Source organism: Zootoca vivipara, chromosome 5, assembly GCF_965207765.1.
Source record: "Zootoca vivipara chromosome 5, rZooViv2.hap1.1, whole genome shotgun sequence".
NCBI lineage: Eukaryota > Metazoa > Chordata > Lepidosauria > Squamata > Lacertidae > Zootoca > Zootoca vivipara.
In genome coordinates, this window is record NC_142588.1 from 75,368,690 (window position 1) to 75,440,778 (window position 72,089).

At 44.4% G+C, this 72,089-nt stretch overlaps 1 protein-coding gene across 1 annotated transcript; it reads right to left on the reverse strand.

Annotated features, from left to right (window-relative positions):
- Positions 1-11,834: 11,834 nt before the first annotated feature.
- GPR149 (G protein-coupled receptor 149) lies at positions 11,835-52,565 on the reverse strand. The gene is made up of 4 exons (XM_060274193.2): positions 51,470-52,565; positions 45,651-45,843; positions 40,151-40,605; positions 11,835-13,969 (listed from the first exon to the last, which is right to left on the reverse strand). Exons 1-4 carry the CDS (start codon positions 52,427-52,429, stop codon positions 13,397-13,399), a joined length of 2,181 nt encoding a protein of 726 aa, XP_060130176.1. The 5' UTR covers positions 52,430-52,565; the 3' UTR covers positions 11,835-13,396.
- Positions 52,566-72,089: the final 19,524 nt, after the last annotated feature.

Sequence of the window (72,089 nt, forward strand, 5' to 3'; positions counted from 1 at the left end):
TTGTGTTGGGGATTAATGGTGCGATGCTGGTAAGTGGCTGCTGAATAGCATTTATTAGCACAAGGCTCCTTTTTATCATTCAATATTTGCATTTCACTGAATATATTTTTCTACTGTTTCACTTCCCTACTTTCAAACCACTGATTGATCCCCCAGAGGAATTGCCGGGGGGGGGGGGGTTGAGAAGGAGGCATGAGGAAAGAAGCTGGAAGGCTTTGTAGTAATATCCTGTTGTCTAGTATCCTGACTTCATCTCCTCATTCTCGGCTTCAACTGAAAGAGTAAAAAAAAAGAATTCTTTAAATAACAAAACAGATTAAATTATTTCAGCAGCTTCGTATCTGGAAATTATCCTCGTTTGTATGTGTTCACTGCATCCCTGTATGCACATATTGATCCACTTTGCAGTGTTTTTACACACACACACCACACCACACCACATCACACCACACATTTAAAACAAACACCCAGGAATCCTGGAAACTGTTGTATATCCCTCACAGAGCTATAATTCCCAGCACCTCCAATTTTCACCATGCTGCTTTCATTACAATAGAGCTTGTATAACACTTCTTTAGGAAAGTGTGCCATTACAAATCTGCAGAATGTCAGTGTCTCCTCACTAAAAATAACATTCTAAGCTGCCTGGACTTTGTTAGCTCACAGATGGAAAGAAAGTACAGTCCCTACCAGGGAAGAATGGCAGACTAAACTGATGGCCTAAGCTGAAATGGCAAAATTGACCAGAAGAATTAGGAATCAGGAAGACCAAAATGTTAATAAGGAATGGGTAAAATATATAATCTAATTAAAAAAATTGTAAACAAGTAAAATTAGTAGGGTTGATATGACACTTGTAGTTAAAAGTTGCACTATGGATTAATTAAAGATTTGATAGAAACTGAACTAACAGATGAGATGCAGGATAAAAGGTTGACATAAGGACTTTATGATTGATTGTAAACCAGAAAACCCAAAAATAAACTACCATTATTATTATTATTATTATTATTATTATTATTATTATTATTACCCCACCCATCTGGCTAGGTTCCCCCAGCCACTCTGGGTGGCTTCCAACAAAACATTGAAATACAGAAATCCATCCATCAAACGTTAAAAGCTTTCCTAAACAGGGCTGCCTTAAGATGCCTTCTAAAGGTCTGGTGATTGTTGTTCTCTTTGACCTCTGGTGGGAGGGCATTTCACAGGGTGGGTGCCACTACCGAGAAGGCCCTCTGCCTGGTTCCCTGTAACTTGGCTTCTCGTAGCGAGGGAACCGCCAGAAGGCCCTCGGCGCTGGATCTCAGTGTCCGGGTAGAACAATGGGGGTGGAGACGCTCCTTCAGGTATACTGGACCGAGACCGTTTAGGGCTTTAAAGGTCAGCACCAACACTTTGAATTGTGCTCTGAAACGTACTATTAACGTATTATTAATAATAATATTCTATATACAACTATGGACGAGAAAGAGCTTTCATGTAAGAGAACCCAAATGCGATTTTCAGACGAGATTGACTCCGTACTTCTTATATAGAAATTAAACTGTACCACATTACATAAGTTTTTACTTGGGAAATGGAAGCAGAGTGGTGAGTAGTGTCATTATGTACGGTGGTACTTCTGGTTATGAACGTTTCAGGTTACGAGCTCCGCTAACCCCGAAGTAGCTGCTCTTGGTTGCAAACTTTGCCCCAGGATGCGAACGGAAATTGCGCGCCAGAGGGAGGCCCCATTAGCAAAAGTGCGCCTCAGGTTAAGAACTGTTTCAGCTTAAGAACAACCTCCAGAACGAATTAAGTTCATAACCAGAAGTATCACTGTAGTTTAATCACTAGGTGGAGCTCAATTTACCTGTAACTGGATGGAGTAAGGTGTTTCCTGTTGCTGTTCTAGTTATATCCACACCATACGCCAAAGAATCCTGGAAACCATTATCCATCAAAGCTACAATTCCCAGCACCTTAATAAGCTACAGTTTCCAGGAGTCTCTGGAGAAAGCCATGTGTTTTAAATGTATAGTGTGGTTGTGATTGTAGAAGCTGCCCAAAAGCCTTGCATTGGCAAGTAGATTGGCAACCAGTTTAATTTTATGCTGAAAATGCCAATGAAGCCGGTACTGGGACTGTAGCACACACACATGCCTGTTAGAAACATGTAAATCCCAGAATGTGGAGTTCAGAATGTTCTTTACTAGTCTAGTTATAGGTGATCTGTCATCTGGCGTGTTTTTCAAATAAGTGGTAGGGGAGTGTCCACAGAATTTGTGATATTGGAAATAATTTGATGTAGAACTCATTGTTAATTTCTGCCTTCTGGGGCTGTTCTTCCAAGTCCTTTTTCCATGCCGGTGAAGAAGACAAGAAATGTTTTTTGCTGCCTAGGTAACCATAACATACGGTATTATCTATCCAGCTTCAGAGTTATTTATGCCATCACTTCTGCTTATGTAAATTGAAGATGCTCTTCAGAAGATTTTCACAAATAGCTCTCAAAATTGCAGTGTCCTTCTCTCGAGACAATTTCCATGAAGGCAAAAATGTCTCCCTTTCCCTCCATTGCTTAGCATCTGTCACCAAAGGTTGTTTTAGCTGCAAATGTTGGATTCAGTTCATGATTACACAGTAGTTAGAGGAGCACAGTTATATTTCCATGGTAATGTTGTTCTTTCTTAGTCTCTTAAATAGATTAATGGCATAGTGCTTGCTGACTTTTCAGACAAGGCAGTTAGCGAAAGCTCTACGTTTAACAAATCTCCCTTTGAAACTACAATGACCCATTGATGTAATTAAACAGCTGGCTAGATTGGCTGTCAAGTGCTAAATGCAACAAACTGAAATTTAATGACTGAATTTAAAATGTAATTGAATTTTAAACATTTCCTGATTATGTGCATTATCTGCATAGGTTTGCATCGGTAGGTCTGTAAAAAAGTGCTGTAAAAAGGTCTGTAAAAACGTACTGAATATTTAGAAATGAAATTTTAAGGAAGAAGAAGAAGAAGAAGAAGAAGAAGAAGAAGAAGAAGAAGAAGAAGAAGAAGAAGAAGAAGAAGGAAGAAGAAGAAGCGTTTCATGCTGGCTCGGCCTGACAGGAATTCCCTGACGGGAATTGGCAGGAGCCATGTGTGGGTATTGTGGGCTCAATTTTATGGAAGTCCCTTCCAGTTGAGATTAGTCCCCGTCCTTGTTGAATGTCCAGCATTTACTGAAAACTTTTTATAATTAATCAAGCAGGGCTTTTAATTGAATGCTGATTTAATAGCTCGTTTTTAGCTTCATTGTATTCAGTTTCCTGCATATTGCTTCAAAAGGATTGTTATAAACAGTATATAAATTGTTGAAATAATTTATCAATACTAATTGTCTGTTTGATTAGGTATTGAAGGAAGGCAAGTTAGTGGTACAGTGGTACCTCTACTTACGAACGGAGCTCCGTCCGCCATCTTGGATGCAGTTTAGATAGGATTTTTTCTACTTACGAATTTTTTCTCCCAATGCATTCCTATGGGATTCGACTTACAAATTTTTTTGACTTACGAATGTGCGCTCGGAACGCATTAAATTCATAAGTAGAGGTACCACTGTAGTCACTTGGGGTCAAGTGGAATAAAAATTCTATTTACTAGCTGGGGTTGAAAAACTGGATTTATTCCAATATATACAAAGTGGTGCCCTATGCCTGTGCAAAATTGCTCAGTTTTGTGATATACTCGAATAGGGTACAAATATGATGTTAATCTTTTCCTTACCTCTTTGCTTCATTCACTATTCAAAGCTATTAGTGGCCAAGTCAGTACACATTATGCATCTTTTGTATGCATTTATTTCTTTAAAAACTCTGACGTAAAATAATAAGCTAGTTACATGATGGACTTTTGTGTAACAAGATGTTCCAAACAGATTATGAAAGATGAATGTGTTCCATTCACTAGCTTAAAGCAACAGAGAATCTCATCAAATAGAGAACAAATCTCAGTGAGTCCAATTACTAAGCATTTAAGATGTACATTTGTAGTAAGTAGTACACCGGCATGCTGCAATTTCAGAAATCATGGCTTCTCATACAGCTTCAGTGAAATTTAACTTCTTTTTCAGAGCTGCGCTTCTTGCCTGAGCCTGCAAACAATTCAGTCATGGTTCTTAAAAAATGCAAACTACTATAGCAGAACTTTGCTTTCATGATAAAAAAAACAATACAGGAAAATATAAAAGACACTGGCTATAATGGGCTATATTGTCATTTTCCTACAATGATCCTATGATGCGATCAATTTCAGAACTGGAGGAGAGGAGGGCTTATTAGATAGCCATGTTATATCCAGTTCAGCACTCATGTACATCATTTCATCCAAGTCTGTTGATTTACCATTTTTTGTATACCATATTGGACCAAACATATGCTGCACCTGAGTATAAGCCGCACCTTTAAAAGTGGAGGGGGGGGGAGAGGAAAAACAAAACCCGAATATAAGCCGCTCCATCCTGGCTTCATACGGGGGGGGGGGACTGCGTTGCCAGCAGCCTTTCCCCTTCCTCGCTCTCTCCCCAGCCTTGGGGGAGAGGACAGGGGACCATGCATAGGGTGGGCGCGCTCCTGGTGCTGTTTGCCCCACACTCCTGGCTGCATACCATAAGGTCGCAAATAAAAGCCACACTTTAACTTTTCATGGTCGGAATTTTGGGGGAAAGTGAGGCTTATATTCAGGCCAATATGGTAATTGTTGCTATAGACATTTCTGAACATGAGAATAATGCCACATTTCTGTGCCTTTAGATCACACAACAGAGAATCATAGAACTCTAGAGTTGGGAGGGACCACAAGGGTCACCTTGTCCACTCCTGCAATGCAGGGATCTTTTGCCCAATGTGAGGCTCAAACCCTGAGATTAAGAGTCTCATGTGGTATCGTTGGTTCATTACTAATTTTACATCATATCCTGCTGTCAGCCCGACTCTCAGAGTGGTTCGCAGTTCCAAAATTGTTCTAAACAATTGTTGGGGACAGCATTCCATAGGTGAGGCAGGCACCACTAGAGAAAAGGCCTATATTTAAACAACATGGTCACTTCACATGGAACTTACCATGTCAAAAACTAGCATATGATTTGCTAGCCCTAAGGCAGACATGGATCCGATAACCTGTGTCCCTCCAGTTTTTGTTGGACTCTGACTCTCATGCACCCAAGCCATCTGAGATGACTTCAAGTGATAGGAAAGTGGTGTCTCTAATGGCTTATTTACACATGTAAAGAAGCCATTCCTATAGTACCATTTCTTTCCATTGTCTCACAAAGCAGACAGAAGTCACAGAAATATTACACTGGTTGCGAGCTTTGTGAATTGACGGGTGAAGCATTGCTTATGGGTTTGGAAAAGAGAATTAAAAATTTGATTAATGTGTTTGGTTTTTTGGCCTGTGAGCATTTTTAAAATTATAAGATGCAGTATGGCATGGAAACAAACATTTCAGAGCCTCTTATCAAGCCATGGTAATCTTATATTCATTACTCTGCTAAATACTGCAAGGTGTTATGGAAATAACCCATTAGCATAACAACAAAACCTATTAGAGATTTATGAGGAATTTATAGTTCAGAATAAATGACTGATTTTAAAGGATGATGAAAATATGTTTTATTTATTTATTTAATACCCCGCCTTTTACCCTGTATAGGACCAAATCACAGCATGAATTTAAACAAATGTAGCTTAAAGCACAAGCTCAGGATATTTTTTTTTTTAAAAAAGTAACCCTATTAAAAACAGCACTGAGAACCCTAAAGCCATTTGAAAGCACACACAAAAGAGAAACAAGAATGTACAATACCAGTAAGTTTCCGAACACAATTCAAAGTGTTGGTGCTGACCTTTAAAGGCCTAAACGGCCTCAGTACAGTACACCTGAAGGAGCGTCTCCACCCCCATTGTTCTACCCGGACACTGAGGTTCAGCGCCGAGGGCGTTCTGGCGGTTCCCTCACTACGAGAAGCCAAGTTACAGGGAACCAGGCAGATGGCCTTCTCGGTAGTGGCACACACCCTGTGGAACACCCTCCCACCAGATGTCAAAGGAAAAAACAATTACCAGATTTTTAGAAAACATCTGAAGGCAGCCCTGTTTATGGAATATCTAAGGACTATTGTATTTTAATATTTTGTTGGAAGCCACCCAGAGTGGCTGGGGAAACCCAGCCAGAAGGGCGAGGTAATAATAATAATAATAATAATAATAATAATAATAATAATAATAATAATAATAAATACTATTACTAAAGTGGTACCTCGGTTTACAAACACAATTGGTTCCGGAAGTCTGTACTTAACCTGAAGCGTACTTAACCTGAAGCGTACTTTCCCATTGAAAGTAATGGAAAGTGGATTAATCCGTTCCAGATGGTCCGTAGAGTACTTAAACTGAAGAGTACCTAATCTGAAGCGAGCTTTCCCATTGAAAGTAATGGAAAGTGGATTAATCTGTTCCAGACAGGTCCACGGAGTACTCAACCTGAAGCGTACTTAATCCGAGGTATGTGTGTAATTAGTTCCGGAAGTCCGTACTTAACCTGAAGCGTACTTAACCTGAAGCGAACTTTCCAATTGAAAGTAATGGAAAGTGGATTAATCTGTTCCAGTCGGGTCCGCGGAGTACTTAAACTGAAAATACTCAAACCGAGGCGTACTTAAACCAAGGTATGACTGTATTATTATTACTATTACTATATAACCAGCCCTCTGAATTACAGTATGCCCCAAACAGGCCAGTAGCAATTGGAGCTGTTGGAACAAGGGGTCCTTGAAACTAGCTTCAGTGAGCAATCTGGCAATAGCATCTTGGCCCTGCTGAAGTTTCTGAACGCGTTTCAAAGGCATTACAGTAATCCAAACAGGATGTAAATTTCAAAAATTATTCAAAATGAGAGAAAGAGACGTCATTCCACTTCACATTCCACTGGCTCCCAAACCACAATCCTGCATTGGGTTGGTGTTCTTGCAGCCTAAGCCTAAACATCTTTACATGGGAGTAATCCTACACACATCGGAACATAGGAATCTGCCTTTTACTGAGACTATTGGTCCATTGAGCTCACTATTGTCTACACTGGCTGGCTACAGCTCTCCCAGATCACAGGCAGGGACCCTTCTGAGTCTTACCTGGTACTTCTGCATGCCAAGCAGGTGCTCTGCATTGAGCTCTGCACCTTTCCTCGCAGACTTTTAAGTCCAATTGAACTGACTGAACTTCTGATTAGAAATTTCCCTGTATATCCCACTAAGATGGGTAGAATTTGCCACTTGCATGAGCTAATTTTACTCACTTGAATCCTAGAATTGTAGAGTTGGAAAGGACCCTGAGAGTCATCTGGTCCAGCCCCCTGCAATGCAGGAATCCTGCCAACAGCTATACCTGGGTGGGCTCAAACCACCAACATTCTGGTTAACAACCAGATGCACTGACACATTGTGCCACTGGTATACTAGGGCTAATGAGATTTGAGATAATTTTAACTTGGTAGAATAGTTCATAATACCAGAGCTATTTTTCTAGAGAAAAAGGTGCCAAAACTTAACAACAACAACAACAACAACAACAACAACAACAACAACAACATTTCTACCTCTCCCATCTGGCAGGGTTTCCTCCAACCACTCTGAGTGGCGTACAGCATATAAAAAATTGTAAAAACATCAGACATAAAAAATTTCCTGATATAGGGCTGCCTTCAGATGTCTTCTAAAAGTCGGATAGTTGATTATTTCCTTGACATCTGATGGGAAGGCGTTCCACAGAGTGGGCGCTACTACCAAGAAGGCCCTCTACCTCCCTTGTTGTTTTATAATGGCAATGGTGCTCACCTGAGAGGTGCCGGAACTGCGTTTCAGCAGGAAAAACCCCCCTGCATAATACTTTATATGATTATGGCAATATTGTTTCTCTAACTGTTGTCTGGGCCAGAGGAAGCCCCATCTGGACTATATATTTCAAACAGTTGTGTGTTAAGAGTGCTGAGAGTTGAGCTAGGAGACCCCTATTCCCCTCACAGAGCTACAGTTTTTGGACTGGTTTAACAATCCGTCTACCCAGGGAACTCTGGGAATTGTGAGGGGGATAGGGGTCTGCTAGCAACTGTCAGCAGCCTAAACAAACTGCAGCCCCCAAGATTCATTGGGGGGAAGCCATGACTCTTTAAAGTGACACGATACTGCTTTCAATGTATAGTGCAGAGGGGCCTGAGAGGTGGGCGAATAAGCAAGCAGGTTACAGTGTTGTAGAGGAACAGTTCCAAGGAGCACTTACCAGTGGTCTTTCTGTTGGGGTGTGAACCCTTGGCAGATGCTCAGCCACGCTGACCTTTGACCCTAACCCTGAAACTAAAACCCACCAATGAGCTGTCAGCCTCTACCAGCAGTGGAGTTCAGCTTTCCAAAGGAAGTGTTCTGTTTCCTAATGCTCAGAGCAGCAGAGAGTTGATGTTCTGCTAAGGTCCACTTTCCAACTAAATAGGAATTGATCTCTGGGGTGATGGCAGAAATCTGACTAATTTAGCCAAGAATGTTCTCAATACTGAGCTTCCCAGTTTTCAGTGTGATGTGAAATGCATTATTCAGTAGTCTGAAGCCACCCGGTAAGCTCGGGTGTAAGTTGCATCTGTTTTCCATATATTCCCAAGCTTTTTTCTGCTTCCCTGCAAAGGGCTGGCTGGAGCACATCTCTTTGAAGTCACCTTCAAAAAGGTCACTTTGACAACCATCCTTCTGCCCGCAAATATCAAGCCTGTGTTCTGGTGTACATTAAAGGTCACAGGGAAAGAAAAGGGGGTGGGGGTGGGATTCAGAGAGGGAAAAGATGAAATCATTTCTCATTAGATATTTAAAGGGGTTTAAAAATTTAAATCCAAGAGGGCTTCTAAAAATGATAAGCAATGCCCCATTTCCAGTGTTCACTAATGCATGAACCAGAGGAAGAAAGAGGAAATGTGTCTCCTTGCGCACAGAGCAAATAGCTCTTGACTGACAAATAAATGGGATGTGGTTGTTTACACTTAGGGATGCTTGAGAAATTCAGTTTCCTTGGGTTCTGAGCTGAACTGATTTGATCTGCACCTTCTGGGCTAGAGTGCAGGTCTAAACTTAATTATTTGGATTTTACGCTTCTTCAGTTTTTGCGACACAGTTCTTCGCTCCAAGAATGTACCAAAATTTGTTTAAAATGTATATTTTATGAGAGAAAAAATGGGTTTAGAAATGTGTGCCCTGAGATAAAATTCATATTTAAACATACATTTTGTTATAAAATAAGTTTTTTAAAATAGATATTTAAATGCACACACAGTTTATCGTAAAATGCATAGGGGAATAGCTAACCTTCATCATACTCCAAGTAGACTCATTGTACCCAATGTATTTGAGTCCCATGGGTTGTATTCAAAGAAGCCCTGCTCAGAGTATGCCCAGTGAAACGAATCAACCTTAGTTATGTTCATTAACAACAGTGAGTCCACTCAGATTGAATACCAGCCACAGATTTCAGTGGGTCTACCCTGAGTAAGACTTATTTGAATATCACCCCCGTTTAAATCAGCAGGACAATTTGTATTTTGATGCAAATTTTCATATGAATTTGGGTTTGTTTTAATTCACAGATTAATGTGGACATGGGATGGAACTGCGTTATGAATGAACACACGCAACACATGAATTCAGGAAAAAACACAGATCAGACACTGAAGAGAGCTCAGTTTATGGAATTGCTGTACAAGGAAATTTATTCACTTTCTATCATACAACAGCAGTACATTACTTTACAATCAGGTTGAGCTGAGGACCACTTTTATGCTAAATTTTAATGCATCTAAAGTCTAACCCAAGATAAACACAACTAACCAGCGTTAAAATATCAGCTGTAAAATGGTTTCCTACACAAAATATTGAACTCTCTTAAAAGAAAAGACACCCAGTTGAACAGGATTCTAAAAGCCAGGATGATTTTACTATTTCTAACAACTTTGGCCTATAATATTCCCTTCACAGTCTTGTTGCTAGTTCACAGTTCCAAAATAATTTTGCTTAGTTACAAATTTGTAATTTAAATTGGGAGCTCCCTGCTTGGGAACAAAAAAAAAGCAAAAGCAAAACAAAAGCAAAATAAAAAAATATTTTATTTCTAGTAGAACTTCTCTGGGCAGATCTGCACCCCACCACATAATGATTCCAGCTATAGAAATGTTTTCTTTGGTACATCCACAGGCGTCCTGTGTGGGAATCTCCTGCTTTGTACCATTGCCTCTAAAAAGAAAGGTAAAGGTACCCCTGACCGTTAGGTCCAGTCGCGGACGACTCTGGGGTTGTGGCGCTCATCTCACTCTATAGGCCGAGGGAGCCGGCATTTGTCCGCAGACAGCTTCCGGGCAATGTGGCCAGCATGACTAAGCCAGTTCTGCAAGCCCAACACAAGCATTTTGAGAGCTCACTTCTGGGCTGCAGTTCCTCACCTCTGTTCTAGCAATTTAAAAAGAGGGATCCCCCTCACTTCCACTTTGTTCTCCATACACCATAACAATACAATCTGCATTCATTGACTTCCAAGTTACAACAACAAATGACAAACTGAGATTGGAGTTCCGAATTAATAATTTGAAAGGCTGAATATCCCCTTTTGTATTGATAAAAGAGTCTGAAATATAAATTAATCAGCGCCATTGGCAGTCTCATGGCTTCAACACAGATTAAAAGCAAAGCACCAGTGAATCAAAGGCAGCCACCTGCACCCCTTCTGTTGCCTTTGTAAGAGCATGACCAGAGTAAGAAGTAGTTGATTCAATCAATGAAATGTGTTTTTTGCAATCACGGTCCTGGTGGGATTCTTGTGGAAACAGGTTTCCTGAAGTAGTAAAAAACCTTAAATCACAAGAAGATGTGTGGGGTAGTGATTAGAGTGTCAGACTAGGACTGAAGAAACCCAGGTTCAAATCCCCACTCAGCCATGAAACTTGCCTTGGACCAGAAACCAAACATCAGCTGAAACCTACCTCACAGGGCTGCTGTGAAGTTAAAATGTGGGGAAAGATCAAGTAGTTCCTCCAGCTCCTTGTAAGACAGTTGCAATTTAAATGAAATAAATAAGAGTTGGTAAATTTCAAGACTTGTTCTACTGGTTATTCTCATATACGAGTCAGGGCCTAATATTAGTTAGCCAGCTTCCCATTGGTATGTGACTACAGTAAAGGCAAAGGCACAATGAAGAATTTACTTCCTCATATGAGATTTGAAACATGGTGTGCCCATAACCACAGGAAGAATCATTTGGTGTCCCTGTCTACAAAATATTTTAGAGCTACATTACATTTCCAACATCTGTGGTTCGGGTAAGCGACGGTGTTTTTATTGAATCGCCAAAACCAAAAGTTGCAATGCAAGGTCTCAGCTTTTTGTATAGCTTGTGCGATACGATACAAAGTAATTGTGTCAAAATACATGTTTCCATATTTACAAGGTGTAAATACTTAAATTTTAACAAACAGTTTAGAAGTAAAAAAAACCAAATTATGCAAAAAAAAAACCTCACGCGATTTGTTGTTATTTATATATGCAAATGTTTCTTAATTGATCTAAAATGTGAAACATTTCAAAATTCACCGTGTTAATGAAATGATTGCAAAGTCTTGCAATTAAGGATATCTTTTGTGTGTGTGTGTGTTTTAAATGTTTTATTTTTGCTCCTTAACATTTTAATTTGTGAGTAATGACAAACTGAGCAATATGTTGCATCATATTGTTTCTGACTTTTGTTCTTTGGTTCTGATTGGTCAGGGATTATCTTCCTTTCTTATTTTGGTTACCTGGTTTAATGACAGATTGATGTCATGCTAGACTTGAACGTTCATTAAAACTGGACAATCTATATGTGTTTTTTTGAAACAGCTTAAACTGAACATATAAATTTGCATCCTTTACATCCTATACTATAGCTATCATCAGAAAGGCACCCCCTTGCCTGTGTGATTAGTATTGGGTGTAGGGTAGAGTTGGGACAAGCCCATGGACCCTGTCCCCTCTGTTGTGTTCTCAACTCTGCAGCCATCTATGCAATGGGGATTGAACTTCTACAGAACATAAGGAGAGACCTACTGGATCAGGCCAAAGTCCCATGTAGTCCAGTATCCCATTCTCACAGTGGCCAACCAGATGCCAATAAGAAACCCACAAGAAGGACCTGAGTGCAAAACACTCTTCCAGCTTGAGATTCCCAGCAGCTGGGATTCAGAAGCATGCTTGCTCCAACATTGGAGGTAGTACACAGCCATTATGGTTAGTATCCTTATTTGTCTTCTTTTTTCTTCTTCTTCTAATCCCCCTTTAAAGCTATCCAATTTGTGATCATCAATAGGGATGGGAAAATTGGCCCGTTTTGGTTCTCTCAATTTCTCATTTTCCCCAGTCTTAAATTCAGCTCTTCACATTTCTTCTGCAGTTTGCAGGTTCATTACACACACACACACACACACACACACACACACACACACACACGTGTATGAATTTTTTCCAGCATTTCAGTGCAAATTTCTCATAATAAGCATGTTTTTGCGTGCAGTTTTGACTAATGTACACATTTTTGGAAGCAATTTCTTATAATGCAATTTTGTAGATTATTTTCACCAATGTATTGTTTTATGCACATTTCCCTCCTAATATGTGCAATTTTCTTTGACATTTTTGGGTGGGAGAACTGCATTGCGAAATTCAAATTAGTGTGAATTTTGAAGGATGGGTGTGTTTCAGTGCTCATTTTGTTCTGAAAAGTGCAAATCTGATAGATTTGGCTTTAAACACATACTGAATTTAATTTCTCCCCATCCCCAATCATCGCTACTGAATTCCATGGTTTATGTGCTGTGTTTGTCCTCAATCTTCCAACATTCAGCATCATGGTTTTTGAACCCTGGAGGAGCTTATTGTGACACATTTTATTATAATAAAAAAGTTTTGAAGTAAATGATTAAAAACTCTGGCCGGAAGCAGCTCTTCAAGCAGATCCTGTATATTTCCAAAGGTAGGTAGCTCATTACTGAAAACCAAAACAAATGCAATAAAGTATTAATTTAGAAAAAAAAGCATTATCTCCTCCCTTCCCTGGTAGCCCATTTAGAGCTGCTTTAAAAGCTTTGACTACAATTCTGCACGCAATTAGGCTGCTTAAATCCTGCTTAAACGATATGCAGGACTGTGACCCTTGCTGCATTATAACTTGATTTCTATCTTAAATGTGCTGACGTTTTCCATTGCCGCAGCAATAGCCTTAACTCTGATTTCATGTCCAAGCAAAAAGAAAAGAACAGAACAGAATGTATTGACTCAGAAAACCCAAATGATTCAGGTCTGAAGTAAACCGTTTATTTTAGTTGCTGGCACCGCTTTCTTCTCTTTTTCTGTATGCTTTGTTTAACATTTGTATCTCCTCTTGATAACCTTCTTTCTCCATGTGTTGCTTTTTACTATTCTGCCTATGGGCTTCCACAGTGTCGGGGATGGATATGTTAATATCGTTGTTGGGATTGTTTGACGGTATGAAGAGCGAATAGGAAGCCGTTTCCCCTAAATCGCACGAGACAAATCTGTTCTCTTTCCGGGAATAGCGCAAGGATGGAGACCGGACTTGGGTTGATGACTGGCTGATGTTGCTGATGATTGACACTGTGTCCAGAGCTTCTTCGTTGTCACAAATTTCAAGCACTTCTAAATGGATCTTGACACTCGTGTCAGCAAATGTGGTTGGAGAATCCTCAGGGTTTGGCTCATGACCCACACTCTTGGAGCGATACACTTCAATTTTCTTCGATGTGGGCGTTATTTTCTGTCCCTCCGTGCTTACCTCATACGTAGATAAAGAGAGGGTTTTTCCTGTAGGCGCATGGAGAGATACGGTCCCTTGAAATGCACACAAAGGAATTGCCAAGGAGCCACCTGAACGCTGGAAAGAAACAAAATTGTTAATATTCCTTAATGTCGCTTTGCACAAGTCAACAAGCCATTGTTAACAAACTAATTGTGCCTCACTTATTATTTTCATTGCTGAAAACTCGGCAAACCAATTATCCCTCGCTTATTTGCATTGCTGAAAATGCACTCTTCGCTTTCTTGGATGCCATGAATTTAATCAACATTATGAAAACATGTCCCCTTTCTTAAATATCACGGTTCTTTATTGAGTTATAATACTACAATGCAAGTTCTACAAAAATGGCGTGTGATGTATTTAATAGGTACCAGTACGTGCATATGTTTAAACTTCCATTCTGTTACTGATTTGCTCTGCTCCCTCCTCTACAACCTATAGCTCATGTTCTGAGTCACTCTATAAAATGATGTTCTGTGTTCCCCTTTCACTCTAATGGGGAATCTTAAAGCTGCTATAACTTTTTTTGCCTTTTGGTCAAAGTGGGTGAAATTTACAGGCATGAGAGTGCCTTTAGAATGGATTAAGCCTGCCAAATTGTATACAGATAGGTCCAGGAGCTTTCTATGGGGGAAGTAAAAGGGATTCACTTTCCTCCATGATCCCAAAGGAGGGCAAGTGGAGTGTATTCTGTCTACATTTTTTTAAAAATTCACAGTTTCACGCTGGCTTTTCCAGTACTTGCTTATTTCCTCTGACAACCTCAAGCTATATGTCCTATCTAGAATGCTACCTGTAGAATTCTAAATAGTTCTGGGTTGTTTCATTTTCTTAAATTAAAGCAGAGCCATGTAGGAATTGGGGTTGGTTGTTTTTTGTTTACTCTTTAAATAGAGCATTTAACTTTTTTAAAAAAATAATAATCTGCTACTGTGGTTTAAAATAAATGCAGAGCTCTTCAGTGTTTTGCCGTAAACATTTTTTACACCATTGCTTGTTTCAAATCACACAGACCTAGAGAAACATAGATATATAGCGGGTCAATGAGCTATTAAGACATAGAAAAGAAAAGGAAGTCCTAATCCAACTTTGATTGGAATTAATACCCTTAAATCAACAGATATGCCGCATTATTTGGCTAAAGCACTCCTCCCTCATATGTGACCTTCTATCTTCATAACATCCCAACCCCAGAAAGTGCAAGCAATGTAAGATGCAATTAACAAAATTAGTAAAGAAATGAAAGCAAGCGGAGTACAAGAGAAATAGTGAATGGCAGTTAATAAAACCAAATTAAATCAAGTGAGCATATTAAACATGAAAAAGGCTACCTAAATAGACAGACTTCTAAAGCATCCTTGGTTGCTATGGATGACTCAAAGAGGTGGGCTACTTACGCAGTGAATGTCGGCTGTGGTTGTGAGAATGACATCTGTATTTTGGGTGGGGCAGTACTCTGGGAATGGGGGAATTGTGCGAAGAGCCTGTTGTCCTATCACTCAAGCTTGATACCACTTCCTCCAGTTCCTTGCAAGCATTTATGGTGGGGCAGCCAGAGGCAGAACCTCTGCAACACCCATAGTTCAGTGCTAAATGAAGGGTGTGCCAGAAGACTTAGACAGCCTTTGGACAACCTAACACTGAAGTTGCTGGGTAAGAAACCCAATTGAGGTTCTGATGATTTCCTTGCTCCTGCAAAGAAGCCAACTGGAATGCAATTTGCTGCTTCTGATGACAGCGTTGAATAATAATAATTTTCAGTTGTATTCTGTTCTGAAGTACAATCCTATATAATAAAGTGCAAGTGTCTCTGCATCCAGACCCTGTGTCCCTGTGTCCGCGCTACTGCGCATGTGCCCCACGGACACTGGGATTGGACACAGATACTTGACGCGCGCGCACACACACACGCTCTCCCCCCCCAACCACTCTGCCTACCGTTTCCCTCGCAGTCCTCAGAAGAATCGCGGCCTTATCCTGGGCGCCCGCTGGCCAGCTGGACTCAGCGGAGCGCCCCGACGAAGCGGCGGCCGTGGAAGGGGCCAGCCGCCGCCCCCACGCGCCGCCGCCACAGAAAGAGGCCGAATGTTCTAGCACCCGTTTATTAAACGGGCTGAATGACACTAGTCTATTATATTGTACTTCGATTGTATATTTCTCTTTTCATATGTATTGATGTTCTTCATGGCTCTGGGGTCCTTTGGACCAAAGAGCAGTACGTATATAAATAAACCACACTATGCTACACCATGCCCCAGGCTACTGGGGCCAGAATCTCTGTTGTGGTTTGACAGGGCCACATTAGTCACTATTCATATTACGAAACTGGGAAGTAACCAAAATTTCATCAGTAAATAATTGGACTCTCGATATGCTGACGTTGGTGGCGCATGAAAAAATATTTGATTGCATGGACTTACGAAAAGACACCAATTCACAGCAGTGTGACAAGAATTTCACATTCTACTGAGGTGGATGTGAAAATGAAGGTGCTTTTTCTTAAGGCATATTGCAGGAACCTATACATGAAGCATCAACATTAAAACAAGGGGAAATGATAGAATATATGGTTCTTCTTAATGCAGGGATGGTGGACTTTCTAAGCCAGGATTTCTCGCATTGCATTCTGGGAAACCTTCTGGCAGTCACATGTCAGTGGTGGGCACTGGTGAGGGCTGATGGCCTGAGGAGAGGAACAGTGGTCTTGGGAGTGACAAGAAACAGAGAAATGCCCAAGGGTCCACATTTGGCTCCCAGGCCTGCCATTCCTCATTCCTTTCTGAATAGATTATTCAGCAGGAAAATGAACGTCAAGGACATTCCCTAATGTACCTTTACCATGCTAGCCCATATCCCGAGACTGGCCCCTGCTCCCTGCCCCCACTTTCAATAAGTGTGGGAAAGCTTGGAAAATGGATTTGTCTGTAAAAGTCAGGAAAGGGTGTCTCATTCCACAATGGAGATTGTCAAGCCAAGCAGTGAAGAAGTTTCACAATTTACTTCCAAATAATCTGTATGAGACTCGTGTACACTGCAATGCTCTAGGCAGCTGCCTAGTGTTACCTAGTGGCTGTGCAGCTGTCAGAGCTCTGGCTGTAAACATCTGGGGGATGCTTTGCGCTCAAGACTCAGACTGCATTAATGCGCACAGCCTGGAGTTTCAGTCTGAAATCCACTTAGTGCATCTGAAGCACCCAGAAAACTGAGATGAATGAAGGCTGATTGTTCTAACACAGATCAAGTCCAAAAAGTGATTATGGTTTGAGGCGTGTCTAATTAAATTTTCAGAAGACAAGACTGTATCTCACAGGCCATGCAAGAATTCTTGGTATTGTTCCAGGAGAATGAATTCTTGCTGAATAGAACAGGAACCTGTAATCACTATGGATCCGTTTTTTCTCTTGCACATTTTTTAAAAAATAAGAGATGCAGGAAATCTTTGAAAGTACTGCATTGTCTCTTTCCATTGCTTTGCTTGCCACTACCTTCCTCCCCTCTTTCCATGGTTTCCCAAAATGTAAAATTTATCAAGAAAGCCAGGGGTAGGCAACATAGTGCCTTCCAGATGTTATTACATAATCACAGAGTTGTAGAATTGGGAGGGACCCCCAGGGTCATCTAGTCCAACCCTCTGCAAGGCAGGAATCTCAACTAAAGCATCCATGAGAGATGACCATCCAACCTAAGAACCTAAAGTAAAACTTAAGTCTTCAAAGGTATACAGTTTCTTTAGAGCATAATTTTTACACCACATTTGCGTTGATTTTAGCTCAAGGTAGTACGAGACCAACTTGATGGTGACCACTAACTTAGATGGCATTCAAAGATGATTTGTTTGTGAGGATGAGGCTACTAGCCATGATGGCTATCCTCTGCTTCCACAATGGAGAGGCACTAATGTTTCTGAATACCAGTTGCTGTAAACTGCAGGAGTGGAGCGTGCTATTGTTCTTGCAGGCTGCCCACAGGCGTGTGGTTGGCTACTGTGAGAACATGCTACTGGTTTAGATGATCCAGCAATGCTCTTCTTTCTTCTTATGCTGTACTGATTTTTTGGATCTTTCATGTAGCCTACCCTAATTTGGTGAGACACTGCAGCTCAGAACTTGAGCACATCTGCAGCACATGTTCAATCCCTGGCATCTCCAGATAAGGCTGGAAAAGATCCCTGCCTGAAACCTGCGAGAGCCACTGCCAGTCAGTTTAGACAGTGCTGAGCTATACAATCATAGAATTGTAGAGTTGGAAGGGGCCTTGAGAGTCACCTATTCCAACCCCCTACAACGCAAGAGTCAAAGCTAGGTGGTCCAATGACAGGACTTGGTAGAAGGCAGCTTCCTAGGTTCCATATTTCATAATTCAGCACTTTTTCTAACTTCATGTCTTTGAATTAAGGCCACTTAGCTAACCACCACAGGATTTCCTTGCATTCTGGCCTTTAAACTGACCATTAACTTGGTTGCCTTTAGCTAGCAAAGTCATGTGAAAATGATGTTCCAGTGAATCTACCGGTGACTCTTGATTTTGGCTTGAGGCTGAGTAGACATGGAATCCAACCTTCCCCTGCTCTTCAATGCATAGACCTTGTGTCCAAACCCCCTTGCTTTTCAATGGGTAGACCTGATGCCCCCAAATCATTATGCCTTTTTCATGAGTAGACCAGGCATCCAAATATCCCTGCTCTCTGAAAATCCCTGTCCCCTTGTAGCCTGGATTGTGTTGACTCAAGTACTGGACTTTGCCTCAAGGGCTGATTCCTGACCTCATCAGCTTTGTAAATGGGTGTAGCGAGGATTTATGTTAGCGGAACAGGATTTTTGCTGTGGGAGGCAGAACCGAGCTATCTGCGACATGATTGGTCAGTTATTTAAGTATTTTTATTTACTTACGGTAATTGGTTTAAGGGTGGCAGCTGCCCCACACACCCCGCCCCTTGGCTACACTCATGGCTCTCTTCAAGTACTAGAATGTTTTATTTAATTCCAGCTGTATTGATTCTGGAATGTTTAATTACGAAAAGGGGTTCCTGTTTCTAAATCACTCCTTTTAGTGAATATTAGGTGAGCGCTGAGCCAAAGGTTGCCATGAACTAAGTAACTGATACGCCTCATTTCTACCCTCCCAGCACTTTCTTCTCCTTTCCATACCCAGCTTTGAGACGGCTGTTTTCTGTACCTAGAAGGATGCCTGATTTTCTAGTGGGTCCTGTACTACTGCCTGTAGGACCAATGCAGACAAGTTGTTAGGGTGGCAACTTACATTAATTAGATAAAAGTGTTATAGAAAAATAGAATTTTAAGATACGATATAATAAGAGATATAATATGTTAGACAAGTTAATGAGAGTTATGAGATGTTTAGATAATTTTTAAAATAGATGGAATAAGATGTGGAAAGTACTAAGGATGTTATATTTTGAAACACAGTTGAGAGAGAAAGGAAGGAGGAAGTCAACAAGTTTAGAAATAAAGTTAGAATAAGATTATTGTTTTTGTATTTTGTATTTCTTTTTAATGTATTTTTGTATTGTGGTGTTTTTTTGTATTTTGTATTTTGTACTGTGTTTGTTGTGTGTTTGTTTAATGTTTGCAAAACCAATAAATATATTGGGGGGGGGAAGAAACTTACATTAATAATCTCCACTTAATGAACATAGAATCATAGAACCGTAGGGCTAGAAGAGACCCCAAGGGTCCTCTCTGCTCTAACCGCTATGGCCTTGTTCCTTGAGGAAAGGCATACAGGCAGGTGTAAAAAGTACAACATGCTCAATATGGTGGAGGATTTTGAAGGATTTTTAGTTCTCACTGGGTAGAGCTTCCTTGCCTTTTCTTCTTTTTCAGAATTTGATGAGATATTGATGTGAGGGATAGCTTGCTTCTCAACAGAATGCTTTTACGGAACCGACTCTCGCTAGGTTTCCCCAGCCTCTTGGGACAACTGAGAATCTCCACAAATTGCTTTAGGAAGCTTTGCCGTATTTTCTCTCGACTTGCCATCTCTTCTTCTGACTGCTGCGAGCGACTTATTTCAAGAGGCTCTGCTACGCACATCAAACTCATTTAGGTATACAACAAATTGAAGGAAACAAGATTGCCTGTGCGTTGTGCCCCCTTAGACGAGCTTTTCTGCTGCTGCTGATAACTACAGGTTGAGACAAATAAGCCACAGCGCAGCTTACCAGATTGCCGGCAAAGACGTCAGAAAACGGCACACTCTCAATTGATGTATAGACCTAGAGACTAAAGTCGTTCGCTCCTCACACTGTATTGGTGTGCTATATTCATTTGCTCAGGCATAGCAACATTTGCCGTAAATATAATAGGTTCCTACATTTCCTGGGAGGATAGGGAACTGCTGTGCCTTTAAGAACTGCACTGAAAGGAAAATTCCATCAGGCACAGCTTTTCTCTCCTATAATAAACTTTATCTGTCTGCCCCAAAGCTGCCTACATTTAGTTTCCTGAAATTCTTAGAGGTTCGTCTTCCAGGATCATTTTCAATACACTTTTAAAAGGGGGACATATTGAACTCACCACTACGAGAAGCATTTTGAAGGGTGATGTAGCACACCAAAAATAGGATAGGGATTCTGCAAACAAACTATCCATTTCCGTAGCCAAAAACCCCATGCAAAGGTCAGAGAAGGTACCTAAATTTAGCTTTTATGACTTCTCTTGGAATGTTTTCTGGTTTTCCTTTTAATGTGAATTTGCTTCCAGATGTAAATGCCGACATTGTTCTGCCCTATCACTGGTTTCCATACAATCTGGGGTGGCCTCTTGTATTCCTGTTCCTCCAGAAGGAGATCCAAATTTATTATAGGCTTTTTAGAAAAGACAGCAATTATGCTCTGTGTGCGTCTGTGTGTACGCGCTGGCGCTTTTTAGAGACTTGGAATACTATTTATTGCTAAGGAGGAGAGAGAACAGGAAGCATGTTGCATGCATACTAAAAATAATGTTTTAGCTTACATTCCTTTGAAATTATTTGGAGGACAAACTTGATGCAGTTTATAACTGGTTTTGTCCTACTGTTTCCCTTGTGGAAATAGGCTTGTTAGATATTTAATAAGCTCATTGTTAATAATCCATAAACATCTATCCAGCCACAATCCCCCAGTTCCACCCAGATTGATATCTTGTTATCTACTTTTAGTTACTTCTCCTACTCTGCATACTCCTATCTCAGTAGTCGTAGTCACATGATATAGCCACATTTAGTGCATGCATGGTCTTGTCTCACATCCCACATATCCAGTCTAATATCTGGACAGAACCTGTATGAGTACAACTGCATAGACAATCAAGGATCCTCAAGATATTTCTCAAAAGCCACCGCTTTCAAGACAGGGCCACCCAACATCAAAGGAATCACCTGGGAGAAATCTCAGGTGATTGTTTGGACACATGCATACATACACACCTACACACACATATAAAAATGCCCCCTTTCTGGGAGAGATTAGTAATATCCTGAGTGAGGTAAGAATGTTTGCAAACCTTGAAGGGTTTCACTGCTGAAATTCCATGGGCTCTCTGCAACCAAGCTGTGCTCAGAGTAGACCTACTGAAATGTATGTCCCTAAATTAGCCATGCCCATGCATTTCACTGGGTCTACTTTGAATCTGAAGTGGTTGGATACAGCCCCATGTTCTCAATACTTGTGCAGAAACAACAATAACCTCTGGTGCCTGCTGCTGTCGCCGCCGCCGCTGCCGCAGCTGGGTAGACTCACAAGCCTCCTATTGTCACATACCCCTCCCTCCAGCAGCCATTTCAATTCATGTGATTCTCTGTTTCAGACAAGAACAGGTATTCTAGCCACAAAAAACTGCTCTGGTAGGCAAATAACATCCTCTTAAGCCACGGCACATGTGAAAGTTACAGTTATCAGGTGAGGAGGATAGCACACCAAGCTGCTATAGAATACCTGAGATGAAAATCAAGCGACTCAACAGGACATCCACCCATTAGTAAAGACATCAGGAGAACTCCACAAGTTGCATTGTTTTGCAATAAGATTTGGAATAGATGGCCATTGTAAGCTTATGACTGCATGAAAACTTGACCTGATAAGAACATAAGAGCCCAAAGGCCCATCTAACATCCTTTTCTCACAGTGGCCAACCAGGTGCCTATGGGAAGCCTGCAGGCTGAACCTGAGGGTGACACCACTCTGTCTATCTGATATTCCCAACAACCAGCATACTGAATGGCAGTGGAGATAGAACATAGCCATTGCGGCTGGTAGTCATTGATAGCCTAATATCTTCCATGAATTTGTCTAACCCTCTTTTCAAGCCATCCAGTCTGGTGGCCATCAAAACATCATGTGGGAGTGAGTTCCATAGTCCATATGGACATGAGAAACCTTTCCTATTTGCTCAGGCTCTTTTAAAATGTATATATTTTATCCCGTTCTTAGTTTGCTGGCTGTTTATTTTGCCTTGTTATATTTTGTTATGTTTCTTTGTTTGTTCTGAGAGTTGTACACTGCCCTAGGATCTTTTTGTTGAAGGTGGTTCAGAGATACTCTAAACAGAAATTTAATCTTTGGCCTGAATGCATTTGCATAGATATATTTTAAATTAAAATGGAATTTTGTGCCTGAAAATGTTGAGAGTACAACTTGTGTATTTCCCCACCAACAGTTCATGCAAAGTATTTATTTCAAACCTCGAAATACTGCACTCAACTGATTGAGGGCCAATTCACTTAATCTGTTATGGTGACCTTCGAAACATCAACGCCTACCCATGCTGTGCTTTCTGAGTTAATGGAGGATTATCTTGACTGTCTGAAACTCATATTTCTTCCCTGTCATTGTTTTCCAGCATTATTCCAGCTTTTGCTTTTAGAATGCTTATGTATTCCGTACTGAGAACAAGGTCAGACAACAGGCCGTAACATTCATCCTTCAACATCATGTGAAATAAGCAATTTAAATGGTGACAACGATAAGTGTTTTGTTATGAATTGCACCACAAAGGAAAATTTATAATGGGTGCTACAAAACTGCCTTGCTTAGGCTCCTATTTGTCATAGAAAATGGAGAGCAGGAATTACAGATTTTCCGTAATTGGCTAAGAGGACGACCACTTGCATGAAAAGTCAGCAGTCAGTCTCTTGAGTTCAGTTGGGTTTTGTAAGGGTGCTGTTGTGGCTACTCTTGAGTAACAACGTCCGAGTCTGCTCTGTCTTTAAGAGCTTTATTGTGCATAGTATTTACAGTGCAAAGATAGCAGAAAACATGACCTCTCAGTCACTCGCAGAATCCGGGAGTGGACGTTTCTGGCTATGGGACCAGCATAAGCGTTTGGGCACCCCGGAACGCCTTCTCCCGACCTTACGTTTGGTGGCACGCCTTAATTCATGGACTATATGGAACTTGCTGACCTGACCAGAAGACTACGTGACCGGGGAGAAGAGAAGACAGAAGAAGAATGGAAGAAATTTAGAGTGTATTATAAAAAATACTAGTCTCATTCAGCCCGTTAAGAAAACGGGCGCTAGAGGTGCGACGGGGCCGCGGCCTTCCCTCCCTTTCTGCGCTCGGCCACGGGGCGCGCCGGGAACGCAATTAAACAAAGCGCTCTCCCGTCGTGTCCCGCGGCCGAGCGCAGAGAGGGAGGGAAGGCCGCGGCCCCACCGCTCCTCCCACGGGCCAGGTAGGGTTGTCAGGAGGAGGCGGCGGCGGACCAAGATGGCGGCATCGGGCTCCGGGGCCGCGGCGGCAGGAGCCCGGTCCGGCTCTCGCCGCGGCCCCAGGGCCCGATGCCACCATCTTGGTCCACCGCCGCAGGGGAACGGGAGGCAGAGGGTTGAGGGGGGAGATATCGCTGTGTGTGTACGTCCCGCCTCTTCGTCCAGTCCCTGTGTCCGTGGGGCACATGCGCATTAGCGCAAACCCAGGGACACAAGGAATACTGGACGCAGAGACATAGGGACTTTATTATATAGGATTGTAAAATTGATATATGAAGAGAAATATAAGCAATTGAGTATGTTGCAGGTTGAGAATTAAGGGAGAGATCTTTAAAATATAGATTAGAATTATATAATGGATGTTAAAGTATAAAGAAAATGGGGTAATGGTAATTATAGATATAAAATATGAATAGAACTTGCGTGAAAGGATATGCAATGAATCGCTATATAGGGGGCACGCGGAAGTCCAGGAATGAAATTAAGTTAGAATTAATTATTATTTTGATTGGTAAATTTTTTTTTTCTTGTGCGGATTATTTGAATGTTCGATTATGGTAAGATATGTTATTGTTCCTTTTCTTTATAAAAATTTCTTAATAAAAATATATTTTTAAAAAAATTGAATGATGCCGTGGGCAACACTGGCCTCTGTCCCTCTTTCCTTCACTCCCTCCTCTGATGCCCCTCTCGCATCTCTGCCTCCCAAAGGCTTGCACAGCTGCTTATTGCAGCAGCCCTGCCTACAAGCTCCCCAGGCAAATGGTGCCTCTGGGAGGCACCTCTCTTTGGGGCGGGGCAGCTCAGAAACCAGGGGGACTCCCAAGGGGAGAGGAGAGGAGGGTGAGGGACCCCTCCACAAGAGAGGGTGTTTGACTGTTAAATGTGATTTGGAAAATGAAAATCAATAAGGGGGGGGGAAGCCCATGAGATAATGTTTAGGAAAAATGATAAGGTATAAAATTTTTAGTGTTTGATGTGTGTTAGTATTTAGTGTGTATTATTTTGTTTATCAATAATGTATGTTTAGATAGATAGTTGGGTGGACACTCGCCTGCATCTCTCCTTGTCATCCTAGAGCCTCTTGGTGGCAGGGGGAGGTTCTGTGGGGAGGGAGGGTGGGGTGGGGACAAACCCAATTATAAAATGGACCACCTTCGACTGCCCACTTCTCATGGATCTCTCTCGTGGCAGGAGGGGGCTCGTGGAGGGGGGGGGTTAGAAGAAGGGGGATAATATGTTGTGTATGTTTTTCTTTATTATGTAAAATCAATAAAAATTTATTATGAAAAAAAGAGAGAGGGTGTTTGAAAAAGGGTGAGATGCTGCCAGCTCTGCAGGCAAGGGGTGACATAACTGGGTTCCTGAGCCCCACAGGGGTGGTGCAGAAAGAATGCAGTTGGTCAAGGGAACCGTGGACTCAAAAAGGTCCCAAATTTCTCATGTATATGATTGCTTTAGAGAAGGAAGTGGTCTATGGCTACAGTCCTATATACTCTTACCTAGCAGTTAGTTCCATGGAACTCAGTAGGATTTATTTATGAGGAGACGTGTAGAATTTCATTGTACAGTAGTAGTGAGCATAGCAGGGGACTGGTTGTTCTTGATTAAAATAGAATGAAATATATGGCCTGCAGCCATTTTTTTTCCAACCCTCAGGGCATACCTGCCAAGTTGCTGTCGGAGAAATAAGGGACCGGGCGGAAGTAGCAGACCGGAAGTAGTGCTGCCGCCATTTTGGAACTGGGCGGAGCATGCTCAGAAGTGACTTTTGATGCTGCTTTGCCCAGTTCCAAAATGGCTGCTGCGCCAGAATAAACCGGAAAAAACAAAAAAAAATCCATTTTTTCAGCTAGGAACACCTGGAAAAATGGGGATTTCCTGGGGAATACAGGAGACTTGGCAGCTATGCCCTCAGGGTCGCCTTCCACCCATCAGCCATTCAGTGAGAGGGAAAGGGGTTTTAGTATGATGGAAAGCATGCAATGGCAGCTATGTCCTCTGCAAAAATAAATAAATAAATAAATATTTTTTAAAGAAAAAATAGCAATAAGCAATGCTATCAGAAGAGAAGTAGATATGTGTTTCTTGAAAAAAAATCAAAAAGTGTCCATACATTTTGCTTGCAGTTCAGTTGTACAGTGGTACCTCGGGTTATAAACACCTCAAGTTACAAACACTTCTGGTTACAGACTCTGCTAACCTTGGGTTAAGAATTTTGCCCCAAGATGAGAACAGAAATCACACGGCAGCGGCAAAGGGAGGCCCCATTAGCTAAAGTGTTACCTCAGGTTAAGAACGGTTTTAGGTTAAGAACAGACCTCCAGAACAAATTATGTTTGTAACCAGAGGTATCACTGTACATGCTTCTAGGATTACTGAGGGTTTGAGCAGTCAGAAAAGATAAAGGTGTTGAAGAGCTTTTTAAAAACTGATTTTATAAATAATAATAAACAGTATATAGAGAAAATTGAAGACAAGGCTGTAGCTTTAGCTTGTACACACAGGTACACACACAACTCTGAATGGCTCACTAAATCACTTATAGCTCTTTTGTTTGCTCCTAAGAACATAACCGGGTGCCAGAACGATCCTAGGTTTGCCTACAATTGACAGAGGAAACTCAAGAAAACCTAGCGAGGAGTATATATGCCTGCTCCAATGGATTTAATGAAAATCAAAGATGGAAAAGAAAATCAGAGTTACTATGTGTGTGTGTGATTGTGTGTCAGTTTGTCACTGGTGCTCAACCCCCAAACACCTTTCTACTGTTATAATGTGGCCCTCAGGCTGAAAAAGGTTCTTTGCCTCTGCTTCAAATATTTAAGGTATGTTCGTGTGTAACTTTGATCACACATGGGCCTAAGCAAGATTAGAGCCATGGTCCTTCAAGGCCAGATACCACAATCAATTGATCAGCCTCGGAGGTCTAATATCACTCATCTGTCTTAGTTAGTTACATGCTGCCTCTAGATCCCAGCGGGATATCACTGCTTGAGACAGTCGCCTCAGGCTCCCTCATGGTAAGGCCAGGCCTGGCTTCACCTGCCTTTCGATTTCTGCATCACCACCCTTTGTCCACTCTTTTCCATGATGTTGATCCAACTCCCCAAACAAATCCATTTTGGTAGCCACAAACAGCCTCGATATGAAAACAGCTAAACCCACTGGGGCCAGCCTTTGACTCCTTGGAGACACTCCTGTCATAAACATCCTGTGAATATTGGGAACAATTGGATAGGTGCTTTCTGTTTCCGGATGACTGCCTGACTCAACAATGGATATAGCTAAAAAATCTCACACAGCCCCTTGAGGATGCTTTGGATAAATGAGGCTACAGTATATTTATGTTTTGAGTGCAGCTTGAGAATGGTCCAATGGCTTCTGATGCAATGCCATTGCTGAAGCTAAACTACTGTAGTCAGTGCCTAGGTGACAGAACTTTTTGGAATCCTATGTGCACTCTGTCAGGGCTCTCTTTTTTGTACTCCACAAAAGCTTATGCCGTTATACACGTGTTAGTCTTTGGGATACCACAAGACTTTTTTTGTGCTCCCTAATTTCATGAGTTCATTTTGGGTGGAAGAAGGGGGGTGAAATATACTCGGAGTCGAGAGTGAATTTCATGCTCTTTATTCAGCTCATATTCATCAAGGAGAAGAAGAGAAGACGAATGGCTCTTTTCCCAAAACCATCTGCTTATATACATTATTTACACAATGGGCCTTGCGTGATTGGCTACTTCAGGGCTACACCTGTGGGCCAATTATATTGTGGATTGACTTCTGCCTGCAGCCTGATTGGCTGCTCCTACAGGCCAATCAGGTAGCAGATTCACTTCTGCCAGCCGCCTGATTGGCTGCTCCCGCAGGCCAATCAGGTTGCGGATTCACTTCCACCTGGAGTTGGATTGGGTAGCTCCCGCTGATTCTGAATCCTATTGTTCTAGGATTCAGCTCAGTACATAACACCCCTCCCCTCTAAGTTCCAGTCCTGCCCGGGAAGTTGCATTCGTAGTCCCCAAGGTCTGCTGGCCGCCTCCGTGTGCGTTGTGGCCTGGGGTGTTCCTTGGTCAGGGGTTCTGGTTCTGGCTCGTGTTCCGAGGCTGCTGGCTGTGCCGGGGCTGTCTGGTCTGGCGCCACTGAACCACTAGGTTGTGACTCTGGTTCCGGTGTCCTTCCAGCCTCGGGGCGCCCCTCTGTGCCTACTGCTTCTGCTTCCCCTGCCCACCCCTCTCGCTCTACAGGCCTCACTGCCCTGCTGTCCCCTTGGGACCCCTCTGTCCCGCTCTCCTCCCGGGTTCCTCCTGGGAATCGTCGCCGTAGCTGGTCGCAGTGGCGGCGCCAACATTGCCCCCCTTCCGTTAGTACCTCGTACGACACGGGACCGGTCACCTTGGTGACTGTGGCGGGTACCCATGCTGGGCCTGCCCCAAAATTCTTTGCATACACTGGGTCCTGGGCCACAAATGTCCGGGGGTTCCTGCCTTTCCCCACCACTACCTCATCCTGAGCTCTATCGGGGTGAAGTCGGTCCAGTCTAGTTGCAAGGCGCCGGCCCATGAGTAGTTCAGCTGGGCTCCGGCCCGTCGTTGTGCTTGGGGTGCTGTGCTGTGCTAGAAGAAATGCGGCAAGGCGGTATTCCCAGTCCCCTTGTGTTATGCGGCGGAGGCTGTCCTTGGTGGTCCGCACCATGCGCTCCGCTTGGCCATTGGTGGCAGGGTGGAATGGTGCTGAGCGGATGTGGCGGATGGCGTTCTGCGCTGTGAAGGTCTGGAACTCCTCTGACGTGAATGCGGTTCCATTGTCCGAGACGAGGGTGTCAGGGAGCCCGTGGGTTGCAAACAGCTTACGTAGTACCCGGATGGCTGCCGCCATAGAAGTGGACGGTACCAGTGCGACCTCCAGCCATTTGGTGTAGGAATCCACCACTATGAAGAATGTTTTTCCCTGGAAGGGGCCAGCGAAGTCCACGTGCAAGCGTGACCATGGATGTCGGGCGGACTCCCAGGGCTGGACTGGGGCCCTTGGGGGATCCGGGCGGGATTCTTGGCAGGTCTGGCAGTGTTGGACCCAGGCCTCTATCTCTCTGTCAATCCCCGGCCACCACACATAACTCCTGGCAAGGGCCTTCATCCTCACTACCCCTGGGTGTGTCTCGTGTAGGGCTGTGAGGACCCTTCGTCGCCAGTGAAATATACTCGGAGTCGAGAGTGAATTTCATGCTCTTTATTCAGCTCATATTCATCAAGGAGAAGAAGAGAAGACGAATGGCTCTTTTCCCAAAACCATCTGCTTATATACATTATTTACACAATGGGCCTTGCGTGATTGGCTACTTCAGGGCTACACCTGTGGGCCAATTATATTGTGGATTGACTTCTGCCTGCAGCCTGATTGGCTGCTCCTACAGGCCAATCAGGTAGCAGATTCACTTCTGCCAGCCGCCTGATTGGCTGCTCCCGCAGGCCAATCAGGTTGCGGATTCACTTCCACCTGGAGTTGGATTGGGTAGCTCCCGCTGATTCTGAATCCTATTGTTCTAGGATTCAGCTCAGTACATAACAGGGGGCATCTTTTAAGAACTGCCACCAGGTCCCCCAATCTCCTTGCCCCTCTGTGTTAGAAGAACAGAGTGCTTGCAGCAGATAAGGAATCAACTGGAACTCATTTCAAACAATGGTTCCTTCATATATGCTTGTATCTTCACCATTCAAAAGCTCTTCCTCTCCCCGCCGCGAGTTGTGTTTGCAGCCTGGAGAAGATTCTCTCTCCCTTTTCACCACGCTCAGATGTCTGGATTTTCATCTCAGAAAAATCAGCTCAGTGATTTACATGTGCCTGCAGTGACGCACCCCCTCAAGGCTTGCTCTCTGTTTTCTTTTGCATTCCAATAAGTGTCTGTCTGTGTGTGTTTTGCAGAAGTGGAACTAATCGCTGATTCTCACTGTGAAGTCATTAAGGCTCTGAAAGCTGAGACGGGAGGTCTCATTAATTTTCCAGGATTCAACACCGGATAGCTCTATGTCATTGTAAGAGGACATCCTGGAGTGAAAAGGAAATCCAAGTCTGTAGTTTTGTTGCTGCAGTTTGGGCAGCTCACGTAACATGCCCGTGATGCTGTTTATTAAAAGATTTTCATTTCAGTAACCCACTTGGCACAGATACCATTTGGCACAGACATTTATTGTTTAATGCTGTACTGTTTTAATATTCAGTTGGAAGCCGCCCAGAGTGGCTGGGGAAACCCAGCCAGATGGGTGGGGTATAAATAAATTATTATTATTATTATTATTATTATTATTATTATTATTATTATCACCACACATCATTTCTCCTGTTTGGATGCTACTGTTGATCACAAAAGACTACAAGGAAACAACATACTGTACAAGATGTGTGCTTGTCGAGGGGGTTTGCAAAGATCCGGTGCTCTTGCTCAGAAACAACAAAGTAACTTTTTATTTCTTGGAGTCTTCTTTACTCTCCAGGCTAGTCTAGAGATTAGAATAATTGGACAACCTAGCTTCACAGCATGCACATCACATGTATGGACAAGTGTTAGAAGATAATAAATAAATTATCTTAAGGACAAAGGAAGCTGCCTTATATTGAAAAAAAAACCAATGGTCGATCTAGGTCAGTATATATAGAATCATAGAATTGTATAGTTGGAAGGGACCCTTGAGGATCAACCCCCTGCAAAGCAGGAATCACAACTAGATCATATATGACCGATGGCCACCCAACATCTGATTAGAAACATCCAAGGAAGTACAGTCCACCACTTCTCATGGGAGTCTGTTCCACTGTCAGAAAGTTCTTCCTGGTGTTTAGAGAATCTCCTTTCTGGATAAGGCCTTTCCTTTTCTGGAATGTATGTGAACTATCAGTCTATACAGTAACGTGTCTGAAATTAGAACCCTGACACTAGTGATTCTTTTGGACCTCTCAGCAGCTTTACATTCTGTCGACATTGTTGATATTCTGGAGCACTTCACCAGAATGGCCTGGGGTGTGTGTGTGTGTGTGTGTGTGTGTGCGCGCGCGCGCGCTACATTTAAGCACATCTAGTTGTTCTGGAAGGCTGCCCCACCTGTGTCCTGTGAGTTCCCATAATGATCCATCTTGTCTCTCAGCTGGGCTGCTGCTCAGTTTTAAAAAACATGCTTTTGTATTGTAATGCTACTTCTCGGTTGAGTTTTTCCATGACAACATTGATTTATATGTTTAACAAGTCATTTTTAATCATCTGTGCTTGGTTTTCTTGGGATCCCATTGGGATAGAAATGGCAGATTATTAAGTTCTATAATTTGCAATGGCCTGTGGTTACAAGCAATAAATATTTATCGGGGGGAAATTAAGCCCTCTAAAACCAACAGATAAATTACATTTAGAAATGATCTGGAACACACTTTGTTTGCTTTTTCTTACAGATTAAATTGTGAGTACACTGTGATAGGACTGCGAAACTGCAAACATATGTGCATTTACCTATAAGTAAGTCCCACTGAAGTTAGTGGAGCTTACTTCTGAGTAGAGATACATAGGATTGTGCTGAGCCATTTTAATAACAAACTAGTTACAATGCAAGTAGAGCTGAAAATTATTAAACCACGAGCATGTTTTTTGCTCTTTTTTTCATGTGTGACAACCAGAGTTGTGCTGAAATCTCTCCTCCAGTTTCTTGAAAGTTTGCTTCCTCTGAGAATTGAGGATTCTATTTCTCATCTGCAGGGAGTTTTAGAATTTCTGGGGGAGTGGGGTTTTGAACCTGCCTTATTGTGGCAAGGCCGTGAGAGGGAAAGTGTGTTTCTTTTCATTAAACATTTATCCAGTGCTCTGCAGTAATGCTTCCTGACTGGGAAAAAAGTCCTATGGGAGGAATTGCCTCGTGACAGCTTCTCCTGGGCTTTGACTGAAGTGTGGACACTTGGAAAGGTTGCAAAGTGTAGACCCCTGGGGATACAGGGCTGCACTCACATTCTCTCAAAATCTGCTCCAGAGAATCAGGATAAGTATGTGCCTCAAATACTTTTGTGTATGTACTTCCTGGCCCTGTATGTGCCCTGTGGACACATTACTCTTGCTGGATTGTGAGCATTAAAAGATAACCATAGGGTTTCCTCCAGTTCCAGTTCCAGCACAGACCCATTGGAAATAATGGACACAGCTAACTTAGGTCCATTCTTTCCAGTGAGTCTGCTCTGAGTAGGACTAGCATTGGTTAAAACCCATAGTGCTGGAGTTATCCAAGAATGCCCACCGTCACCAGTGTCAAAGCAATGGTTCTTCAACATCAACTTCGTTGGACTGGTCGTGTTGTTTGGCTGCCTGATTATCGTCTTCCAAAGCAACTACTCTATTCCGAACTTAAAAATAGAAAGCGTGATGCCGGTGGCCAACAAAAGAGCTTTAAAGACTCTCTCAAGGCAAATCTTAAAAAATGTAGTATAAACACTGACAACTGAGAAACACTGGCCTGCGAGTGCTCCAGTTGGAGAACAAAGGTGCCATGGGCTTTGAAGACGCTTGAGCTCAGGATGAAAGGGAGAAACGTGCTAAGAGGAAGGCACATTTGGCAAACCAGATGGTTGGACAGTGTTCTCGAAGCTACGAACATGAGTTTGACCAAACTGCGGGAGGCAGTGCAAGACAGGAGTGCCTGGCATGCTCTGGTCCATGGAGTCACAAAGAGTCGGACATGACTAAACGACTAAACAACAACAACACCATGATCAACTCCCACCCAGAAAACTATGTCCCCACTGTGGAAGGACGTGTTGATCCAGAACTGGCCTCCACAGTCCCTTACGGACCCACTGTTAAAACCGTGTTTATGGAAGGCAATCTTACTTGGCTACGAGTGATCGCCAAAGAAGAACAACCCATAGTGCTGAAGTTATCTAAGAATGCCCACCATCAGCACTGCACAGCCAACAGGTGGGAGAGCCACAAAACAGGTGGCTTCCATCTACCTCCAGCTCTGTGTTTCTGCTGTACCACATTTGGAGCCATTGGACTGTCATGCTGGCATGAAAACATAGCCTTCACACTTAATTGACATCTGGCCGGTCGGAACTCTATTTCTAGGTAGAGGGAACAGGGATAGCTGCTGGGCCAACACAGGCAGAAGTACCCTGACAACAGCAACATTGATGGGGAAACCATTAAAAAAAGAATTTGTGTTCGTGTGTGGCAAGGTTCAGTTGCTATTTCCATGCACAGGGAGGATTTAGGCTATTTGTGAGTCAGTGGCCGTTTCTGTTGTCTGTTTCCAGTAAAATGATCGGGGCTGTGCATTTTGAAACTGCCCCTGTCCTTGATTTGTGCATGGCACAAACCAGACAGTGGCGCCCGCCCTGTGGAATGCCCTCCCATCAGATGTCAAAGAGATAAACAACTACCTGACATTTAGAAAACATCTGAAGGCAGCCCTGCTTAGGGAAGTTTTTAATGTGTGACAGTTTAATGTATTTTAATCTTTGTTGGAAGCTGCCCAGAGTGGCTGGAGAAACCCAGCTGGATGGGCAATGTACAATTATTATTATTATTATTATTATTATTATTATTATTATTATTATTAGCTTAGCTGTGGAGAACAGAGAAGGATGGGTGAGGGCAATCAAGCTGTCGTGGGCAAGGGGGTGGATATGGCATTTGGGAAGCATGCCAAGTAAGGGGAAAGGTGGCTCAAAACAGTTACTGGCTACTAGTCACTGGATCTGCTAGTGCTGCTTTTAAACACCAGATCAGTTTGCAATAAGATCTTGCTCATCTACAATTTGATAATGGATGAGGAAGGTTGACTTGCCATGTATGTTTGAGACCTGCGTAGAAATAGTCTCTCCTAGCTGTACCCACTTGAGTACTCGGATCAGCACCAGAGTAGGCTCATTGGCTATGAATGGAGTTTGCTGTAGTCTATGGAACTTCAGTTACTCTCTCCAGACCAGCTGTCTGAGTGAGTAAAAATGTGGAGTATTTGTATATTGTGTGTTGGGACAGATTTGGAATTCTGCTGGTGGAGAAGATCCAGCAGTTCCTCTACTTGAGCTGACAGAGAGTTGACATGAGAGTTGGTGTTGAGGACCCCCCCAGGATGCTGATTCTCTGGGGTGTCTATGCTGAGGATCTGGGGCAGCTCAGGACTTTGTGACTGTCCTGACAAACATGGGGCTGTCCCAACAAGGCTGTCCCAACAACACACACTGGATTTGGGTTTCTCTCCTAGGCACGAAGAAGGTGATCTGAAGGCATAATATCTTACAAGTATTCTCTTGTCGTGGTTAGAATGCTGTTGAGATTGAGATTTACACCAGCCTTTTCCCTTTGCAAGGCCTCTTATTAAAATGGACTTCCCCCCATCCCCTTACGGATGCTGATGGATTTTAGAAGCGTTTTTATCACTCATATGACTGGTGCTCCTGCTGAACCCCTGTTTGATTTGAGGAATGCAGATGTGGCCTGGATAGCTGACAAAATTGCCCCCAAGCACCTTGTCCCAATTTGGAGAGCCCTAGGGGCCCCATGATAAACTCTAGAACTCAAAACTGACATTTCATTTGTCATCTTTTCTTTTCTGCATTGTAAAAAAAAAAAAGCTGAGCCAACATTGTAAGGAGATACTTATCAGAACAGTGTCAAAACCAATTCATTGCATAAAGAGAGCTAGTGTAGTGCAATGGTTGGAGGCAATATGCTTCTGAATGCCAGCTGCTGGAAAGTGTGGGTTAAAAAAAATGTGGGAGGGGATGCTGGAGTAGGGAGAGCTACTTGGATTGATTGAGCCCATAACAATTTATAAATCTGGCTGGCTTGAACAGTCCTGTTACCAAGTGAGGCTATAGTGCAACATTTTGTTGCAAGTCCTACTTATGGAGATACAAATACTGACCTACCTTACAGGCTCGTTGTAAGGATAACAACAATACCAAGTCATGTGTGAGGCACTTTGAAGGCTTAGCCAAGTGTTATTATGAAATCAGTCCAAGTCTCTCTTTCACATGCAGACTGGAAAAGGAGCCCTCCTTTGGACACAGCAGTGCATTCTTAATTTCTGCGCTGCATTGAAAATAACTATTTAAAAGGGCCCCTAATATGCGCTATCAGTGCACTTTTGACTCTAGCATTTAGAAGCAGAGCAGCATTAGTGCATTGTCACTGAAGAATGAGTCTTCGCTTCGCTCCATATCACTAACAAGCGTTTGCTCAAAAGTTGAAAACCAGAAAGCTCTTAGGAATTGGCAGTAAGGGAAACATCATATTCTTTGGAATTTACTGCAGTAATAAAACCGTGATTAATAAAACTGAAGTACTTGGTTCATCTGTCTTGCCATAGCCCTAGGGTACAGCAGTCAGTCCTGCTTTTGGCACTTGCAAGATTCCCACCCTCCCCCCGACTCCCCAGTTTGTTCGAAAGATCAAATGTCGTACTTGTGGCAGGCAGTATGGCAGCTTCTACTGGATGCAGGAAGCAAATGGACCTTGTGGATAGAAGCCCTGACAACAGGGCTCTGGGCGACGGTTTGGAAAATGTCAAGTGTTCATGCCAAGGGAATAGGGAGGGCCAGTAAGCAGGCAGAGAAAAACTTTGTCTAGGAAAGGACAAAGGGCACTTCTAGGGCAGAAGAGGCTGGCCCCACACATTAGTTTGTGTTGCTGCTGTTGTTGTTTGTATACCACCTTTTCTTCCAAGAAGCTCAAGGTGTGGCATACATGGTCCTTCCCCTCCTCATTTGATCCCCACAATGACCCTGTGAGGTAGGTTAAGCTGAGAGGCAGTAAGTGGCCCAAGGCAGTGAGCTCCATGGTCAAGTGGGGATTTGAGCCCTGGGCTCTCAGGTCCTAGTCCAACATCCTACAACATCCTAACCAACTGGTTGTAGAAGCCAGGGAGCTAAGATTACAGTGGTACCTCGACTTACGAAGACGATCCGTTCCGCGGCACTCTTCATAAGTCAAAGTCTTTGGTTCTCGAAGCGCCCATTCTGCGCATGCGTGAAGCGCGATTTTGTGCTTCTGCGCATGAGCGGACCGCGCGCACCGCTTCAGCGCAGGCGCAGAATGCGCACACGGCAAAAAGACTTCCGGGGTTGTCGACTTCATAAGTCGAAACCTTTGGAAGTCGAGGCATTCGGATGTCGAGGTACCACTGTATTATTAAAAGGTAAAGGGACCCCTGACCTTTAGGTCCAGTCATGACCGACTCTGGGGTTGCGGCGCTCATCTAGTTTTATTGGCTGAGGGAGCTGGCGTACAGCTTCCAGGTCATGTGGCCAGCATGACTAAGCCTCTTCTGGCGAACCAGAGCAGCACACGGAAACACCGTTTACCTTCCCGCTGTAGCGGTACCTATTTATCTACTTGCACTTTGATGTGCTTTCGAACTGCTAGGTTGGCAGGAGCAGGGACCGAGGAACGGGAGCTCACCCCGTTGCAGGGATTCGAACCGCCAACCTTCTGATTGGCAAGCCCTAGGCCACCCACGTCCCATCATCATCATCATCATCATCATCATCATTATTATTATTTATTCATATAATACCAATCCAGATAGCCTGATATCCTATCTTCTGAAAGACAACTATAGCTGTATATGGTTCTCTAATATTTCCAACAAACTCAGACAACTAGACTTCTCAGTGGATTCCCTCTTGACATATGAGGACTCATATATCTTTACTCTTATTAAGCAGAGACTGCTTGATGTTGAACTCCAGAAACTTCATCCTGCCCAACCTCTAGTATGCTCGCCTGCCTTCTTGGGGCTGCCGCCGCACCAAGGATTGATACCTAATTATATATATGACCTGGTATCTCCTTTTTATCGCGGAGTATTTATGTTGGCCCGCCTAAATGCTTTTCCTTCCTCCGTGTTATCCGGAAGACTCAAAGGCCCTACTGGAATAGATTATGCCCTTGTGGCCAGAAAGAGGTAGACTCTATGGCTCACATGATTCTGGACTGTCCCCTTTCTAATTTTTTTGATTTTGGCCCCCTCTTATCCTTTATGAGACCTGGAACCCTCCCCAACAAGGAAACAGTGGTCCAGCTCTTGCTGAGGGATGACTTCCCCGAAATTACCAGAATTATGGCCCACTACTTGTCCAGAATTTAGGTAATTAAAATCAATACATCTAGCCTTCAACAATGATAGCTGAGGATCCCTTGTGTGCCTTTCCCTCCTCCTGCTCTCCATTATTTCTGTATGATGTAGAGTTACTATTTATACTAATGACCTATATGTGTTGTATGTTTTGTCCTTGTTTTTATATTTTATATATATGCCAATAAAGGTGTTGAATTGAATTGATATTTATTCATACCCCGCTGTCCGGGCGGTTCCCAACAGAATATTAAAAACATGATAAAATATTAAACATTAAAAACTTCCCTAAACAGGTTTGCCTTCCTATGTCTTCTAAAAATCAGTTTATTTCCTTGCAGTGAAGGAACTGCCAGGAGGCCCTCGCCGCTGGACCTCAGTGTCCAGGCTGAACAATGGTGGGGGAGACGTCCTTTCTGTTGGGCATTCTTGGTGTTGTTATTTTATATCCCTCCCTTCTTCCCAATGAAACAATAAACACATCATTGAAACTATTCTAATACAGCAGCAGACTGGGGAAGATCTCAAGTTAAGAGGCTTGTTGTTGCAAAATGTTTGGTGATTCCTATTGATATATTCACACAGGGGTATTAAACCCCAAACACCACAACCATCTAGTTTTGACATCACACATTGGGCATAAAGACCTAAGAGTCCCGCCAGAGCAGGCCAAAGGCCCAGCTCATCCAGCAGCCTTTTCTCACAATGGCCAACCAGATGTCCAAGAGAAGGCTGTAAGCATGACCCAAGAACATCAGCAATCTTCCCACTGATGTGTCCCAGTCATTTGTTCATATGAAGCTGTCATAGGCCATATTCACCCCATACATTTAAAGCACTACGGTGCTACTTTAAACAGTCAGGGCATCCCCCAAAGAATTCTGGGAGCTGTAGTTTCCTAAGGGTGCTGAGAGTCATCAGCAGGCATCCCCAAACTTCGACCCTCCAGATGTCGACTACAATTCCCATCTTCCCCGACCACTGGTCCTGTTAGCTAGGGATCATGGGAGTTGTAGTCCAAAACATCTGGAGGGCCGCAGTTTGGGGATGCCTGGTCATCAGGATGCAGCATTCCCCTCAAATAAGTAGTTTTGATCTCAATTTTCTAGAGAAATTGTGAGGGGAATGGGGGTCTGTGAGGGGAATGAGGGTCTCCAAGGTCCAAGGTACATTAAGAATTGCTGAAACCTTTACATCCCAGTTCAATCCCTGAGGTAATCTGCAGGAGCATTGTTCTTTGTCCCGAGTTGATGAGGCTCACCTGACAACAAGAAAAAAAACCAAGCCTCTAAGGTCATCAGCCCAGCCCAGAGATTCAGCAGGTACCTTTTGTTTCAACCTTTAAATGCCTGCTGAAAAAATTATACGCTGCCAGGCTCATTCAGGCAATTAAAGAAAACATTTTCCCCATCATAGTTAGTTGATAGTCTTTGACTTTAAATGCCTGTGTGTTTTAATTCCACGCACGTATTTCTGTAAACCACCTTGACATTTTTTATGATATTGTAGTACAGTATATGAATATTTTGATAAACAAACAAAAAGGTAACAAATTGACCTGAAGGTAATTGCATTGGGGAGAGGCGAGTCTGGCTCAATTTCTCAGTACCAGGAATTTGTGAGAATACATATGGAGAAGCTCAAAAAAGCTAAGATGAATTGACATGAGATGAAGCCCTCACTTTGAATATCTGCCCTGGCTTGCCCTTTCACAGCTTGAGGAATGCAAACACCATTTCTAAGGAGGATAGATGTGCAGGGGCAGCAAGCACAGCAAGTACTGGGCTTTCTTTGCAAATATGGGTCCAATATGTATTCCCAGAAAGTGCTTTGGTCTTTAGGTCTAAATCATTAATTTTTAGTTACCAGAGTATCCATGAATATGAGTGCATTGCAAAGAATATTTCTGTCCAGGGTGCTGAACTACAGTTTCACTGGTGAAAACCAGTGCTTTCTTTTCAGGGGGTACTCAAGAGTACGCACCTCGTTTTTTGGTTGTTAAAAAGTGTGGCACTTACTGTAACAACTTCATGGTGAGTACCAGCACCTATTCTTCTAGGGAAAAAAGCACTGGTCAAAACCATTTTTAAAACTTACACTACTTCTTTCAATATTTAACCACCTTAAATAGCAGTGATCTTGCATAATCTGGTTGGTACATGAATGACCTTCCTTGTTTCCATGCCTGCTTCAAATAAATGAAAGCTGAATCTTCACAGACAGAGGCACCTTTCTCACTTACTGTTAAAACTGCATAGAAGCTACTTTTCTGTGATGTGATCCAGAGAGAGGGTGGTGTGGGGTGGTGAATGAGCAGGGAGGCTTTTTTTCCGCAGCAGGAATGATGACATAATCCACCAGAATGTCAGGGCAATTGACAGATTCTCTTTGCTCCCACAAGTGAATGAGGTGATAATGAGACTTTCAAGTTGGTTTGTGACAGGTTAGCATATCAGAAGTCAGACAAAGCAGAGTCTGGATATTCCTTTCCTGTGGTGGAGTACTTAATTCATCCTAGCTCTTGGATCCACACTTCTTTGTGAAATTGTCTACATTTCTAATTGGATGCTACAAGTTGCGTTGCAGCTCTATGTGGTTTATAAGTTGAACCAATGCACTCAGATCAAAGCCCCATTGAGTGCAATGCAGTTTCTAATAAATGGGGTATGTACTGGGGGTGTGAGTGTCTAATAGTGGAGGAATCCAGATGACTGCTATGGGGACTGTAATGATGAGCTCCTGCACTTACCACTACACCCCGATCATGAGGAAATATGATTATTTCAATTAGAAGATGAGAAAGAGACATGGTGGTTTGCAGCAATCAGGCACTGAAATTGGTGAACAGTTTGAAAGCATGTCAAAGGGTGCTGAAATGAAAAAACAGCATGGAAGAAAGTCATGCCCAAAAGATGGAAAGGAAGGAAGTGGAGATATCGTGCAAGAGATTGTGATTGTGATTGTGTGTGTGTGTGTGTGTGTGTGTGTGTATCCCAGAATGATTTTGCACTTTCTCCACCTCCCATGGCTGATGATGCTCATGCTAACAATACTGCTTGTAATTAGTAGGTTCTCTCTCTCTCTCTCTCTCTCTCTCTCTCTCTCTCTCTCTCTCTCTCTCTCTCTCTCTGCATCCTAAGTGCCAGAATAGACTTTAGGGTAAAGTATACTTGCTATAGCTCTACCCTATCTGCAATGCTGGTAAACCAAAGTCTTCAGGCTTTATTTATTGCCAGTGAAATAAATAGGAATACATTCCATGAAGCTGATGTACACTGGCTCAACTGTGGCTCTTTTTCACATAAATCTTAGTCATATAGACACTCAAGTTGCAAAACATAGAAGTAAGGCACAGATCACCAAGCCTGCAAGGTATTCATTACATGCAACACATATAAGTAGACAATTTTAGAAGATTTGAAAACAAGGAAAGACTCTACCTGCCGTGGGGTCCTTTCCGACTTACTTCTGCACCACTCCCAGTCAGAGAGTTCTGGTTTTCGGCACTCCTCATGAGAAAGCCTTCTTTCCTTCTCTTCAAAGAAAGCACACTTATCAATATTCCTGACTTCTTCTTTTTTATACGTTCCCATTTTGTCAGAAAGCAGGCAATCCATGAACTTATCCTTGTTAAGGTCTTGTTTGGTGTCTGTGCCAACAGTTTTTTTGCACTTAGTGCTCTCTTTAAGCAGGGAGCTGTCCTCCAGAGAGATGGTGCTGAACTCAATTTTGTTGCAGTCCTTTTGAGTTTCTCTTATATTCTCGCAGTCATAGTTGAGCAAGCTGTGGTATGATATAGAGTTGCCATCGTCACTGTGATGGTTGTCATGAGATATCTTATAGATTCCATAACCTTGTTGGAATGACAGATTGAATTCAAAGCCTCTTCTTTTGGCTAAAGAAAGGAAAGAAGTGTTTGCATTAAAAATAACTGGTAGGAAGTGCAGTACTGGCATTAAAAACAACAACCATATACCCTAAAATGGGATAAATTTGGATTGCATTGCACACTTTAACACAATATTTAAAAAACAACAACTTATGTTCCAAATGCTTAAACACCAATGCTAAATGAAGACAGACATATGCTCCAAGGGTGAAGACATTATTTGCCCTGAATACATATATATACCTTGGAATGGATTTAATGTGTCTTCCAGCTACTTCCACCACACCTGGAACTTATATCTGGCATTACCCAATATTAGCTGACTCATTTTTTTTAGGAAGAGAACAGAGTGATTTCCCAGATATTATAAGTAGTTTTGATCTCTGTTTTCTGGGGGACCCAGCATATGAAGGATGATAACATGCAAAACTGAAAACAAACTTTCTGACTCATCATGACAGGAGAGTCAGCAAGGTGTAGTTTGAACTGGTTGACATGGAGTTAGTATGCATAAGACTACTAAAAGGCAAGTCACATGTCCTGCTGATTTCAGAATGAACTGTGAAAACAGCCAAATTATACACATTAGGTTGGAACCAGACAGTCATGCCTTAAAAGAGACCTACATTGGCTCCCAGTACGTTTCCGAGCACAATTCAAAGTGTTGGTGCTGACCTTTAAAGCCCTAAACGGCCTCGGTCCTATATACCTGAAGGAGCGTCTCCACCCCCATTGTTTAGCCCGGACACTGAGATCCAGCGCCGAGGGCCTTCTGGAGGTTCCCTCACTGCGAGAAGCAAAGCTACAGGGAACCAGGCAGAGGGCCTTCTCGGTAGTGGCGCCCGCCCTATGGAACACCCTCCCACATCAGAGGTCAGGGAGATGAACAACTACCTGACATTTAGAAAACACCTAAAGGCAGCCCTGTTTAGGGAAGTTTTTAATCTGTGATATTTTAATGTATTTTTGTATTTGTTGGAAGCCGCCCAGAGTGGCGGGGGAAGCCCAGCCAGATGGGCGGGGTAATAATAATAATAATAATAATAATAATAATAATAATAATAACCCACTGATTTCAGTGGGAACTCTGCAACTAACTTACTCTGGATCCCATCCCTTGTTTGCCATTTCAATCTTATCTTGCCTGGTTTTCTGGAGGTGTGTGTGTGTTAGCAGATGGTTTCGCATTTAGCATCTGTTGCATTTGAGCTGCTTTAATCTAATTTTAATTGGATACTTTACATCTGCTTTGTGGCATTGATTCAGAAAGGGCAATTGGCAGGTGGAAGCATCTCTTCAGAATTAAGAAGAGCATGCAGAAAATTGGAGTTGCATCCATAGTCATTTCCCAGGCTGGATCCAACACTCCTCCTGATGTAGGATTGGGAGCTGTGCAAGTCACTTATGATATTGCTAGTCAGAGGCATCATCTCTTCCCCCCCCCCACCCCATTTGCCCTCAAAGGAAAAGAGAAGTGGAAGGAATGAACCCCAGACCTCCACATATCCAAGCAAGTGAGTGCTGCCCTCAAAGTCAACAGCACCACCTACCTGTTTGGAGGCTAGGTGTGCAAGGGATTATATGGTTAGCCCTATGCTGCATGCAGAGAATCTCTGGATCAAAGCTTTAAACCAGGGATGGGGACCCTGTGGCCCTCCAGCTGTTATTGGACCACAGCTTCCACCAGCCGCAGCCAGCATGACCATTGTTCAGGAATGATGTTAGTTGTAGTTCAGCAACATCTAGAGAACCACAGGTTCCCCATCCCCATTGTTTATCATTCCCAATCTTTGGAACAGAGTGGGATAGAAATAGAAGCAAATTGAAATGGGATTTCCCAAAGAGCCCACTTAAAGAAATATAGTGTGGGCTTTTTGCTTTTATAAGGTCCTTCTTAATGCTAGTGGCTAGTTAGATGGTGGCCAACTGACCTGATCTGGGCTCCCTTGCAATTATTTTACTCACTCAATAAACTACCCATTGGGTGGCTGCGGCAGCAGCAGAAAGAACAAAGAAACTGAGCAGGCACACCACTGGAATGTAGAGAGATTAGTGCACTTTTGAGGATACAAATCTGATACATCTGATCAGGTATTTTTATGAACAGAGGGATTGATACCCCCCCCCCGGCCACCCACAGATCTGCACGGATCAGCCAGTAAGTGGTGTGTATGTGTGTTTCTGTGTCTGCAGACTGTCACACCCAGTTTTTGCCACACCCACTCCTGACATGTGATCCCCCTGGGAATTGGACAAGGGTTTGGCACTTGGGCCAAAGAAGTGTGTCTACCCCTGCCTTAGCAGTATGCATGGCACCTCATCTTTACCAAGCATCAAGCAAAAAGCCTATTTGTTTTGCCCAGACATTTGCAGAACATTAGCTGTTTAGTTCTTACAACTCACTTGTGTTGTTAAGAATCTGTGCCTTGAGGATTTTAATCTATTTCTTTCATCTGCTTTTGTTATTAAATTGTTTTCTTATTGTGGTTGTTCAGTCTGGATGAGTTTTAATTGTACTGTATGTACCATGCTCAGAGATTGGTTATGTTGGGGGCGGGGGCGGGGTGGTTTATAATTACGGTATTCTAAATAAATGTATTAAGGTCATGGTGGCACTGGGCACATGAGCTATATTTTAAGTTGCTTAATTCTGCGTGGTAAATATTTTGCATGGGGTGCTGGTGAGATAGAATAACCCTTGGCAAAAAAACAAAAACAAAAGGGAAATTCAGTTTCGAAATGATTAGGTAATCATTGCCTTGCCATCTGTCACATATTTCACTTTGTAAATATTGTATCGGAGCCGGAGCCAGTTTGTTACAAAGCACTATCAGTAACAAATTGCTTCTTGACACACAGCAAACACTGTAGTTGGGAAACAGGTTCTGAAAGATCCAGAGGAAGAATCAATTTAGAGCAAAAGTCATCTCCGTCATGAGCATAGATCCATTTTCAAGAAGATTTCTGTAACAACCATAGTCAAACTACTGAAATATGTTTAGTTCTGTGTGAGCTGCCTATAAAGACTGCAGGTGGGACTTCATGTTGAGAGATTCACGACCAACAAGAGGGGGTAATTCTTCACACAGAACATAACTAGACTATAGAATCTGCACCCAAAAGATGGGAGTGATGGCCATCAGTTTGGATTGCTTCAGAGGGGAATTAGAGGAATTTGTGGAGGATAAGGTTATAAATGGCTATTGAAGCACAATGCCTCTGAAGACCAGATGCTGGGGAACAACAACAGGAGAGTCCCTGTGGGCTTCTCCAAAGCATCTGCTTGCCCCCTGTGGGAATGCTGGATTAGATAGGCCTTTGGTTTCATCCAGCAGAGCTCTTCGAATGGTCCTGCACTGTGCGCATTTAGATATACCCTGTTTCTCATATTTTAAGGCATCCCCATAAAATAAGCCATAGCAGGATTTTTAAGCATTCAAGGAATATAAGCCATACCCCGAAAATAAGACATAGTGATAGGAGCAGCAGCAATGCCGGCCGCGGCAGGAGGAGGAGGAAAAAAATAAGACATCCCTTGAAAATAAGCCATAGTGTGTTTTTTTGAGGAAAAAATAAATATAAGACGTGTCTTATAATATGAGAAACACGGTAAGACATCCTCCTTAAATGTAGATAGCCATGATTCTTAGGTTACATGCATAGAATCAAGGCACATGGAGCTGGGACACTGAAGCATCAATCTAGTCACCTAGTCCAGAAGAGAGGCTCTCTTCCGGAGGAAGAAAGATCACACACTGAGGTGTCCTGCCCTGGACTCCTTTGGGAGGGATTTAAATTTAACAAAACAAACAAACTGCTGCTCTCTCATCTACACCTTTAAATTTATTGGGAGAAAGCCAGTGTAGACAGTGTTACTCAGATCAGTGAGACCAATGTTTAAATCCCAGCACAGTCATTAAGCTCACTGGGTGACCTTCACTATAGCTCTATCTTGTCGATTTCCTCATGCGATTAACCATAGCTGTCAAGTTTTCCCTTTTCTTGCGAGGAAGCCTATTCAGCATAAGGGAATATCCCTTTTTAAAAAACTTGACAGCTATGTTGCATGAAGGGGAGAGTAGGGTTATGCTTGCTAGCCCTGCCCCTTCATCACATCCTCACCGGCCTTGCCCTTCCACCAGCCACACACTGGGGCTGAAGGTCTGAAGTACTTGATGACCCCTCCCCCCTTGTAGCCATATGCTGTTAAAAGCCAGGTTTATCAGTGAGGAGGCATCCAATACAGTCATACCTCGGTTTACAACCGCCTCGGTTTACAAACACCGTGGACCCATCTGGAATGGATTTAATTCACTTTCCATTACTTTCAATGGGAAAGTTCGCTTCAGGTTAAGTACGCATCAGTTTAAGTACAGATTTCCAGAACTAATTACACTCATACTTTGGGTTAAGTACGCTTCAGGTTGAGTACTCCACGGACCCATCTGGAACGGATTAATCCACTTTCCATTACTTTCAATGGGAAAGTTCGATTCAGGTTAAGTACGCTTCAGGTTAAGTACAGACTTCCGGAACCAATTGTGGTTGTAAACCGAGGTACCACTGTATTGTTGATGGGCTGTGTTTGACTTGGTTGGTTACAAGTTGTTCAGAACTGGACAGCTCGGGGATTTCAAACGAAGCAGCACAGGAAAGCATCTTATACTAAGTCAGACCACTGGGTCTATCTAACTTGGTATTGTTTACATTATCTGGAGGCAGCTTTCCAGGGCTTCAGAGACTGGGCATTCTTAGCCTTCATTGGAGATTGAACTTGGGACCTGCTGCATGCAAAGAAAATGCTCTACCACAGATCCAGAGGGATCAAGGAAGTTGCCATGGGTGAAACCCACACATTCCTAGCTTTGTGGTATTCATGTGAACAGCCATTCACACAATACAAGAAAGGGATATGAAAGCACCATGTGGACCAGATTTTGATGAAACAAACTAACTCTGCGCAGTTTTCCCTGGGAAGGGTAAGTTGCTCAGGGCCAGGCAGAGTCAGAAGCTTAGCCTCCAGTCCCTTCCCATCATCCTTCTGTACTTACTTTTGCCTTCCTCTGAGGATACAGTGTAGACATTCCTTCTGCAGTTGATGATGCAGCCGCAAGGCAGGTGACTCCAGTGTTCAGACAAGACAAATACTGGGGTGACAGTAACGGCTAGCAGCGTTAGCAGAAAGCTGAATATCTCAAAGGAAAGGCTTTGAAACCCAACAGTGTGTTGAACAACCATTTGAATCTGAAAGAGAGAGACGATTCAAAGAAATTAAAAACACTCTAGTTGTTTGTTACTATGAGTAAAAGGAAGAAAAATAAACAAACCATACAAGGGTAAATGGAAAATTGTGCAAGGCATCTTTCAGTTGCTCACAGAGGGTTGTACAGATAGTGCTGCTCCAGTAAAGTTCTATTGTTGCAATGGGACTTCCATCTCATCTCTTATATACTGTACACACAAATCTGCAACCAACCATCCCTCAACACTCCGGAGCTGATTTTGGAGGTGCACAGGAGGCTGGAAGAGACTGGCAAGAAAGATAAAGTTCCATTGCATGCACATAAGTCCTTTCTGCCAGAAGAGCTGCAGGGCTGGATATGGCCCATCATCTACAAAAAAAGTCCTATTGAACCATAAAGAAGGCTGATCGCTGAAGAATTGATGCTTTTGAATTATGGTGCTGGAGGAGACTCTTGAGAGTCCCATGGACTGCAAGAAGATCAAACCTATCCATTCTGAAGGAAATTGGCCCTGAGCGCTCACTGGAAGGACAGATCCTGAAGCTGAGGCTACAATACTTTGGCCACCTCATGAGAAGAGAAGACTCCCTGGAAAAGACCCTGATGTTGGGAAAGATTGAGGGCACTAGGAGAAGGGGACGACAGAGGACGAGATGGTTGGACAGTGTTCTCGAAGCTATGAACATGAGTTTGACCAAACTGTGGGAGGCAGTGGAAGACAGGAGTGCCTGGCGTGCTCTGGTCCATGCGGTCACGAAGAGTCGGACACGACTAAACGACTAAACAACAACAACAAATTGAACCTAATAGAACTTACAAAATACATATGATTGCACTATATTAAGCTTTTATAAATCATGTTCATTTAAGCATGGGCTTAACACTCCTACTGAAATCAATCAGGCATTTAAATGTTTTGCTGGATTGTGTCCAACCTGTTGTTTTGTGAGGAGGGAGCAGCTGCTTTAATGTGAGACTCTAGCCCTATTCAGGAGATGCATGAGTGTGTGGATTCATTAAAATAAACAAATTAAAAATGAGCCCCATTTGTTTTATTCACATATATGATTTGAGAGTAAAACAAATGAATTCCGAGTGCACAGCCTATTCATTTCTCATTTGTTTTGTTCATTTTCGCATTTGTTTTTATTGACATAGAGAAATAACCAAATTTCTGCACAGGTTACAGGAAGAGAAATAAGAAAAAGAATAAAATGAGGTGCCTTTTCTTTGTGTCTTTGAAATTTGGTAAGTCTGGTTCCTTGGAGGAATAAGTCCTGCCTGAAAGTATCATACCAATGGAATGTGTAATACAGATGTTACAAGCAGCTGACTCTTGGTGGCTCTAATTAGGCCCCTGGGATGAAGGTTCTTCATCTCTGCAATATAGCCTATGCTTAGGTCCAATATTCTTAAATTGTGGTGCCCAGAACTGGACACAGTATTCCAGATGTGGTCTGACCCAGGCAGAATGGAGTGATAATATGACTTCCTTTGATTTGGACACTATACTTCTGTTGATACAACCTAGAATAGCATTAGCTTATCTTGCTTCTGCATCATCCTGTTGACTCATGTTAAGCTTGTGGTCTACTAAGACCCCATGATCCTTTTTACATGTTCTACTAGTAAGCCAGGTGTCCCCCACCTTCTTACATTTGTGTAGCTGCTTTTCCTGCCTAGTTGTAGAACTTTACATTTCTCCTATTGAAATTCATTTTGTTAGCTTTGACCCAGTTGTCCAATGTGTTAAGGTCATCCTGCAACATTAGCTACCCCTCCCAGCTTGGTGTCAGCTACAAATTTGATGAGCATCCCCTCAATTTCTTCATCCATGTCATTTATAAAGATGTTGAACAACAATGGGGCAAGGACAGAACCTTGTGGCAGTGGGGCACCCCACTTTTTTCCTGGATGACGAGGAACCATTGATGAACACTCTTTGGTTTTGGTTACTCCATCAGCTACAAATCTACTTAACAGTAACCACATCTGGCCTTGCAGAGTAAAAACACAGACGGACTGAGGCAGAGATGTGTGCACTCACCTACTTTTATTGCTAAGAATGAAGCAGAACAAAGGAAAGCATGTCTCCTCTCGCTGAGAGAAGTCCGAAGAAGAAGAAAAACACCAAACGGAAACAGGATACAGCAACACCTGCTCCCGTGATCCAACAGTCTTTTGCTGGAATATATCAACACAGTCTCGTGACTGTCTCGCAGTGGGAAGAAATAGAAACCTAACAATATCTTACCAGCTTCTCCACAAGAACAAGAAGTGTATAAAATGGAGAGGCCATCGTGAATGAGACACTAGCAAGCCTGTTGGACACATTCCCCAGCCAACATGCAATCAACATCAGTTTGTAAATGGCTCTATGCATGTGTATGTGTATAGGGTTTCTTCCTGTAAACCATGATTCTTCAGGTTTCATGTCCCTGAAGACTCAGGACAGATTTAAAAAAAGTACTCTCTTATGCAGCAGCAGTGCATGGTTAGACTATAGAACTCGCTCCCATGGGAGGCAATGATGGCCACCAACCTAGATGGCTTTGAAAGAAGATTAGACAGATTCATGAAGGAGAGGGCTATTGATGGCTACAAGCCATGATGGCTAGCCCCTGCCTCCCTAGTTGGAAATTGCAATGCTTATCCATACCAGTTTCTGGAAACCACAGGAGGGGATAGTGTTCTTGTGCTTGGGCCCTGCTTCTGGATTTCCTACAGGCATCTGGTTGGCCACTGTGAGAACAGGATGCTGGACTAGATGGACCACTGCCCTGTTCCAGCAGGCTCTTCTTATGTTTTCCTGTTCATAACTGGCTTGCCTTGGCAGCTAGTTTGTTTGATGAACCTATATTTAACTCTACCATCCCTGTGGCACTATTTGTCACAACTGTGATTTTACCATACAGATGCAAAGGCATTAGGCAGGAACTTCAGTCCAGAGGAACTTGAGGTGGGCTCCATGACCTCTCACACTGGGAAACCCACATCTTAAGGGGCTATGGGGCATAGAGCAGCCCATCTTTGTTTCTGAATATCACCATTACTTGCACCCGTTGAGAAGAGCTACAGCAGGCATCCCCAAACTCGGCCCTCCAGCTGTTTTGGGACTACAACTCCCATCTTCCCTAGCTAACAGGACCAGTGGTAAAGGATGGTGGGAATTGTAGTCCCCAAACAGCTGGAGGGCTGAGTTTGGGGATGCCTGAGCTACAGCCAGAGGAATAGCATTGGTGGTTGGCGGGGTTGGCTTCCTGCCCATCTCCCATCATGATGCAGTAGTTTGGTGTGGTCAAGGCTTTCGGGCAGCATTTTGCGTTTGGAACAAGGTCACCAGAATCCCATGCTTTTCCTCAGTCAAGCTGTACTTGATACAGTGTGTGGCTGATCTTCTGCCATGGTTCTGTGTCATCAGTATTATTTCCTCTCATCTCTCCCCTGCTCGTGGTACACACCCATTTGTCATAGGCACACTTATGAATCATACATGTGTACACCAAAGGTACCGGTAATATGTGAAGTTGCCTTTTATTTTATTTATTTCTTTTAAAGAATCCACAAAGGATAATTGAATTCAGAACAGAATTTACCCACACATTTGCTTGTGTCTTCTGGGGTTTGAATTAAGGATTATGTGGGATGTTCCATTATGTATATTTACAATCGCCAATTTCTCACTGCATTGTGGTCATGCTCAAGAATCGCATGACTTCTGCATGCTCATTATCTTTTTGTTGTTGTTAAAACCTTGGTTCTTAGGAATGCACCTGCTGCAGTACAGTTTTTGATAGCCCACTGTTCATTGAAAGCCTATGCATAACCTTAGCCTTTATTTTCAATAACTCCCAGTACACTCTAAATATGTAACAGTGTAATATTTGTGGCATTTTAAAACAGGGATGGACACCACAGGGCCCTCCAGATAATTTGGATTCCCAACTCCCATCAGCCCAAGCCAACATTGCCAGTAGCCCAGCTACATCTATAAGGTTGGTCAACCCTATTTTACATTGGTTAACCCTATTATAAAAGAATGCAGGTCTCAATAGGCATTGGCTCTGAAGCACATATACACAATGAGGTTGCCATCTACAAAAAGACACATGGTTGTAAGCCAGTTAGGCTTACCTGGGCGTATGCCCCATTGAACCCATCAGGGCTTGCTTCTGGTCTCTTGCACTCTAGAGTGTTCGCGCAGCAGCAAACCAGCATTCTTGTTCCTCTGGAATCCGTCGAAGACGAGCTTTGTGACTTTGAATCCTGACAGATGCTGAGAAGCAAATGTTCCAGTGCAACTCCCATCTGTGTCAGTTGCTTCAAGTGAAACAATAAATATTGATGCCTTTGCTCTGGCAGAGAAGTAGCTTTGACCCTGAGGCTATTAATAAAAGTCCACTTGAGGTAATGCTGGGAGACAGAAACACACCTCTCAGATGATGGCACTGATAATGATGATAGATGATTTATACAGTGCCATCAATGAGTATCATTTCGCAAGGAAAAGAGAAGGTCCCTACTGCCACAAACCTTACAGTCTAAATCTCACTGGTGAGGAGGCCACAAATGGAGGGGGGAACTACATTCAATGGTGCTGACTCCCGAAAAGTATGCTTAGAAATTCAACCATAATCACTGTTGGGGGGATGATTTAAAGGTCAACTCAAAGGCTTCAGGGTCAAGGTGAATTTGGGGAAAGGAACTGGAGAAGAGAAAACTTAAAGCAAAGGATTCTTAGTTCAAGGCATTCACATGTGCTATGTGCGGCTCTGAGTGAGTTTCACAGGTGTCACGCAGCACTTATCCGCACCCTGAAGCAAAGCAGTTTTCAGCAGCCCTCATTATTTACAAAACCATAAGCAAACACACAAACCTTTGCTTCTGAGAAACCTTTCCATTTTACAGCCTCTGGCAACCCACTGCCAAAGGGTGTGCCTCAGGAGGATTCTGCAGATGCTCTGATGGATTTCATGCAGTCAACCCACAGCCTGTCCGGTTGCTTGAAAAAGTAACCCTTGGCCTGCCCTTCCAATTGGTTTTCTTTTTTGACTCACTCTACAAAGCTTATTCATAGAATGCTTACCCTAGCATAAAACCAGAGTCAATTAAGTAATTAGCTGGAGCCTTGGTTTGGCATGATCCTTTGTCGATGCCCATGAAAACATATGTTCAATACAAATCTGTTCACTCAAATCTGGATAATCAGAACGTGCAATTAAAAGTCCAGCCCTTTCCATAAGAAGACACTGATATGCATGGAGGGGGCTCTTGCACACTCAGCAAACTAAAATAATTAAGAGTTGCTGATACAGGATTTGCCAGCATACTAACAGCACAGGGTTTGATTGAAATGACAGTAATATATGCAATGAATCTCTGGTGGGCAATCCGTTTAACTCTTAGTAGCTGATTTGATGGACTTACAGAATAAAATGATTAAAAAGCAAACAAGCCAGTAACTTTTAACTGGACTATCCGGTGTTGAAGATGTCCAGTGCAAGTTACATGGGAAAGTTGCCTCATTTGCTCTGTGTTCAATGGCACATGGTTTAAATTTCATCCAATACTCCCCTCCCAGCCCCCGGAACATTACAAATAGAGAAAGAAACTTGGTTTGATTTTACCATCATTGGGAGCCAAAGTGTGACTTTGGTCAGCGCCAGAATCAGGGAAAAGCGCTTCTGAGCAAATTCCACAGTGAGGGTTCGGCTGTTGTAGGGCCCCTCTTGCATGCCGTAGCGATCCAGTCCATAATGGTCCACTGGGCTTTGCCTAACTTTGAGGTCAGCATTTGGACAAGTGCCTTGGAAATGCTTTAAGGTTTTGCTCAGAGTGTCTTCCGGAGAGAGGGAAGGGGTGTGACGACCGCCAGTCGGAGGTGACCCAGGGGAGAAATAGCCTCGGGCAATTTGGTGATAATCGTCGTACAGATGCTGCTGCTCATCTGAACACAGCAGCTGATAAATTAAAGGGATGGAAAGCACGAGGAGGAGGCAGAAGCACAGCGAGTAGACGATAAAGAGGAATAAAATGTAAGAGCTTGTGCAGTCTGTCAGGCACCCCCAAGGGGTGGAGGCATAGCTACCCCAGCCGCAGAGAGGCAAAATACAGATCAGTAGGCTGACAATCCAGATAGTGAGAACGGCCCAGACCATGCTGACCGGCCTCTTGGTGGCCCCTTGGCCGGTTCCCATCTTGCTAAGGCTGTAGAAGTTATAAGAAACTATGAGTGACCCCATCAGATTGCTGGAAAAGCCCTGGAATAAGTACAGCAGCGCCGAAGCCGTGCACAAGGTCTGGGGGAGCATCTCATCCAACCAATGCTTGAGCATGAAGATTGTTGCTGGTGCCACACTGATCAGATCGTCCACCGTCAAAGAAGTCACCAGCATGGAGACAGTACTTTTGCTCTGCATCCTCAGCAGAGACACCAGCGAATATATGCTGCCCAAGAGGGTGGTGAACGTGATGATAAAAGTCAAGCAGAAAAGGAAGAGATTCAAAGGCTTCTGCCCTTTGGGTATATCCATAATCCCGTGGTGGCTCGTCCCGTTTGATGAGACATTGCTCAGAGTGACCGACATGGTTCTTGGGATGGGTGGGGTGTTATTTTGCCTTCCCACCAATTCTGGGAGTTCTCATCTGAGGACACCAAAACTGTTGGCTTCACAGTGAATTTCTGATCTCCTCCTCCAAGTTTGTTGGACTGCATAGATAAATCCCTTGTCCAGCACCCTTTTCCCTGGAGACCTGCTTAGGATGCAGTCAAGCAAGCCCAGTCAAGCTGTCACATAGTTTTAAAAAGGAGCATTAAGCGCCAGGGAGAAAAAGATGCAAGAAAATAAGGCAACGTGATTCCTCTGTTTTTGAATGGGTCCCGGATCCTCTATAATCCTTTTGATCAAGTTTAGCTCTGCAAGTCAGACGCGTCCAGCAGGTACCAGAAAACGTGCGGTAGTGGAAAGAAAGGAGAATCTCGGTCTCACGCTGCCGGCTGAGAAGGAACTATAGCAGCGGGGGGAGAAAGGCAGAAGCTCGTTGGCTCGCTCTGCACTATTCAGAGCTGCAGGAGGGAGGAGTCAGACAGAAGCCGGGTAGCAGAAGGGAGGAAAGTGTCTTTCTCAACGGAGCTGGCTCTCCGAGCAGGAGCCAAGGAAGAGGGGCGCGCCCTTGCCAAGCCACGCCCTCGACGCTGACACTTCCACCCAGTGCAAAAAAGGAGAGACCTGCTGCGAGCCAGAAATGTCACCTCTCCCAAGCCTGGAGACGCTCCAGGCAGCTGCAACCTTCAGCAATACAATCCCTATCGCTTGCGCCGTACTTTTGGCTAACCACGGAGATGGGCGCGCGGGGATGCCATTTAGCCAAAAGGATGTTGTACTCTCGATCACACCAAAATGCTGCGCTTCAGATACATTTAGTGCACGTTAGATGCACTCCCCCCCACCTGCTCCCACCGGCAGTATAGGCAAAGTAGCCGTTCAAAATCCACACAGAGCAATGCTTTCAGGAAGGCACCCAAACGTCACGAAATAGTGAGCAAGCTTTTGAGGTCTCCAGAACTCTTCATCAGGGAGGGTATTAAGCAAAGCGTAGCGGTGCGCGCGGGGCGGGACGGGGGACGGACGGGCTTGGTGTTAAAGCCATAAAGGCCGTATTGTGGTTAGGGGTTGGACTAAGACCCGGGATGCAAGGAAGTACTGATGCAGTTAGAGTTGGACTGTGGAACTCACTCCCACAGGAGGGAGTGATGGCCACCAGCTTGGATGCCTTTAAAAAGAACATTAGGCAAATTCACGGAGGAGAAGGCTATCAATGGTTACTAGCCATGGGCGAGGCATTAATGCTTCTGAATACCAGTTGCTAGAAGCCATGGCGGGGGTGGGGGTGGGGGTGGGGAGTGCTCTTGTGCCTAATGCTGCAACCTTTCTTCATATGGCAGTGGCTCCACCCCCTTGATCTTTTTGGTATCCCTTTTCTGAACATTTTCCAACTCGTTCAATACCCTTTTTGAGGTGAGATGACCAGAACCGTACAGTATTCCAAATGCGTTTGCAGCATAGATTTATGCAATGGTATGATGTTCGCAGTTTCATTTTCAATTCTTTTCCTAATTACCACTAGCATGGGATTAGCTTTTTTCGCAACAGCGCACAGGGTCAACACCTTCATTGAGCTACCAACTACTATAACCCCAAAGTCTCAGTCCTGGTGAGTCACCACCAGTTCAGACACCATGAGCATATACTTGTGAAATTATGTTTATTATTATTGCCCCAACATCCATTACTGTACACTTCTTTACAATGAATTGCATTTGTCATTCACTCCTTTGGGAGAAGCACTTTTGGAGCTCTTCACAATCTTCTCATACTTAATGACCCTGAACAATTTAGCACCATCAGCAAAAATTGGCCACCTTGTTGCTACTTGCCCCTCAGTAAGTTAATAAAATAAATTTAATATGGCTATGGATGATTTGTGCAGCTCCAAAATGCAAAGCCTGGTGGAACTTCCAAAACTCCTGAGCTCTAAGTATAAGCTAGAACTGAAAACTGATGGACCCCCTGACTTGTCCGCTGAAAAATTGCAAAGGGGGGGCAGGGGGCTGTGATTTCCCCCGCTGATTGGGAGAGGGGGCTGCGCTGACAAATGGTGACCTATTTGCATGAGTCACACACAAAAAACATTTTCTGAATTTTTACTGGGCATTTGTTCCTGTGGAGAGTTCTGACTTAGATCCAGCCTCTTCTTCTCCCAGGTTCCCATTTCTATGATAAATGGTTCATTCCGTGATATTAGAAGCATCCCATCTGTCAAGGATGCTTTAGCTGAGATGCCTGCATTGCAGGGGGTTGGACTAGATGACCCCTGTGGTCCTTTCCAACTCTACAATTCTACAATTGTATGAGTCTATGCTTTGCACCTATACACAGAGTGGGATGGCTGAGGGCAATTGCTCACCACATGTGTTGGGTTTGTACAGTCCTGGTTCTCTTGCTATCTCTTTGCCTGAAGGAGTGTCTCCATCCCCATCGTTCAGCCTGGACACCGAGGTCCAGCTCTGAGGGCCTTCTGGCAGTTCCCTCACTGCAAGAAGTGAAGCTACAGGGAATCAGGCAGAGGGCCTTCTCAGTAGTGGTGCCCGCCCTGTGTAATGCCCTCCCACCAGATGTCAAGGAAATAAAACTACCTGACTTTTAGAAGACATCTGAAGGAAGCCCTGTTTAGGGAAGTTTTTAATGTTTGATGTTTTCAATATTCTGTTGGGAGCCGCCCAGAGTGGCTAGGGAAACCCAGTCAGATTGGCAGGGTATACTGTAAGTAATAAATTATTATTATTATGCTAACTGTCTTTCATCCTAATAACTTGTGCAAAAATTACAGATCAGATGGGAATGAAGATGCCCTAGACATTTCTCCCTTCACACCTAATATGCTGCACTGCAACAACATGTTACATGGAGCGAAACCCTACCATGAACTCAACAAGCCTCTTAGATAATCCTGTGCACACTCCCACTGGGGCTGCAAACATTTCTTTCTGGAAACAATTAGCACAGAAATGAGTGATAAACATCCTTTAGATGGTGGCACTGTGGGTTAAACCACAGAGTCTAGGGCTTGCTGATCAGAAGGTCAGCGGTTCAAATCCCTTCAACGGGGTGAGCTCCCATTGCTCGGTCCCAGCTCCTGTCCACCTAGCAGTTCAAAAGCACATCAAAGTGCAAGTAGATAAATAGGGACCGCTCCGGCGGGAAGGTAAACGGCGTTTCCGTGCGCTGCTCTGGTTCGCCAGAAACAGCTTTTTCATACTGGCCACATGACCCGGAAGCTGTCTGCGGACAAACGCCGGCTCCCTCGGCCTATAGAGCGAGATGAGCGCCACAACCCCAGAGTCGGACACGACTGGACCTGATGGTCAGGGGCCCCTTTACCCTTTACCTTTTTAGATTTCCAGAAGTGGCTTTTACGGTACACCATGTGAAATGTGTGTAAAACATGAAAATGAACAGGTAAGGAAGCATTGGGAAGAGATGGAGTGAAGTGCCATCTGAATGCAGTTAGAGAGAGATGGGGAGATAAAGAGGGGAGAAACACCTCCCTTTCAGCTTTTGCCACCACTGTTGCAAGAAGGGGAAGGGGAATAAGGGGACAAGGTATAGCATTGCGGGGGCGCATGACTCCTGCAGTACAGAGGTTAAGAGTGTCAGACTAAGGTGCTGGTATTCCAAGGGAGCAGAAAAGACTTTTAATGTACGTGATGACAGCAGCATGGATGCTACTAGCCCAGAGATGGAAAGAAAACAAAGTCCCTACCAGAGAAGAATGACAAATTAAACTGTTGGGTTATGCCGAAATGGCAAAACTGATCGGAGATCTCAGGAACCAAGAAGACCAAAACTTTAACAAAGAATGGGGAAAAATTATATTTTATCGTGGAGAACACTGTAAGCAGATGAAAACATTAGCAGGCTTGCAATAATACTTGTAATGTTGCAAATACTATGCGGATAATGGAGTGACATAAAATATGTACTGCTGAATAATATGCAGTTGACAATAGGACTCATGGAGGGGAAGGTGGGAAGTCCAGAGTTTTGGAGGAATCTTTAAATATGGATGTGCATGGTTGTATTGTTATAATTTTATACTTGTAAAAAAAAAATCCAAAAATAAAATAAAATAGAGTTTCAGATGAAGACCTGGGAGAGCAGGGTTCAAATCCCCATCTGGCCCATGAAGCTCACTGGGTGATGTTGGATCAGTCACTCACCCTCAACCTAACCTACCTCACAGGTTTGTTGTGGGGATTAAATGAGGAAGGGGAGAACCATGTATGCCATCTTGAGTTCCTTGGAGGAAAAGATGTGATAGAAATGGAATAAATGAATAGAGATGGGGAAGGAATTCGGTTTGATTTGTAGAAAAAGGCCAACTGACCTAACTCATGATGAAGAAGAAGAAGAAGAAGAAGAAGAAGAAGAAGAAGAAGAAGAAGAAGAAGAAGAAGGAGAAGAAGAGGAGTTTGGATTTGATATCCCGCTTTATCACTACCCTAAGGAGTCTCAAAGCGGCTAACAATCTCCTTTTCCTTCCCCCCCCCCAACAGACTCCCTGTGAAGTGGGTGGGGCTGAGAGACTTCAGAGAAGTGTAACTAGCCCAAGGTCACCCAGCAGCTGCATGTGGAGGAGCGGAGATGCGAACCCGGCTCCCCAGATTATGAGTCTACCGCTCTTAACCACTACACCACACTGCCTCTCATTGCCATCTTTCAAAATGTGTACAAAACTGCATATACGGTAGTAGGGTGAAGTGTACATAAAAATACATGTATTTATGAAGATACATAGAAAATGCATTTCATAAGGGAGATTTGCTGACAAAAATGTGTGTGCTAGGCAAAATTGCAATTAAAAATGTATATATTAAGAAAAATTAATGCTAAAATGCTAATGAGGACTATTTTATTTATTTATTTTTTTAAAAAACACACACGCACAAACACACACAAGCTGAAGTGGAAATGTGGAGAACTGAACAGAAGATGGGGAAAATGGAAAGAAACTGAAAGAAACTGGAATCAATCAATTTGCCTACCCCTAGTCCCGAGTACCTGATTTTTTAAAAATCTTATCAGAAAGGGAGTTTGGGGATCAGGAACCTCCCACACCACCTTCAAGTGTACATTCAGTTGCACTTTCCAAGTGGAAAACAAGTCCCCACAAGTTAACTTACCTGTCTCAGCGTTTGAAAAGTCACATCACCTTTTCTCAGGGCCGTTGCAGAAAACATTTTATTGTGCATTCATTATGATTTGTGTCCATGATACTGTTGGGCCGCTCAGACACAGTCCTGCTTTTGAGGCTATTTGCACTTGCAAACATTGGGGGGGGGGCAGTCCTAACTGCTTTGTTTCCAAGGCACATCCTGTAATGTCTCGCTGAAATCTTGTAACTTTTCATTCTGCAAATTCCCTGGGGTCCTGAGTTAGAACTGATGGGTCTCCCATCGACCGACACCTTCCTCAACATCCAGAAGCCACCTGCTTCTGTGGCCAGTTCGCCTTGCCTCCCGGTGGGGCCACTTCTGCCTGAAAGCTGGAAAGTAAGGCAGCAGATAAGTGAGTTGGCATCTTCACTACATGACAGAATCAGACTCTATTTCTCTGCTACAGTCACCTGACAAAATGCAGACATCTCCGCACAGAGCATGTCTTTTGAGAAGAATAAACGTGTATATTTAGAGAATGCCTGGGTGATCAAAGGGATAAGCTGACAGCACAGGCTAAAGGCAGAACAGCAGGCAGGTACATACATAATGCTATCTTTCTGCAGATAGCTCTCTCTCTGCCTCTCCACACCACCACCAATTCAATTATAGGCTTTGGGAGTAGCCTTTGTATGGCAGGCTCTGCTTCTGCTCAATTGCGAGCAGTTTTCAGGCCTCCGTAGTTATGCCTGACAAAGTGGTTCAATACTTCAAAACGAATTATTATTATTATTACTATTATTATTGGCTTATTATTGCCCACATCACATTTGGCCAGCATTTCGCAGAACTAAAAAGGAGTCACGCACCCGATGTGTCCAGCCCCTGCCTCGAGGTAATAGTCTGCAAATTAACTCTGTATTGTCCAGGCATATAGTTACAGAGCGAGAAAAATCTCTCATTCCACCCATAGCTGCCAAGTTCCAGATTGAAAAATCCGGGACCAGCAGCGGCGCGGCACCGGAAGTCGCTTCTACGCGACTTCCGGACATGCGTAGAAGCAACTTCTGGTGCCGCTCTGCCCATTTCCAAAATGGCCGCGGTGCCAGAAGTCGCTTCTACACGACTTCCGGACATGCGTAGAAGCGACTTCCAGCGCCGCTCTGCCCATTTCAAAATGTCTGCATACTTCCGGCGCCACTCTGCCCATTTCAAAATTTCCGGTGCCCATACATGGGCAGAGCGGCACCAGAAACATGGCTACCGGCAGGAGCTGCTTTCCGGGGGATTTACGGGATATAAATCCATTCGGGAGACCAGTGGGAAACGGTAAGAAAATACGGGGGTTTCCCGGGGAAAATGGGGTACTTGGCAGCTATGATCCCAGCGTCTGCCTTGGGAACTGCTGGATCTGTGTGCTGCTGCCCCATTTGGTGAACCTTTGAATTGCAAGTGTCAGCAAATGAAAGACCTACAGGCCCTGAATTGACTCCGCCCAGTAAGGCTGGCCACCTCATCCTCCCAGACAGGAAGGGGTATAAGAAAGTTTCCTGTTTCCACTGAGGCTTTGTTTGAGCAACCAGGTGTTCAAGAGCTCTGGCATGTCCCAGTATCCTTTGATTAGTTTTTAGCCTTATCCCTTGGCTGTTCTTCACCAGGGGTAATGCTAAGATATTTATTACATATGCAATGGAAACGTAAGCTGCAGACATTTAGCTTTGCTTACAAGCCTTAAGGGCGGCGGCGGGGGGATCAAGTTATTTGAAAGTACGTTTGCATTTTATAAAGAATAAATGATACAAGTTAGGATAATATTTAGTACATTTATATCTTGGAACTCTGGGCACTGAGCATAGAAGTGCCATGTGGTTCCTACTCAGGCTTAGCTTCAGCAACTGCAATGTCATGTGCTGGCCTCAGACCATAACCTGGGATGTTTAGGTGCATATGAGATCTCCCTCATCCTGTTATCCCAACCATGGGTCAAAAGGGGACATAGGCCATGGGCTCTGCAAGATCCTGTAGAGCCATGGGGACACAGCCCTCATAGGTGGACAGAGGAGGAGCAGGAACATGGTGCACTTTCAAAGTTCTGGTGCTCATCTATAAAAAGACCTCCATGATTCAGAACCTTAGTCCACAAAGCAGCGGTAGCCATGCAGTGGCTTCAACAGAGTGATGACACATAGCTCTATTTCACTTTTGCATCTCAAGCAGGTGTGACAGAGGATGTGGCTGAACTGGTGTCTGACGGCAGTAATGGACTGGATGGAAGCCAATAAACTGAAGTTCAGTCCATTGGCACTCGTGGAATACTCTTGAGGAAAGTTTGCATGGTGCCAACATTGCCATCTTTTTGATGCTGGGTGAAGACATTTTTATTCTCCTAAGCATTAACGGTGTTCTCTCTCTCTCTCTCTCTCTCTCTCTCTCTCTCTCTCTCTCTCTCTCTCTCTCTCTCTCTCTCTCCTCTCCCTCTCCCTCTCCCTCTCCCTCTCCCTCTCCCTCCCCCTCTCTTTTGTGATGGCCCTTTTGACAGAATCCTAGCATTCATCCTGGTCTTGGGTGGGGAAGGATATTTTGGTTTTGCAATGGATTGTTGTGGGTGAACTCTTTTAGTGGGTAGTCAGGGGACTAGTGGTGGGTTTAGGTCCTATGAGATGTTCTAAAGCTCTTCCTAGGGGTCAAACATTTCATTGTTATGGTCAGTGTTTCCCTCCCTAATATGGCAGTTTTTAATCTCATTGTATCTTTTTTACGTATTGCACATCACCTAGACAAGTTATTTCAAGAAGGGGCTAACTGAAAATAAACAAAATGAGCGAAAGACTCCCTCCGTCTGATCTTAAAACAGTGATGGTGAACCTATGACACACATGTCAGACGTGACATGCAGAGCCCTCACTGCTGGCATGCGCCCCATCGGCCCATTTGCGCTGTTGTTGTTGTTTCCCCCCTTTGTTCTCCCGCTCCTCATGCTACACCTTGTCTCCGCTGTTAAAACCCGTATCCTTTTTTTTTTGTTGTTGTTGCTGGTAGCCAGAGATTGGTTTTTAACCCTTTCTGTGCTGTTTTTTCTGGCGCTTTGGCAGACGATGATTGGGTGTAACAGCGTTCATTTTTTAACCCGTTCTGTGCTGGTTTTTTTTGCACTTTGGCAGACTATGTCGGTGCTGCATGTTAGTTCCAGTGAAGGTATTATTCGTCATTTATTTCTGTTCCCCCCCCCCACAAAAGTGCAGCAGCTTTAAGGCACCCCCCAAAAAAAGCAAAGCAAATTTTGTACCCCACCAAAAAACCTCCAAAACTTTGGTCAGTAGCTCCCCTCAAAAAGCTCAACAACTCTGGGCACTTTGTGATAAATAAGCGGTTTTTGGTTTGGTTAAATAATAAGTTTTTGGTTTATTAAATACAGTTATATATTACAATTATACATTTTTGTTATTTAAACTATAAATATCGTGAAATTATGGGTTTTTTCTCGAAGTGACACACCACCCGAGTTATGCTCGTTTTTTTGGCGAATTTTGACACACCAAGCTCAAAAGGTTGCCCATCACTGTCTTAAACTTTTAGTATGGACAAACACCAGCATCTCTCATTCCCCATTTCCAACCTGTAAATGCAAATATTAAGCATTCATGATCAACAAAGACATTGTAGGAATTAACCAGAGTAATGCACAACAATAGCACTACAGAACTCAGCCTCCATCCCATAAGTGTAGCTGCTGGCTTTTAACACAGGGGATTTTGAGTGAAGTGATTCCCCCCTTTGTAATTGCTCTGCTGTACTACTGAGTTTCACAAACACAGGAACTTTGTAAAAACAGCGCAAACCTCTTTGAATGCTTTTAGCTTATTTAGGAGTGGGAGGGGAATCCAGCATGACACATGCTACAACCTACATTTTTAAAATTTATACCACTTGCCTGGAATAAATAAGCCCAGGATCACCCACCTTGGAGAAGGATGAAAGCAACAATCTACCATATTCAAGGCAGCCAACATTCCAGGCCTTCACCCAGTGATATTAATACGTGCTCTTCGGAGCCATTCAAGCTGTTGTCATCACCACAGGATCTGTGCCAACAACGAACAGTACATGGACATTTAATTTATAGCTTGATTTCCATCTGCACTGCAGAAAACTGTCTCTTTGAGGGAGCCAGCTGCATTCTCCTGCCATTTCACAGAAGGGTATCTGTCACGTAGAGAGTCTGCTTCCATTTAGGAGTGCATGTGAAGGATCAGAATGTTCAGCAGCCATTAATTACCGGTACTTGCAATCAGCAAACGCAATTTGCATTTATCACTTTCATTCCTGTGTGTGTTTGCTGGGAACAATGAGGCTTACTTACAAGTAAGCATGCACACCGATTTACAGCCTTCATTTTTGTCTGTTGCCTTGCCTTGGTCTTCTGTTTCCCCCCCTTCTCTCCTGCTCTGCAGCGATAGCGGAGACTGCGGTGTGGAAAGTGAATATATTTTAAGCCTCCCCACTTGCCAGATCACACACTAAATGAATTAAATGGTTGAATCTGAAGCTTTGGGTGCCTTGTCAGGTGAGCTGCTGCATAAATATAGCAGCTTTGAGTGCAGGAAGAATTTCAAAAGAGCTTTGCTGGATCAGACAAGTGGTCCATCTACTTTAGCCTTTAGCTTTCTACAGTGGCCAGCTAGATGCCTCGAAGCAAGGCACAGAGACAACAGCTTCTTCACATTGCTTGCTCGCTCAGCATCAGCTTGGGCCAAACATCATTCTAGCATTAACACCAGTGCTGAAAGCAGGTCTTGATTCTCTTCCTCTGCTGCCTGTTTCTTGCCCATGCTCAGAATGGTTGGCCCATGCAGGGGCAAATATGCCATTTTAAGGAGGGTACAGAATTACTGTGATGATGTCTTGTACCATCTTTGTGGCTGCTCAGCTCCAGGTACTCTCAAATGAAACCAATTATGTACCTGCTCCAACCCTGAGTGAAGGAGCTGCTCCGGGGTTGGTTGGCACTTAGCAGCAGAGAGGATTAGCTGTGTGACTGAATTTCCCATGGGGAGCTCCATCGCACAGCCAATCCCCAGGAAAAGCAGGCCTGGAGTCAATGGCCATCAGCTGATGGATGGTGAGTTCCAAGCTTGCTGGATCAGCTGCACAACTGAGCTCCCTTGGGGGGAACTCAAGCAAGTCAGCCAATCCCTGCAGAGAGCAGCCTTGCCAAGCCCTATGCTTGGTGTTTTGCTGAGCAGAGGGTAGGGAAAGCCTCTTGTGTTGCAGTCCCTCTTGTGTTGCAGACCCCCAGACAGCTGCTGGGCACTGGGGGAAACACTGTGCAAGAGACTTTGGATTATTGAAGGGTGGGTTGTCCTACCCACCTGCCAATGTCAAATTAGATCAGCCACCCCCAACCTGCGGCCCTCCGGATGTTTTGGCCTACAGCTCCCATGATCCCTAGCTAACAGGGCCAGTGGTCAGGGATGATGGGAATCGTAGTCCAAAACATCTGGAGGGCTGAAGGTTGGGGATGCCTGCATTAGATGCTTGGCAGGTGGGTTATCCCACCCAGCTGTTAAAGTACATAATGACATAAGGAACACAATCACCCCCATCGGGCCACACCTGCTGGGATGCACGGGTGCCTGTTGGTAAACCATACAACAAAACACATAGCTATACGTAACTTAGGTTTGTTGTAGGGTGCCTGTTGGGACACTCTGGCGATCGTAGTGGGGGCGTTGAGGTTGAAAATCACCCTCCAATCCTCCTGCCCCTGCCCGGTGTGCTGGGGATCACCCGGGGGCGGCAGGGGATGGCAGCCCCCTCAATATTGGAGGGAGGGCTCAGCCCCCTGTCTCAAAATATTGAGGGGGGTGAAGCCTCTTGCACCCCCCATACCTGGCACCCCTGGCCTGGTGCCTTCATTGCATAATAATAATAATAAATAATTTTATTTATTTATTTATACCCCACCCATCCGGTGTAGACAATCCTGAGCTAAGTTGAGCCATCAACCAATCTTGGTGAAGGCAGTTTCCTATATGAAGTTAATTGCAACCTGGTGCAAAAATCGCAGCAGTACAATAAACGAGCAAGTCCATTGTTGCAAGTGAAAATAGCAGAGAAGAAAGAGCTCTTATTCCTATGATGCATTCGCCTCACTTTCATCTCCTGTCAGTCTCTGAAGTTTAACCTTTGCTCCCGTAAACATGCTAAAGATTCAAATGCTGCATCCTCACGCAAAGCAAGAATGCCTTTGCAACTTTAGGAAAGTGTGCCGGGGGGGGGGGGGAGGCCCATCCTAGACAATCTTGCAAAAGCTGAGCACAGACATACCTCTACAATATAATGTTCAGATGCTGCGGAGCCTATCAAATCTAATTATTCTTTTCTCCAAAGATTTAAAATCAAGGGCAACTTCAATATACAGAGAGAGCCTCTATTAAATTTAATTACTTTCCTCTGTGGCTCACATGGCAATGCTGCCTCTGGAAAAAACTTGCAGCAAGGGAGAGAGGGTGGTTATTGCTAGTGAAGAATAGCTTCTCAAACAAAGGCAGAGAAATCTTTGCTTCCACTTTCATTTTAGTCAAGCTTTAAATCAGATGCGCCCAACTCTCCTGACGGTTTCAGAACAGCAGGCTTTGTTTGTGGAGGACTTTTCAGTTAAACTTCCACTGGGCTTGGGGCTGCCATCCATCATTGCACCTCCATAACATGCCCATGGAAAAGACCCTGATGTTGGGAAAGATTGAGGGCACTAGGAGAAGGGGACGACAGAGGACGAGATGGTTGGACAGTGTTCTCGAAGCTACGAACATGAGTTTGACCAAACTGCGGGAGGCAGTGCAAGACAGGAGTGCCTGGCGTGCTATGGTCCATGGGGTCACGAAGAGTCGGACACGACTTAACGACTAAACAACAACAACATGCCCACAAACTTCACTCCTTAAGTGAAGGCACAGAGGAAGGGGGAGGCAGAGAAGCGGGTTGTAGCACTGTAACTGACAGCTCTAGAGTCCAATCAAAGGAGGACTTTACTCTCACTTGCAATCAAATGCTTTTGGGGTGTGTGTGGGGGCGGGGCGGGGAAAAACAAGTGTATCAGCAAATGGTTCCATGTGCTGAGTGTTCTTCATTTCTTAAACTGACCGTTGAGAGCTGCGGCTGCTGCAGCTTCTAAGACTTTTGAAGATTGTACTTGTTGGTTACTGTGGTTTCCCTTTAGAACAGGGGTCCCCAGACTTACCCGGCTTTGGGCCGGTGCCCACCGCGCCGATTGCGCGGCGGGCCGGAGGGCAGGGGAGTGTGCGCCCGTGCGCATGCGCGCACACACTTACTGGCGCGGTGACGCGCTTCCAGGTCGGAAAAATCGCCGAAAACTGTTTGTGCGCATGCGTATGGGCCTCCCCCCGACCTGGAAGTGCACCAGAAATGACCTCTTCTGGGTCAGGAGAGGGCCATACGCATGCGCACAAACGATTTTCGGCGATTTTCCCCGATCTGGAAGTGCGCCGCCGTGCTGTGCGCCGTAAGAGCAGGCGGCGGCAGCGGGCGGCGGGGGGCGTCGCGTGCTGGATTGGGAGGCCAATTAGGCCGCATCTGGCCCGCGGGCCGTAGTTTGGGGACCCTGCTTTAAAACTTTGCCTTCTGCTCTTTCTTTTCTTTTCCAGGAGGACTCTGAACTGTGCAGAGTTCTTTTAAAAATGTTTTAAATTCTCTTTTATCATTTTAAACACATTATGTTGGGGGGTTGGTTATTTACTTGGGTTTGGGAATTTTTTAAATTTTGTTACTTCTGTGATTTTTGTTTCTTGGTTAGTATTGTCTTATTGTGTTTTTTGTGTGGTGGGTGCTGCCCAGGACTCTCTCTCCTGCTGTGAGTGCCCACAGGCCCTGTCCCTGCCTCCTTCCACCTGGTCTAGGGCGGGGCCTGGAGGGCCTCATAAGGACTGCCGCCGCTGCTCTGCTGCTGGTGCTGCCCAGGGGAACTTAAAACAGCACAGAGTTCTTTTTAAAATGCTTTTAAAAGAATTTTATGTTTTTATTTTCTTGGGGTGGTAGGTGGGAGGGTATTTTCTTTGGGGTGGTAGGTGGGAGGGATTTTTAGTTGGGTGTGGGAATCTGTTAAATTTTGGTGTATTGTAATTTTTATTGTTTTTGGTTTTATTGTTTTATTGTGTTTTTTGTGTTTTCCTTTTGTTCCGTTCTTGCTGTTTTTTACAGAGGTTTTATTTTGTTTTTAAGGGGAGGGGTCAGGGCTGCCCGGGAGGGGGTCCCAGCAAGCAAAATGGCTGGGGCAGATTCCACAGGGGGGGATGCACTGGGACAACCGATCTCAGTGGTCACGGGTAGGAGGAGGAGTTACGCTAAGACCAGACCATGTGATTACCGAGGAGGCAGACTTAGTCGTTGTCTGAGGACTATCCCTGCCTCCGGGTCTGGTCCTGACCGGACGGATATTGGAATCAGCAAGGGATACCCACATGACCTGAAGGTGCTGCTGTGCAATGCCAGGTCGATGATGAATAAGACCACTGCCATTCACGACCTGATTGTGGATGGAGGATTTGACCTGGCATGTGTGACAGAGACCTGGTTGGATGAAGCCGATGGGCCCGTTCTTGGCGCTGCTTGCCCACCAGGTTTCTCTTATGCACAGCAACCCAGGCCATCTGGGCGGGGAGGGGGGGTTGCAGTGATTTTTAGGAAGTCATTAGTTTGCACCAGGCGTCCTATTGGTAAGACTGAGTTTTCTGAGTGCATGTTCTGGAAGTTGGGCAATAGGGGCAGTACAGGATTCCTTTTGGTGTACCGACCTCCCCGCTGCACCAAGGATTCCCTGCCCGAGCTGCTTCAGGACGTGTCGGATGTGCTCCTGGAGACACCTAGCTTGGTTGTCTTAGGGGATTTTAACATCCATGCCGACACGACCTTACAAGGAGCCGCTCGGGACTTTGTGGAAAGCATGGCCACCATGGGGCTGTCCCTGAATAAGTCTGGCCCAACTCATAGCCGCGGACATGCCTTGGACTTGGTGTTTACCTCTATGGATGGTGGTGATCTGACATTAAGTAAAAGCGAAACAAAAGAAGTGCCATGGTCAGATCACTTTCTGGTGCAACTGGACTTCTCCGCAACCCTTCCCCTCTGCAGGGAGGTGGGACCGATTCGGATGGTCCGCCCCCGCTACTTAATGGATCCAATTGGCTTCCAGAGAGTGGTAGGGGATGTTTTATCCCATGTCGATGGCCTTTCAGCTGATTCCCTGGTGGCCCGCTGGAATGCGGAGTTAACCAGCGCTATTGACTGTCTGGCTCCGAAGCGCCCTCTCAGATTGCATGGAGCCCGGACAGCCCCGTGGTTTTCCCCGGCGCTGAGGGTGATGAAACAGTCATTGAGACGGCTAGAGCGCCGGTGGCGGAAAACTCATTTTGAATCAGACCGGACACGGGCTAGAGCTCAACTTCGAGCCTACCAAGTGGCAATGGCGACGGCGAAGAGGACCTTCTTCACCGTCTCCATCGCATCTGCAGAAAACAGCAGCAGGAGACTCTTCCAGGTGGTTCGCAATTTAGCGGAACCACCTGCTCCATCCGGGCCCAGTATGGGCCACATGATCTCCTGCAATGATTTTGCAAAGTTTTTTGCAGATAAAGTTGCTCAGATTCGGGAAGAGGTAGACTCCACCGTGGGAGCAGGGCCGGGGCGGGGGAGTGCTAGAGTCCTGTCTAGTCAAGTTTTGTGGGATCGATTTCAATCTGTTACCTCCGAGGATGTGGACAGGCTGCTTGGACGAGTGAAACCAACCACCTGTCTCCTTGATCCTTGCCCATCCTGGCTTATAAAAGCTAGCCGGGAAGGGCTGGGCGATGGGCTTCGCGGGTTGGTAAATGCTTCTCTCCATGAGGGAGCCTTCCCAGACCCGCTGAAAGAGGCGGTTATTAAACCGCTTCTAAAAAAACCATCTTTAGATCCGGCCAATATGGCCAACTATCGCCCAGTCTCAAATCTTCCATTCTTGGGCAAGGTGATTGAGCGAGTGGTTGCTGAACAACTCCAGGCACGCCTGGAAGAAGCGGACCATTTGGATCCCTTCCAGTCAGGATTCAGGCCTCATCATGGGACTGAAACTGCCTTGGTCGCACTGGTCGATGATCTCCGGCGGGCTAGGGACAAAGGTAAGAGCTGTTTCCTTGTTCTGCTGGATCTCTCAGCGGCTTTTGACACCATCGACCATAACATCCTTCTGGACCGTCTAGAGGGCTTGGGAGCTGGGGGCACTGTCATGCAGTGGTTCCGCGCCTTCCTCCTGGGCCGTGTTCAGAAAGTGGTGGTGGGGGATGAGTGTTCAGACCCCTGGGCTCTCACTTGTCGGGTGCCTCAGGGTTCTGTCCTCTCCCCCATGCTTTTTAACATCTATATGCAGCCGCTGGGAGAGATCATCAGGAGGTTTGGGCTGGGTGTCCATCAGTATGCTGATGATACCCAGCTCTACCTCTCTTTTAAATCAGAACCAGTGAAGGCGGTGAAGGTCCTGTGTGAGTGCTTGGAGGCGGTTGGAGGATGGATGGCGGCTAACAGATTGAGATTGAATCCTGACAAGACAGAAGTACTGTTTGTGGGGGACAGGAGGCGGACGGGTGTGGAGGACTCCCTGGTCCTGAATGGGGTAACTGTGCCCCTGAAAGACCAGGTGCGCAGCCTGGGAGTCATTTTAGACTCACAGCTGTCCATGGAGGCACAGGTCAACTCGGTGTCCAAGGCAGCTGTTTATCAGCTCCATCTGGTACGCAGGCTGAGTCCCTACCTGCCCACTGACTGTCTCTCCAGAGTGGTGCATGCTCTAGTTATCTCCCGCTTGGACTACTGCAATGCGCTCTACGTGGGGCTACCTTTGAAGGTGACCCGGAAACTACAACTAATCCAGAATGCGGCAGCTAGACTGGTGACTGGGAGCGGCCGCCGAGACCACATAACACCGGTCCTGAAAGACCTACATTGGCTCCCAGTACGTTTCCGAGCACAATTCAAAGTGTTGGTGTTGACCTTTAAAGCCCTAAACGGCCTCGGTCCGGTATACCTGAAGGAGCGTCTCCACCCCCATCGTTCTGCCCGGACACTGAGGTCCAGCTCCGGGGGCCTTCTGGCGGTTCCCTCACTACGAGAAGCCAAGTTACAGGGAACCAGGCAGAGGGCCTTCTCGGTAGTGGCTCCCACCCTGTGGAATGCCCTCCCACTAGAGGTCAAAGAGAACAACAACTACCAGACCTTTAGAAGGCATCTCAAGGCAGCCCTGTTTAGGGAAGCTTTTAATGTTTGATGGATCTCTGTATTTTAATGTTTGATGGATTTCTGTGTTTTAGAATTTCTGTTTTGTTGGAAGCCGCCCAGAGTGGCTGGGGGAACCCGGCCAGATGGGCGGGGTATAAATAATAAATTATTATTATTATTATTATTATTATTATTATTTCTTACTCCTCACCAATCCTTTCCTAAATCTCAGCCCCTTTGTATCCTGATCTTGGTTTTTTTTACCGTTGTGCTTGTCTTGAGTCCAATCTGCTGTTATGTACTAAGCTTGGATCCTAGAACAATAGGCAAGTAGGATCCTAGAATGCAACAACTGATTGGCTTACAGGAGAAGACCAATCAGGCTCCAGGAAGAAGTTAATCAGCCTATTAGGCTGGTAGGATCGTAGAATGCAACAGCTGATTGGCCTGCAGGAAAAGACCAATCAGGCCCCAGGAGGGAAGCAGAATCAGCCAATCAGACGGGACTCATTGTGTAAATAATGTATATAAAAGCCTGAGGTTTGGGGGGCATTTCATTCACTGTTTTACAAGCTGCAATAAAGAGCATGAAGTCACTACAGGACTCTGAGTATATTTCATTCAGTTCAGTTGTTTCCTGCACTCCCATTCCGGCCCTAAGAGTTTTGCTTTAATTTCGGGGTGTTTGTTGTTGGTTTTGATAGATCTGTGTGTGACTGTGAATATAGTATCTGAAGTGCGGGTGGGTTCCCACAAAGCAAGACACAGTGACAACAGCAAGAACCTTTACCATGGCACCTGTAGTTACAAACTTAATTCGTTCTGGAGGTCCGTGCTTAACCTGAAACTGTTCTTAACTAGAGGCATGCTTTCACTAATGGGGCCTCTTGCTGCTGCTGTGCCACTGGCACACGATTTCCGTTCTCATCCTGGGGCAAAGTTCTCAACTCAAGGTAACTCTTCCAGGTTAGCGGAGTTTGTAACCTAAGGTGTTTGTAACTTGAGGTACCACGGTATTGAACTAACAGAACTGGACAACTGGGGCAAAGCAACTGCTTATATACATTTCTGAAGGCCTGGGCCACTCCCACTCCCAATGTGATTGGCTGTTTCAACTTCCAAGCTGCGAACAATAGCTCAGAGTTTTAAGGACCAATGGCAGTGGCCCAAATCCTGAAATGTTCTGTGATTGGATACCAGGTATCGAATCAGAACACAGGGGCTCAGAATCCTTAGTCCAGACTCAAGCTCAGGCAAACACAGACCACTGAATACATAACAGTATCTGCCTGGTTCAACGGCCATCATTTATTGTGCACAACCGTCAAAAACAAAACCCGGCAACACCCAAAACTCAAATCCAACCTTAATATTGGAGGGGTGGGGATTAATTGGATTGCCAGACCTCTCAACTGCAAGAGCCTTCCCTTTAATTTCACAGGATTTACATATAATCCTTGCCTTCTTTCTTTCCCCATTAACTTCAGAATCTTTGGAAACTAAAATGAGAGATGAGGCAAGGCCAGGGATTTCCATTAGTTCACATCAAGTGTTGTTTTCATTTTATTTTATATAACAGCTCCCTCTCAGCAGGTACTTACTATACAAGGAAAATCCCAGTTTTGAGAACATTGTGTGGGAAGATACATGGGTGTGTGCAATCAATGCACTGGGAACTGAATATTTACAATAAAAAAAAACTTTCATTGATTTAAGTGCATGACGTGGAGCCTTCCTAAAATGACAATAACAAAAGAAACCCCTTTTATGCATTTTCAAAGTCCCCGCCTCCCCCCAGTGAAAGCAGTTTTGAAGGAGAAACTCTGCTAATTAATTTTGATTGACAAGAACAAGGCAATAATAACTCTGCTGACATAAAGGGTGGCTGGGCCTGAAAGGCTGAGAAAGGCATCAAAGAATAACTGAAGGATATCAACTCATTAAAAATGAGCATAAGACATTTTTATGCAACAGTTTAAGGTACATGTAGCAATGTCTCCTATGTATGAATAGCAAACTAAGGTTGTGTACACAGCATACATTTAAAGCACATCACCCCAACAAATAACTAGAGTCCTGGGTACTGTTGTTTAAAAGGTAAAGGGATCCCTGACCATTAAGTCCAGTCGCGGACGACTCTGGGGTTGCGGCGCTCATCTTGCTTTACTAGCTGAGGGAGCTGGCGTTTGTCCACAGACAGTTTCTGGGTCATGTGGCCAGCATGACTAAGCCGCTTCTGGTGAAACCAGAGCAGCGCACAGAAACGCTGTTTACCTACCTTATCTACTTGCACTTTTATGTGCTTTCGAACTGCGAGGTTGGCAGGAGCAGGGACCGAGCAACGGGAGCTCACCCCATTGTGGGGATTCGAACCGCCGACCCTCTGATCAGCAAGCCCTAGGCTCTGTGGTTTAACCCACAGCGCCACCCGCGTCCCCCCTTACAATTAACACAATTCCCAGCACCCTTAAAAACTGTAATTCCCAGCATTTGGGGCGGGGGAGTCATCTGCTTTAACTGTGTGGTGTGCACACAACCTGATTCCTTGAATGTGGATTCTTATGTGGCAAAAATGGCCTCACCTATGAGAAGTCGGGAGGAGGAAAAGCAGATTATGGGGAATAGAATTGACAGGCCTAGAAATTGCCTTATCTGGCTGGCTGGAACCCTGAACAGAAGCACTCTGACCCAGCTCTCTCTCTGTGTGTGTGTGATGGCTGGATGCAGAGAAATGGTGGGAGGAGCCAGCTGGGAAACCATCAGGAGAAGAAGGTCCAGAGCCCGGGGAGTGGCAGTGGAATGATGTTGAGCATTCAGAGGCAGAAGAGGGAGAAGACCGGGGGGCGGGGGAGGTGTCAGAAGCTGAAGAGGTAACAGGGCTTAGTGAGCTGGGAGAGTTTGTGGCAGAGAAGTCCAGAATCGGAAGCAGAAGCTGAAGCACGAGAGTCAGAGGAGGGAGGTCAGGAGGCAGAGATGAGTCAGGCTGCTAAAGACTCATAAGTGTCTCTCCCTCCTCCCGGGACAATCTCCCCCGCCCCAACCCCTGGACTCCCAGATCCAGATCCAGAAGAGGCATTAAATTGGAGGAGCAAAGACACACATACATAGTCTCTGATTGCTTAGAAAAAGCCTTGGAGAGGAGGAGACATATACAGCTGTGGGCAGGGGCAGAGGAAGGGGGCCGCCCTGGGTGTCACCACTGAGGGGGGTGACAAAATCATCATCATCATCATCACTTTTAATTTGTATGCCGCCTTTCTATCATA

Coding starts and splice junctions, on each gene's coding strand:
- GPR149 (XM_060274193.2), bottom strand. CDS start 52,429: ATGTCGGTCACTCTGAGCAATGTCTCATCAAACGGGACGAGCCACCAC. Junction 45,844..51,469: donor CACTTTGGCTCCCAATGATG/GTAAAATCAAAC, acceptor TCTCTCTTTCAG/ATTCAAATGGTTGTTCAACA. Junction 13,970..40,150: donor CGGAAAGGACCCCACGGCAG/GTAGAGTCTTTC, acceptor GTTTCTTTCCAG/CGTTCAGGTGGCTCCTTGGC.